The sequence below is a fragment of the Protopterus annectens genome, chromosome 2.part0 (assembly GCF_019279795.1).
Source record: "Protopterus annectens isolate FY-2018-M chromosome 2.part0, PAN1.0, whole genome shotgun sequence".
In the NCBI taxonomy this organism is placed as follows: Eukaryota; Metazoa; Chordata; order Ceratodontiformes; family Protopteridae; genus Protopterus; species Protopterus annectens.
In genome coordinates, this window is record NC_056728.1 from 1450615359 (window position 1) to 1450687447 (window position 72089).

Genomic DNA, 72089 nt, shown 5'->3' on the forward strand with positions numbered 1-72089 from the left:
ATACTCATCATGCATGTGCTAAAAATGTGTCCACAATTATTTTCTAAAGACACAGAGGCTGAAATCAGCATTGGATACCTATCTGACACACAGATACACATCCAGCAATGGTATGTACACCTGTGAGTTGTGGTGCACAGTACATCACAGGGTTATGAATACCTGCACAGCAATGTTGTGTCCATGTATGCATTGTGTTCCAGGGGGAGGGTCATCACCTAAGAACAAAATACATGCATCAAAGCCATGTATATTGTTAGTAACAAGGACTGACTACACTTGCACTGCATGCTGTTGAGCAACACATGTCCTGCATGCTGACATGTGTGATATGACTGTTTTGCTTGTGATACTGTACCCCACCATCACCTGCTATTGTGTATGTTCTGTGATTGCTGGTGTTGTGTGTGTCTGCTTTTGGGAGGAGTGTAGTTTTGTGTGTGTGTATGTGTGTGTGTGTGTGTGTGTGTGTGTGTGTGTGTGTGTATGTGTGCATGTGTACATGTGCACATGTGTGCTGAAGTCATGTTCAGGTCTTAATGTGTGTTTCCTGTTTTCATCTCACAGGTGGTGAGGTGGGGCTGGTTCAGTACAGCAGTGAACCTGATGTCACTGAGACAGACAGTGATGATGAGGATAGGTGTGTTGAGGCACAGGCAGGTTTGTCAGGGTCTGTTGTTGGGCCACCAATTGACAGTGCACATGTCTCCACCCCATCCATGCACACAGTCATACTGCCTGTACATCCATCATCACCATTGCCCTTAGCTGAGGGACAGTGTATGGTTGGCACTGGCCAGGACAGTGTGGTATCTATGGCACATGTATCAGGACACAGCAGCCATAGCCAGATGTCTGGAATGGTACCACATAGGCAGACAGGGGTTCTCGTCAGAGCACTGCTGGTCATCATGCCCCTGGCAGACGTGCCACACCTCTTTCTACTATATGCATGTTCCAGGCTGTCATGGAGGCACAGACACAAATGGAGCAGTAAACCAGACAGGGGCAAAGGGCATAGAGGGCTCTCTACACCTCTGTAAATGACAGTATCTGTGACCTAGCAGGTGTCATAAGTAACTACACTGAGGTCATTGATAGACATTGGACAGTGCGGGACAGTTGAGATGTGGACGTGGACATATGCCAGCAACATCACCAGCTGGAGGTCGCCATGGACATCCAGCAAGTCACAGCCACTCCTGTAGTGCCAATACCAGCCACAGCAATGTTGTGGGGGCTGTCCATAGACCGTCCTAGCAGACCATGTCCACATGGTTCTGGCCAGTCCCAGCAGGGACCTGGATCCAGTGGACATATGCCAACCTCTTCGGATAGTACCCAATCTGGATTAGTACCTGATACTGTCTGTAGCACCCCTGTCAGGCACAGGTTCCATGTCCATGGCCAGAGATGGTGATCTGTAAAGCCTGCCAGGTACAGTTTGTAGGAAACACATACCCGCACACATGACATCAACATTGGCCCATAACAGTACTCATGGCTCTCACACACACACACTCACACATGCATGTCGATTGTATGTTTCAGTGTAGGGCTCTGGCAAACCAACAACACACCCTGTGCATATGATGAAACCTGTGCCACCCCCTGTCATCTGTAACATTGATGCAGGAACAGGCTAACATGGTGTTGATGCACAGGGTGATTTTAATAAAGTATAGCAATGGTTGGATGTGTAGCATGTTGTCAGCAGTAAAGTATAATGATATGCTTGAAGGTGTAGCTGAGCAGGCATGATACATTAAAGCTGTAATTGGCAATGTTGTATTGTTTTCACCAGAGTTTATTCCAATTGTGTTTTGTTTGCCCATGTGCCACTTGGCTGATGTGTGCAGTTGTGTCAGCATGCATTATACAGTGGACAGTAAGTGTGGGGTGTGTGCAACACACATTTGCAGGTGTCCGTTTGTGAACATGGTGGAGGTGCACTGCATGTAAATGCATACTGGAAACATGGGCAGTGTGACATGCCCTGTGTTGGCCAGTGTTAACCCTCCATAGTTTCTATTGGTTGCCAGTATGCATTGTACTACACACATTTTGGAACTTGAGTACGCATGTGTCTGTATAACATGGGTTGACACTGTGCTGTGGGTGATGCTGTTGTTGCTATCTATCATTGGTTTGCATTACTAAGGTTAACACTGTCCCAGCTGCATAATCCTTTAGTAATGCACACTGTTCACCTACAGGGTTGCATGGACCGTGCTATCACAAACACAAGAAATTCTCACTTATACAGTAAAGGTGCATTATTCTCATGGACCCCTGTAATAGGCTAAATATATAATAGAAGGTGTGAAGTTGTACCAAAAAAGAGTTACATACCAAGAAGGGATAACCTCTCTGGTCAGTATCATTGGGAAAATACAAGCTCTCATTAAACATACAAGGCAAGCTTCAAAATACAAAATGGCAAGGATTCCACAGACAACACTAAAGCTTTCCTTAGTGTTGTTTATAATCTACAGGGGAAATTTCAGATCGGGTCACAGTTAATGTAAATGGTCACAAAGTACACTTATCTGACTGACATTACCAATTTCTTGTCAGACAGTTTGAATACAGATTTCACCACCCTGTTGTTACACAAGGGTCACATTTCCAGACCTGAAGAATGTAAAACCTGATGATTTACAGGCACTCTAATTAAAACATCTCTTTACCAAAGTCCAAACCACAGTGGCAATGGTACTGGACAATGTCCCTGGCTGTGTCATACACAAGCTGACATATGAAGTCACCACTCACCTAAACACTCTGTCCAGATGCAGCCTCTATACAGGTTACATACCTGTGGAATGACGCATGGTTATGGTGTTCACAGTCCACAAGGGTTGAGCTACAACATCTTCTTCTTCTCCTTTTGGATGCTCCCATTAGGGGTTGCCACAGTAGATCATCTGTTTCCATTTCTTCCTGCCCACTGCATCTTGCACTGTCACACCATCCACCTGCATGTCCTCTCTCACCACAGCCATAAACCTCATCTTAGGCATTCCTCTTTTCCTGTTACCTGGCGGCTTCATCCTTAGCATCTATTTCACAATATACTCTGCATCCCTCCTCAGCACATGTACAAACCAACGTAATCCTGCCTATCTGGCTTGGTCTACTAACCTTCAAACCTGGGCTGACCCTCTAATATACTTATTCCTAATCCTGTCCAACCTCGTCACACTCAGTGCAAATGTTAACATAAATTGATTAAGGGTAGAACTACAACAGATCCTGGAAATTCTCACCCTATAAGCCAGACAAATGTTATCTGGAAGGCTATGGAGCACAGCATTATGTAACTCATTAACAGAGACATTAAGAACCTGCAAACACTGCACTATTCCCACTTAGGTTCTCTAAAGGCCAGATCATGGCTCCTACACCTAGTAGACTTCAAGCCAGTTAACAAGGCAATAGGTGAGGGAGGGGAGGTCCACACAGCCAAGCTATAGCTCACCAGTAATTCATACCCATCCCACATTCTGTTATTATGCATAACCTCAATAGACTGACCATAAACGATTGTTAGATGATGGATTCACAACTGACGCACAGATGTAGGACAGACAGTAACATTTGCAGCCTCCATGTACAATTCTATGCCAGTGACAAGTTGTATTCACCTGCACTCAGTCCTGGAACTACTCCTGTTTGGCATATATCTTTCTTAGGTACAAGCAAACACAGTAGGGATATGTCTGCACATGTTTGATGAAAATGCATACTGTGGGCTATACTTTATTCTCCAGATGACACACACATCCTCCAAAAGGGTATCATAGAGACAGATACCTGGTGTCGAACTCATGCTGTAAAGCTATAAGCCAAAGAAAGCATAGTTATCCACTTTTAGAAAACAAAGTATCCCCAGAGTACCACATAGATAGTAGCCCCTAAAATGTGGAACAGGTACTAATGTATACATAGAGCCATGTGTTTAGTCATCTATCCTTTGATAATCACATTACCAAAGGGTTTTGGAAATCCCTCTGTGGAGCACATAAGCAATAAAGGGTTTGCATGCAGATCCACAGAGGTTGTTGCCAACCTATAATGATTAGTCATCTGTGCCAGACTTTGCTTGCTTTGGAACAGGATTAAAATATACCTCAAGCATAAACCCTCACTCACACTCTTCAATAGAAACCGTGATGAGTGGATGTGAAACAAAAGACGTAGCCCAGGGATCACTGCAGTGGCTAAGCTTGTCACAAGCATACAGTAGTGACCTAAGGTCTGGAAAGTGCCAGCACGCTCCGGCAAAGATAACAGATGCTTTCATGGAGAAAGCAGAGTACCCACCTAAGAAATAACTTAGGTCACATGTATGTATATGGCTTTGCCCCACAGCTGCCATACATGTGTAATGCACATACAGTTGTCATTGTGATATGTCATACACTAGAAAAATCAAAACCCACTCCACATTGATGAACGGTGTCATACACCTGGAACACACAGAGTCAGCAAGTGCGAGACTCAAACTCCTTCCTAACTACATTATAATACTACAGCAGTACGCATTTACACAATGCGCTTTACACATTATTGAGATTTCACCTTTCCACAGGTATATTTGTAGGATGGTGACATCATCAGACTTGACAAAGATGAGTATACCACTTTTAAGGGGTGTGAGTAGTCTCCAAAAAAGGTTGCTCCTCTCCAGGTAGACTCTCACACAGTTGACAAGTGTAGGAATTAAACCCCTATCTAACTGCATTATGATACTACAGCAGTACGCATTTACATGACTTGCTATACACATTACTGGGATTTCACTTTTCTGCAGGTATATTTGTAGGATGGTGACATCATCAGACTTGACAAAGATGAGTATACCACTTTTAAGGGGTGTGAGTAGTCTCCAAAAAGGTTGCTCCTCTCCACACACAGTCATCAAGTGCAGGAATAACCCCTACCTAAGTACATTATGATACTACAACAGTATGCATTTACACAACGCGCTATACACATTACTAGAATTTCACCTTTACACAGGTATATTTGTAGGATGGTGACATCATCAGACTTGACAAAGATGAGTATACCACTTTTAAGGGGTGTGAGTGGTCTCCAAAAAGGTTGCTCTCTCCCCAGGAAGAGACAGACACACACACACACACACACACACACACACACACACACACACACACACACACAGTTGGCAAGTGTGGGGTTCTTAATCCAAACTAAGTACGTCTTTACACTTCAGCAAGCAATATGGAGTCACAGGGTGCAATACAGACATTACTTGCTGACAGTTTGCCCAAAGGTTTTTTTCACATTTGCTAACCTCAGCAGGCTTATCATACTAGGTGTATTGTGAGTGTATTGTATGCATAGGCCATGACCATATCATATATGGGTTGATGCACCACATGCTGGCACACACAGGGTCAAACCGGTGGCTAAGCTCTATCAACCCAATACTGGACAATACAGTCAAGAGGAGTGAGGTCATACAACCACAACACCAACAGTCTCACATAGACCTACAATATAAGCACCAGCAAAACACACACATAAATACACATTACCATACTCCGAGAATACAAATGTTAATATGAAAAAGAGAGAGCATCCTCCTAAGCAGATAAGCAAGCAACATGCACCTCCAAGCACACGCCAGAAAACACATAATACACCAAAGCAGTGTGCCTTACAACAGGCCCTAAGGCAAAACAACATACCCAACACACTAGTAATAGGTGACTCCATAGTCAGGCGCACAGATGTTCCACTCACTCGGCTGGACAAGGGAAGGTTGCTGTCAGTTGTCTGTCAGGTACTATGATCCACCACATAACACAAGCACTTACATCACTCCAGAACAGGTACATATATGACGTGTTCTTTGTACATGTCAGTGTGAATGATCTGAGACATACCTCCCAGGACAACATGACAAGAGATATATAGTAGCTCTATGATCATGTAGCCCAGGCTGGTATGACCCTGATCTTGAGTAGCATCTTACCTTCACCTACATGATACTGCAATATAAGAGAAAGATGATACACGTCAACAATTGGCTGAGCTTCTGGTGTCACTCAAAGGGGATCCAGTCTCTGTCTGCCTGTGATGACATGATAGACAAGCCTCGCTGCTTCGGTACAGATGGTTTGCACCTGTCGCCCCTATGCTTCTGAATACTGGCCAAGGCTCTTGCTGTCCCCATATTACCTTTTTTAGGCAAGGCTCAAAAGTTCATAGGTTCATAGGTTCATAAGTAAGTACTAGGCTATCAGCCCTGGGACCTATACAAGCCCAGCCAAAAAGGTAACCTGGCTTTTGCCACCCAAGAAATTTATTTTCCTGTGCCACTGTCGAGCAGAGACACAGAAGTGATTCCTGGGTGAATGTCCTATTTCCCATCCAATCATCAAGATTTTTCTTGAAGAGTGCTAATGAGCAGCTTTGTTTGATATAGATAGGTAGTTTATTCCGGAGTATGGGAAGTCTCTGGGACAGAAATCTATCCCTCCCGCATGTTCTGTTTATTGTGGTGACAAGGTTTAGGTCCCTAGAGTGTTTAGCTCAGAGGGATTGGGATTTCTTTAAGTGGAGCATGTCCAACAGCTCTGGGTTTGACATAGCTTTGTATGTTAGGCAGAGATCGCCTCTGAGTAGGCAATATGTGACGGAGTAAAGCTGGAGTTTTTTGAGACGGTCTGTGTAGGGTATGTGTTTGAGACCGGTAATCCTCTTGGTGAGGTATTTCTGCGGCCTTTCCAGTTGTTGTAGATGTATTGTTAGGTATATACCAAAAGGGGCGTTGTATTCTATAATGGATCTAATGAGTGATGAGTAGAGGGGAACAATGACCTCTTTTTTTCTGCATGAGAAACCTTTTGTGATGAGGTGTGCCAAATAGAAGGATTTCCTGACTACTGTAGTGATGTGATTATCAAAGGAGACACTACTGTCCACCTATGTCCCAAGGTCTCTTATCACACGTTCGGTGTTAAGTATACTACCATCTATGTTGTAGTTCATGGGTATAGAGTTTTTACCAAAGGGGATGACAATGCACTTTTTGGCATTGAGCTTGAGGCCATGGCTTTGACACCAGGCATCTATCTCAGTGAGGCCCTTTTGTAGGATGTCCACATCATTAGTAGTTTTAATTATGGCTCCTAGTTTGCAGTCATCTGCAAACTTCATTAGCCAAAGACCTTCTGTGTTAGCCTGTACTTCAGGGAAGTAGATACCAAACAGGACAGGATCCAGGACTGAAGTCTGTGGTACTCCACTTGTCACTGGTCTGAAGTCAGATTTGGAGTCTGCTACTTTCACAGTGTGGGTTCTGTCAGTGAGCCAGTTGGCAACCTATCTTGTGACATAGGGATTTGTACCTAGTTTAGTGAGTTTATCTATAATTCCAGAGTGGGGGATGGTGTTGAACGCCTTGGCAACATCTAGATAGGCTATGTTAACCACCTTACCTTTGTCTACGGCTTTGGTGAGTGCTTCATAGAAGTCTATCAGGTTTAGGAGACATGATCTGGCTTTTACAAACCCAAACTGGTTGGGGTCCAGAGTTTGGAGATTACCAATGTCTTTGTTTATAAGTTCCATGATGATATGTTCCATGGTCTTGCAGACCAGGCTCATCAGGCTAATGGGGTGCTAGTTCCTGGGGTCTGTGGTGGCTCCCCCCTTGTGTAGTGGGATAACTGTTGCTGTGTGCCATTCAGCAGGCACAAAGCCTGAGGTGAGGTTATGATTGAACATGGTACTTAGGTGTGATGCCAGTTCATTCTGTAGTTCTTGTAGAACACAGCCTGGGATGTTGTCTGTTCCCATGGATGCTGTGTTCCTGGCTTTGGAGAGTGTGGTTTTACCTGTGCAGCCGTGATTACAGGAACTTTGCATTCTTCCGGTATAGAGATGGGCTCTTTAATGGGTGAGAGGGGGGTGAAGTTAGCACTGAACCTATCTGCCAGGATGTTGGCAATATCAGTTGGGTCTGTATATTTAGTGCCATTGTGCTGTAACTCAGAGCAGATCTGAGTGTTGCCATTGAGTTTCTTGACATAGCTATAGAATGCTTTGTGGTTGTCTTTAGAATCAGTAGTGATTTTGTTTTCATAACTACCTTTGGAGGATTTTATCAGGGACTGCAGCTTATTACTGAGGCTGACCAGGGAGCTCCTCCACTCATGGGATTTTACTCTCTTTTGCAACAGTTTCTTCCTTCTGTTGTACAATTTGTTTATGGCAGGGGACCACTAGATTGGCTTCCTTTTTTTGGAGGATAGCGTCTTGGTTCTGTTTGGGATAGCATGATCCATGCACTCATGTAAGTGCTTATAACATGCAATTGTGTAGGATTCAGTAGTTGTAACTGTATTGTCCATCTGCATTGGTGTCATGAAATTCACCACTTCTGTCTTAAGAAGCATGAGGTTGGCTTTGGAGAAATCTTTTAACGTGGTTTCCTTAATGGGGGTGGGGGCAGAATGTGGATATGTAGGATAATTAGTTTATCGTCAGATCGGACCAATGAGCCGTTGACTTCAGGTGTGGAACACCGGTCACTCAGGACAAATCAAACCCTGTAACCAATACAAATAACCGCAAAGTGAGCTAAATGCTACACATTTCCAGAAGTCTCAGCCTCCAAATGCACACACTCGAGGCACTTCTCAGTATGGAGAATATTGATATCTGTGCAGTTACAGAAACCTAGTTTAAGGCTCCAGAGAGTACACCAGCACTACCAGGATACTACTCATTCCATACCTTCCAGCATCAGAACCTGGATCATAGCACATAGGGTGAGGATGCATCCATAGTCATCAAGGATACTTACACCTCTCTCTACATCCTCTCTACAGGATATTTACCAATAGAATGTTGCACAGCAACGTTCTTCCCACTCCACAAGGGCGGGGCCACAAAAGACCATTGGCATTCACGCTCTATGAGCCTGACGAGTCTAATCTGCAAGGCAATGGAGCCAATCATAATGGAAGTCAACAATAAAGACATTGGGAACATTCACACAGTTGAGCACACCCAGTTTGGCTTTGTCAAATGCAGATCACGCCTCCTGAACTGGGTGGATTTCTTTGAGACAGTTACCCAGGCTACAGATGATTGAAAGGAGCTCCACACAGCCTACCTATACCTCGCTAAGGCCTTTGACACCATTCTCCAGTCAGGTATCATAGATGAACTCACCAACCTGGGCATAAATCCATACATCACAAGATGGATTGCAAACTGGCTCAGAGATAGATCCCACATATTAAGAGTTGCTGGCTACATGTCAGACTCTAAACCGGTAACAACTGGTGTCCCACAGGGTTCAGTCCTGGAGCCCCTCTTGTTTGGTATAGACTTCTCAAAAGTACATGCCAACACAGGAGGGTTGTGAGTGACTAAGCTTGTTGGGAACTGTAAAGTGTAAAGACCCCTCCTGTTTGGTATAGACTTCTCAAAAGTACATGCCAACACAGGAGGGTTGTGGTTGACTAAGTTTGCTGGGAACTGTAAAGTGTTTGCCATAATAGATTCCCCAGATGACACAAATATTCTCCAGAAGGGACTCTATGAGACAGATGTGTGGTGTCAGAATCATGGCCTCAAGCTCAATGTGAAAGAATGCATAGTAATCTCTTTTGGGGAAAACAAAGTACCCACAAACTACCACATAGGTGTTACCCCTAAAAACTGACAAGGTAATAAGGAATCTGGGGACACAAGTAGATAGTCATCTTTCCTTTGGCAACCATGTTGCCAAAGTGATTAGGAAATCCTATGTGGCCCACCTAATCAACAAAGGGTTTGCATCAGGATCAAAAGAGGTAGTGGTGGCCCTCTACCCTTAAGTCATCAGACCCATCATTGAGTACAATGCACCATTTTGGATGTACTCGACTAAGCATATCTAGCAGCTGGAGAGTCCACATAGATACTTCACCAAGAGGATTATTGGCCTCAAACAGTTGTGTTATGCAACACAACTGGCAAAACTAAATCTGTTCTCCGTTGCATGACGCCTACTCAGTGGCATACTCTGCCTAACATACAGAGCCATGTCCAACACATAACTGTTGAACATGTTCCATCTACGGATAACAAAATTGAGTCACACTACACACTCCAGGGATATGAACCTCATCACAACAATGAATACAACATGCTGGTTGGATAGAGTACCATCCCAGACACTTGCCTTACTGTGGAACAGAGTCCCGATGTACATCAGACAGAGCCCCTCACTGACACTCTTCAACAGGAACCTTGATGAGTGGATGGGAAACAGACAATTCATGCCAGGCATCACATCAGCAGCCCCACTATAAAGAGGCTTAGGGTACTAACTATTAGAACAGGAGACTAACCAATGGGGTGGTGAAAGCTGCACAACTTGCCTGGGCTAATATATGCCTCTGTGAAGGTAGTCTACTACATACCTATGAACCTATATGACAGGTACATGTCTACAGATAGTAGATGTGTACTTCATTGTGCAGTCATATTGTACAGCAGGAACATGCACCACATACACTGTAATGCTTACAGATACTGGTGGCTATTATGTAGAGAGGGTGAGATGTGCATCTCATGTCTTTTGTGTCATTGGGATGTGTGCTGGGTGGGACAGTCCTGGATGGCTCCCTGTCATGGTCACCCTCTTATACACATTTCTGCCCATCCATCTTTGGCTTATTATACTGTGTTCCCCCTACATATATACAGGTACATAGGTAGGTAATAGTCTTAATATGGCCAGAGTGTGCAGCTATCACCACACATGGGGTTAGTTCCCTATGCCTCTGTGTAGTAGAGCTGATGAAGTGATCCATGGTGTGACAGTCCAGTTTCACATATACTCATCAAGGCTCCTCTGGAAGAGTGTCAGTGAGGGACTCAGCCTAATGTAGTTTGGGAGCCTGTTCCAAAACAAGGGAAGTCTGTGAGTTAGTAATGTATCCCTCCAACATGTTCTATTTATTGTTGTGATGATTATATCCCTAGAGCATGTGGCACAGTGAGCTTGAGTTTACTTCAGACAGAGCATGTACATCAGTTCTGCATTGGACATGGACCTGTCTGTTGGGCAGAGATCGCCTGAGTAGACAGTATGCAACAGAGTACAGACTGAGTTACTTCAGTCTTGTTGCATGGGGGAACTGTTTGAGGCCAGTAATCCTCTTATTGAGGTACTTCATTGGTCTTTCTAGCTGCTGATGGTGCCTATTCAGATTCATCACAAGTGTGCCGTGATACTCTCTGATGGGTCTGATGACTGATGAGTAGAGGGAATTTCCTTTTACCTACATGCAAAGACCTTGGCAATTTGTGGGAACACATAGCATGATTTTCTAACCACTTTGTGAATGTGTTTCTGGAAGTAGAGATGACTATCCACATGTGTCCATAGATCCCTTATTATTACCTCCATATTTAGGGTGTTGGCACCTATGTGGTATTTGTATGACTGTAGCTCAAGGCCATAATTTTGACACCACATCTGTCTGACTGAGACCCTTTTTAAGGATGTCTCTGTTGTCCCAAACATTGATTATGACAACCTTTTTGCAGTCATCCACAAACTTTGCTAACCATAGCCCTCGTGTGTTTGACTGTATTTCTGAAAAGTATACACCAGACAGGAGGGGTCCCAGGACTGAGCCATGGGGGACAGCAGTTGTTACCAGCTTACAGCCCAACAGGGAGACCAAAATTCTTACCTTGTGGATGTATCTGTGCTCCAGTTGGCAATCCATTAGATGACATACATGTTTATGCACAGGTTGTTGATTTTGTGGATATGATATGTGTGTGGGATGTTGGAAAAGGGCTTTTCAAGGTCTATGTAGGCCGTGTGGAGCTCATTTCATTGATGTATGTCCTGGGTAACTGCCTTTGAAAACTGTCTAGCAGGTTTATGGACCATGATCTGCCCCTGACCAAACCAAAATAGGTATGGTTAGGTGTTTGTAGGCTCCCAATAGCTCTATTTATGAGTTCCATAATGATGGACTCCATGGCCTTACAGATCAGGCTTATTAGGCTTATAAGACAATAGTTCCCATGGTCTGTTGTGCACCAACACTTGTGGAGTGTGCCAAATGTTGCTGTAACCCATTCAACAGTTTCATATCCTGTACATAGGGTGAGTCTCAACAGACTGTTCAGGTGCAGGGTCTGTTTGTTTTAGAGTTCACATATGACACAGCCAGGGACACCATGTCATCCCATAGACACCATGTTTTTAGGTTTGGATAGAGCTGTTTAACCATTGTATATGTGATTTCTGGCTTTTCACAATCTCCAGGTATGGTAATGGACTCTTTTGTCAGTGAGAGGGGGGTAAATATGTATGAACCTGTCTGACAAGATGTTGGCAATGTCAGTCATGTACATGTATTCATTTACACTTTGCACTGACTCAGAACATATATGAGTTTACATTGATATTTATGACATAGCTAAAGAAAGCTTCATGGTTCTCTATGGACTCTTTGGCAATATTTTTGCCAGAATATTGCTTAGATAATGTTAGGAGAGCTCATTGTTTCTTGATAATACTGATTGGAGATTTATTGATCTTCTTTGGATTTTCACTTTCTTCGAACAGCTTAAGTACTTGTATTACATAGTTTGATTATGACAGGGGTCCAATATATTATATGGACTGTTTTCATATCACTGTGTGCGCAAGGCAGGAATGGTGAATAGTGACATGTGTCTGGAGTAAGAATTGCAACTGCCAGATATGTGTGACCCACTGCTGTACTCAGACATGGCCTAAGTGTGTGAGCATGCCCAATATGATCTTTCAGTATGTTGTTAACTGACATTTGCTTCGTTCGTTTAAGTGTGTGAGCATGCTCAGTATGACCTTTCAATATGTTGTTGACTGATATTTGCTAAAATTTTTAAGTGTGTGAGCATTCCCACTATGGGCATATGTATATATATATATATATATATATATATATATATATATATATATATCTATATATATATATATATATATATATATATATATATATATATATATATATATATATATATATATATATATATAAGTTGGTTTTTACTTCAGGGCTCACCTTTGTGTTGTACATCGGCAGGAAGCACGCTGTGCCTGCAGGGCTTACATGAGTCAATTTGCATAGACTTATCAACATTTCTACATACAGGGGGTACAGCTATTATTTGTACATTTCTACCCGGGGGGCACACCTGATTGTTACTGTGGGTGTACATAGGTTGAGGGGTACACCTGACACTTATACACATTTGCTAGGCCTGCACTGCTATGTCAGGTACTCCATTTCAGTCTGTGCAGTTGCCTATCATACTGGCTTGTGGCATACCACTGTACTGCAGACCTTAGCTTCCAATTACATGCATATTAGTTTGTGACTTCATAGCCTACCCAACCCACATCACACTGCTTGGCCTGCTGTTATCTGTCTGCATAGGCCTGGGGGGAGGTTACCCTCTTCAAAGGGCATGATACAGCATTTGTTTGTGTTTGCGTTTGTCTACAACTGTCCTTCTGGCTATGACTGTTACGTATGTGACCCCCCCAACTGGTATGTGTGAGTGACTTAAGTTGTGTCTGTGCCAGTATTGAGGGTGGTGCTGCAGGGCTGCCTATGTTGAATGCACATAGTACACTCCCTATATGTGTTTGAAAACAGGTAGTGTCAATTTAGGCATAGCTTTTACTGTATGTGCGAGGTATGTGACCCACCCAACTGGTATGTGTGAGTGACTTAAGTTGTGTCTGTGCCAGTGAAATGCTGTCATGGCTTAGTGATTCAGTACTGTGACTATAGTGCAGATTATCCTGAGTTTGAGCCCTGTCACTGCTTTTTATTTTCCTGCTGGGCAGAGCTGACTGGTTAAGGAACAGTAAAGCAGGTGTGAGCATGTTTACCCGACTTTACTCGATTTTGCCCAAATTTGCCTAACATTGCCCAACATTGCCCAACATTGGCCAACATTGCTCGACGTTGTGCTAGTTAGCGCGGTGCGCAGCTATGAGCAATTGGATTTAAATATGCTCAATACTGGTAAAATGTGATTAGCAGTGCTTTATGTTGCTTAAAATAGGGCACTCATGCCTCAGGTGGTGTTGCAGGGCTGCCTATGTTGGATGCACATATTACATTCCCTATACATGTTTGAAAACAGGTAGTGTCAGGTTAGGCATCCCTTTTACTGTATGTGCGAGTCAGGGAGAGGTGTCATTTCCAGAGTTCCTACTGAGTTAGTGTAGGTGCCATGCATTGCCTCTTTGCCAAGGCCAGGGCATACTGGGCACATCTCCTTCTGCCTACTGGGGCAGGCTCAAGTTGTTCCTCCTCCAAGTCACGCTGTACCTGTGCAGGCCTTGGCAATGGTGGGGGGCTGTTTGGCCCTTCCCCATACTGTTCCTGCTGCACCTGTTTTTCACAGGATCATATTGTGTAGCATGGCACATACTATAACAATTTGGATACATGTAGTTAGTGAGTACTGCAAGGCTCCACCAGATCTGTCCAGGCACCAGAACCGTGAGTTGAGCATCCCAAACAGATGCTCAATTATGTTTCTTGTTTGTGCATGTGCCTCATTATGGAGTTCTTATTCAGGTGTGTGTGCATTTCTGATGGGTGTCATCAGCCACAGCTCTAGTGCGTATCCAGCATCTCCCACTAGGTGACCATCAGGGATGTCCCCATTGAAAAATCTCTGGTACAGCTGTGTCAGATGCCAGATGTGGGAATCATGATAGCTTCCAGGGCAGCCAGCACACACATTCATTATTATGCCCTGGGCATCAGACATGACCTGGCAGTTGATGGAGGGGAAGCCCTTGTGGTTGATGTAGACCCTACCCCGCTCACTGGGTGGTGCTTTTATGTGTATGTGCGTGCAGTCTATTGCACCCACTACCTCAGGGTATTCTGCTATTTGGTGGAAAAGACGCATATTGCTGGCCAATACCTCACAGGAATTGGGGAAATATACGTGTTCACCGACATGTGCTGACATGGCATCCAGGAACTGGTGGAGTACCCTGGATGCTGATGCCTGTGAAATCCCCATCATATCACCAGTTGGTCTTTGGAAGGTACCTGTAGTTAGTATTCTTAGGCCAACACATACCTTGGTATCCACTGGGATGGGTTCCTCTCTGTTGGTTCTGTGTGTGAGACGTGGCCGGCACAGCTCAACAATTTGCTGTAGGAGGTCTCTGTCCACCCTATAGCGCTCCATTATCTCCAGCTCATGTAGCCCCTGGTACGTTACCCTGGGTCTGTACACTCTTCTCCGTCTCCTCACTGTGGGTTGCTCAGCAGCATTCACAACATCACTACCCTCAGCACCTTGCACATGTTGCTTTATGATAGCAAGAGCAGCCCCTAACATTTTGTCTGACTTAAGCTTTTTAAGCTTTCCCTCTTTGTATACTGCAGTGTTGCAGAGTTCTTGGGAAAAAAAACAGGGGGAATGCTGTTTGCAGAGTTTAAAGTGTTGGGCTGGGCTGGGCTAGACTGCTACCTGTGTAATTGGCTGATTCTGATATATTTCACCTGGCAGCTCTGCTAGTTCTCCTTGGTTAACTTCATACTACTTTTTTTCCTTCCTTTCGCCTTTCTGTTTCTGCCCGGGGGGAGGCAGTGCCACGCAATCAAGAGCAAACGCGCACATGCTGTGTGCATGTTTGCAAGGAGTTTCCTATCTTTTAACATTGTGCACCTTTGGTTTGAGGTTTTCAAATAGGACAACTGTAAGCATGCCTCTTGCAATCCTGAGCAACTCAAAGCAAACATAAGCCACTGTGCTCCAATTAGATTACAGCCTGTCTGACACACACCCTCATGATGTCACCTATATTCTACTCTACTACTCACCTACTCCTACTCTTACACTCTTGGGACATGGCTCACATGCTGGGGAAAATTGGGATTCACTATCCTTATCCTCATTTGCATAGGATTGCCTACTAATGCATGGTTACATCTCTCACACTGAGCCTCCCCCCCTTAGCAACCACTACTCAGTGGCCATGTTGTCTTTAGCCTGCCATTCACCTGCATGGCAGAATAAGCTTTTTAGTGAAAATGCCTATTTTTGGCTTTTTTTAAATTATTTTCTTGTTTTTATAAGCCCTGCACATTTGCGTGGTGCTGCGCTATGCTTAAACATCATTGATCGGGGAAAAAAAAAGTAACATTTTTATATTTTTAAACATTTATAAATGCCAGTGGCCTTATATTTGGCCATTGGCATGCTTCCTCAACTGTATGCATCCTTTATTTGGAGCTGTCATAGCTCTGTTTAGCTAGTTGCAGAACGGTACTCTGTTACCAACGGAGTACATTTCTGCAGCTAACACTAATCTTCCACGGACAGGTTAGTGTCTCCTGGATCACAAATTTACCTCATTTGCATGGCTTTCACCAGCAAATGATGTAATTTGCATACCATGACACTGTCTGTGCAAGAATAGCTTTAGCAGCTCTTGTGCATGCCCCTGCCAGCTGTACCTGGATCAAATGGCAGACATATTGCCAGCGTGAGCTCCTACACTCTCCTTGCACTCCGTGCAAGCTTTCGTAAATCCGGCCCTATGTGGTTCAAGCAGTAAATTCTCGGGGAAATGATGTTTCAAATAATGCTGCACTATTTATTGATATTGTTACTGTACATAATTTTGAATGAGACAATTTCTTAAAAAATAAGGTAAATGACTTAGATAAGGGGAAACTATTTAAAAAGTTTGAATTGTTTAAAAAAGGAAGATGATTCTCGAGGTAAAAAAAAGGTGTTTCAGAGAAACAGATAATGAAGGTTGGGAAATGGTTAAGAAGATGAGAAGAGGGGCCCTTGGTAGGACTTTACTAATTAACAGTAGGAGCAATTTTAGTACTTCTGGTGCATAGGATTCATCATTACCAAGGAAAAAACACAGAGGTTATGTTAATCATTCAGTATTGGGGGAACAGGAAATTTTCATTACTGAGGATTCAATGCTTAGAGTTCTAAGAAATTTGTTCTTTAAGTTTAAGTCAGAAAACATCACAGTTTCATCCTTAAGTGGGTATATAATAAGAGCTATTATAATGGCTTCAGATAAATTATATGTAGGCAATAGAAAATATGAAGTAGTGATAGTGGTTAGTGGAAATGATGTAGGTAGGACAAATGAACTGGCCATTATTTCAAAGATAAGAAACATTATCTATTTCAATGAAGCCTTTGATTTTGTCCTGTATGTTTGTGATGTGCCTCCTGCACCACATTACAATCATGTTTTACTTAAGGTTGCAAGGAATTTCTCCAACATTACTAGAAAGGAATGTTTAAAAAAAATCATTAATGATTTTAACAAGTTGGAAAGAAATGCAGTTTAAAGTTTAAAGCAAACATTTTTGATCAATACTCTTTACATCTTAGTCACATTGGTAGTTGATTACTAAGTAAATATTTAATAAGATTGCTCAATCTTTTTTAGAAGGAACAAAGGCGGAAGTGGTAAGGAACTAAATATGTATCCTGTTTTGAAGTACCGTCTAAGCAAAGACAGGAGTTTAAACAAACAGTTTAATGATTTGGAGCACAGGTCCAATGCTCATAACTATGATGATTTTTTTTATTACTGAAACATGGTTCAGTGAGGTGAACAAGCTATTGGCTCTGTTTTACTTTTGCAGTTACTCTGTTTTATAAATCTCTGTCCTTAATCTAGTTCTGATTTAGACATTTTTAGTGCAAATCTGGAGGTGTTTTTCCAAGGTTATGATAGGATTGTGGGTGATTTAAATGCACCCTCTGTAGCCTGGGACAATTAATACCTTGGCAATGATGGTATTTCCAGTTTGGTTACATCCAGATTTGAGCTTGGATACCCCCAGTTTGTCAAGGAGCCAACAAGGGAAGTCAATGTTCTTTACATTGTTTGGATCAAGAATGATTTAGCAACCAGTTGTTGTAGGACTGAATTTGGACATGCAGGTTCTCATCGTGTGTGCCTTTACTGGAAATTGAAAATGGAATACTTGAGTGTGGTTTAAAGCATAATTTTCCAACACTGAAATATTATCAAGCGAACCATTCATCTTTTAATAATTAACTAGAAAATTGGAAATGACAGGTAGCTATGGAAGATAAAATGTTGAAACTTGCTAGGACATTTTTATGACAATATTTTCATCTACTGATCATATTGTTCCAAGGACTAATAACATAACTTGTCTAAAGAAAAATAAAAAATATGTTGGACTGGTAAACTCAATAGGCTAGGGAGGAAACTGAAAGAACATTGTCAGACGTTTAAGATATCTCCTTATAATATAAATAGAACATACATCTCAACCTGGAAACATCAAAAATCTGGACAAAGGCCCATGAAAAGTAGGTACAATTGGCCAAAAATGCGGATGCTGGTTAACATAAAATTTGTGTACACAATTATGTAATCCCACCCACCCAATGGAATTGTGGGATACCAACAATCAAATGCAAATTGAAGACCAGGCAAAATATTAAACACAAAATATAACCAGAACAGTACTGTTTTATTTATATTAACATTTGTGCTTGTCAGACTTTGAACTTGTATAAAACGAAAAGGAAATTTTATTTTATAAAAATGCAATTAACTTCCATTGTTAATGCAGTGGGACAAGTGGTCTCTAAACAAAAAAGCCTGCCAAAAATTCATATGGTGAGAAAGAAACAATGTCTGACATTAGCAGTAAAATCTGGACTTCCTCCAGACAGTCTGCTTGCTGGTCTGCAATTCGTGTTTTGTTATTCTGAGATGTGAAACAAAATGTTTATGCAAATGTAATGTGTGTTATAGGACTGTGTACAGTGCAAAGAATGCACAAACCTCCACCCATACACAGATTGTACATCTGCAAAGGATGTTGTCAAATATCTGTCATCTCACTTCCTTAAAATCATCTGTATTCAGACAAACACATCATTCCACGCTCCATAAACCTTTCACCAGCCTTCTTATTAAAATGAAACATTTACTGTTGTTAAAGCTTCACTGTCAGTCCATTGGCCCAGCAGCTGGTTTAATGCATCTGAGGCCAAATGCTTGTGTTATAAGGAAGACCTGGTAGTCAATATGTGGATCAGGATCATACCTGTCAACCTCGTACAGCAAGAAATCTGGACAATGCCATAAATAATAGGGGGAACAAAAGCCCAAAAATAGAAACAGTTTTTAAAAATTGCTCTTACAAACTTAAAAAGTTGATAGATTAGCAAGTTTTGTGTTAGCATGAATTTTCTGGAGTATGAAGTGTGAAACCCAAATTGTCTATCATCATTTTCTGACTTTAATCTGTAATCACTTACCAATATTTTGCCAGAAATCACAATCTTATGAAAAACAGACTAAAAATATGAGGCAAAAGTCTGGACATTCTGCAAAAATCTTCATGGTTGAGAGGTATGTACAGCATGAAGGGAACTGAAAACAGTGATTTCTCACATTATCTAAGGATTTTTGTACCCTCCCAGCTCTTTGGCTCATCTGGCCCATCTTCTTTTTCACTTACCTTGAGGTTGAGCCAGAGAAAGTAAATTTACTCATCCTATGGACATGGGTGGTGGATATGTGGTGTCTGACTTTGTGTGTCCCTCAGTCTCTACTTTGACTGCACACTGCAGAACATAGAAGTTAACGTACACTATGCTATGTAATGCTACCTGCCGACCACCAGCCTCGAGCTCCTATTCCATACAAACTTGCTGCTGCTAGAAAACAAACAGTCCAGGGCAGGAGGCAGATTCAGCCATGACTACTACAATTACAGTAGTCCTCTCGGGGCCTGGGTTTGTCATCAAGTTGACGCAACATCCTCTTTGGTTGGCTGCCCCATTGCTGCAAGTCAGGGATGGGCTGTGACTGTAAGCAATTGTAGTCTTTTTTTATCTTTTGAGATTTCCCAAGTCTCCAAGAGTCCTACAGGCAGTTAGGCACTGCCTCATGAAACTGATATCATCACTTACACCCTTGCACATTGATGACGTTGTAGTATATGCTGGTGCTGGACATACTTTAAATTGTAAATAAAATAAAATAAAAAAGAAATTGTGAATTGAAGGGGCCACTCTGGAATTTGTGGCACCCCATTATTTTGTCCTCAAAACCAGTAAATTCCAAGGAATTTGGTACAGTTGAGAGTTATGAAACAGAACAAAATATAAGAAAATTAGGAATAGATTTAGGAATGTTATAAGATAAGCTCAAAAGAAATACGGATATAAGTTAGCAACCTACATCATTGATAATAAAAAGGCTCACTTTGGGTTCATAAGGCAGTATAGAATGGATTCTCATTAAAATATTAGTGTTATCAAGGGTGGTGTAATATTTAAAAGTGCATCTCACTGTATAGTGAGATTGCATTCAAGTTTGGTTGCTTGACAAATAATAGTTCCACTTTCTCCAATCTTGATTTTAACAATCACAGATATAACTGCTCAATTATAAACCAGGATCTAGAGGTTTCTGCACTAAGTCCAATTAAACCAAACTCAGCTGACCTTGACTGGCTATGTAGTTATTGTTGTTTAAAAATTCTACAGCACAATTATCTTGTCTATGCAGTTGTATCAGTTTGGTTAACAGGAGCAGTTTATCTCATGGATATGGAAAACGGGTGTTGTATTTCCTCTTTTCAAAGGTGGCAAAATATATACATTGAATAATTATCACCCCATTAGTCTTACATGTATTATCAGCTAATGTTTTGAAAGAATTTTATGATCCTTGATAAAATAAGAGCTATGTTCACCCTGTATATTTTTTCAGCACTGGTTTACCCAAAGGAAATCTTGCCTTCCTAATCTTCTAATGATCTTACCATAATATCTGAAAATAAGTAAATGTGGGTTCATCTTTTGATGCAATCCACATGAATCTGGCCAAGGTATATGAACTGCTTTCCATGTAGACCTTAAGATGACCTTATTTAAACTAGAAATTAACCAATACATAATAAAAAGGGTCATTAGTTATCTGAAAGAACACTTAAGGGAAGAATTGAAGATAATATTTCTGAATAAAGGAAGGTTTCAGCAGGGGTTCCTTAGGGTTTTGTTCTTGCACCCTTCTTGTTTAATCCGTTTATGTCTGACTTCCCATCTTGAAATAAGATTTTAGTCAGCAATCTTGCATATGATACCAACACTGGGGTGATTATTAACTCTTTTAATGATTAGGTTAATTTATATGGCTTCCTGATGGCTTCATGATTAGCATTCAGTTATGGTCTTTAAATAAGAGCAGGGGCTTTAATGCCAGTAAAATCAGGGATTTATTTCTGGTGGTGGGCTGTAGGCTGAAATATGATGACATTTTACTATTTGTAATAAAATGCTACTCTGTTATTAGAGATATTGTAAGAACTATTTCTAGTCATGATGAAAGAGTTTTACTACCCATTACAAGGCTGTAGTAAGACCACACTTAGAATATTGTGGTGCTGCCTGTATTTACAACTGTGCCCAATGATCCAGACAGGAAAGAATTCAGAAGTATTTTAAGAGTGAGATTATTGGTGTTAAGAAACAGACTTGAACAGATGTCTCTGTATTCCTTGTGTTGTAGATTGGTTAGATAAATGTTTAAATAATGCTGCATTGTCAGGCACTTTGGGTGTCATATTCATCCATCTCGGTCATAAGTATAGAAATACATGGTTTTTTTGCAAATATGCCTATGTAGCACTCTTCTTTGGGGAAAAGTTCTTTTCATCACATAACTGGTAAATTGTGGAATGATCTTACTATAATGATCGGGAAGGCCTCAAGTCTTAATATATTTAAAACAGTCATTGATAGTTTGTTTGGCTATAGAGATTTTAAACTTTAATAACAGCCAGCGCACTTATTAATTATCTGTACTGATGGTCTGAGTTTATTTCTCATCAAACATTGAATATTGAATCTAGCTTACATTGTGCAGTCTCCCTTGTTGACTAAAATATGTTTTTTGCTGTGCTTAGACCCTGACAATGCATGCAGGCACTCGGAAGAAATAGGATCAGATTTGAGTTTGCCTGTTTCTGAAGTTTATGATGATATCAATGGTCAAATTGAGATAATGAAGTAAGTTATACTAAAGCTCTAGCATCACTCTTTGACATATGGTAGTAAGCTCACTGAATTCTAAACACAGTATCCAGAAGCCTGGGTCTAACATAGCACTTTTGGAAGTAAAGGATCCAAAAGATATACTTGATGAAGCCTTTTCTGGTAATTTGGAGCAGTGATAACACATCCATGTATGCACTTTTTAAATTCAATATTGATGCAGGATAGGCAAGGTTAAATAGGCTCCTGTGGATTCTGAGTTCAGAAGATACAAAATAAGAAAGAAAGAGCAACAGAAGGAAGACTGGCACCATGAAGAATACATACATGGTGATATTTGATGAGACATTTTGTGTAGTGGTTTAAGGCAGAATGAGAAATGCTGATGGTATATAAGACAACATGCATTGTATTTGGTTGATGTAGGGCTGATGTTCTTGCTTAGGGTAGTCCACTCTACTGTGTCAGCCATAGCTGGCACAAGCTTTCAGAGTGGAAAAAGGCATTGAGAAGAATGACATATTGTGCGTGTTATATGAGAGGAAGGAAAAAGAATTTCAGCAGCATGTGTTGTAGATGTCAGAAATAGCAATGCCCTTCTTTATTGAGGGTTTATGGGAAAGGGTATATAATGACAATAACTAGGAAGGATATATAGGTAGTAAGAAAATAAGGCACACAGTAGGAAATGGACATAGTCAGGTGGAACATTTGCTTGGCTAGGAGCAGGCTTTGTTAAAAGGAAGTCTAAACCACAGACAAGATGTTAAGATGATGAAAGATACTCATCTTAGATTAAAGGTCTGACAAAATAATAAAAGAATGGTCGAGAAAGAATCAGGGCTAAGTCAAAACTATTAAAAGTGATAGAATAGACATTGAAAGCTGTAGGCATTTGTGTAATTTGCTAACATACATAGAGCCATCGATATTCCAAGGCCACCGACTTTTATGATTACTCACTCATTTTCAGTGCTGTCCATCAATCTGAACCTCTTTTTTCCAGGAAGGCCATACCAGTCAATACCAAAGTAAAATTGGGACTATCCATCTAGCTATCACGTTTATGTATAAAGGAAGATTGTGAGTCACACTGCTTAACCTGCAGGGGAAGTAAATTGCAGAGGTTTGGAAGGCGATGTGTTATTAACCTGTCCATTCATTGTATTTTACTTATCTGTCAGTGATGATTTAGGTCACTGGTTCCCGTACTAATGGAGTTATTGACCTTTTAGAGAAACAGGAGGCCCAGGACAATCGGGTCTCTAATAGAACAGTAAGAGAGAGACAAAGCTCTCCACTCACAAATCTGTAAGACACTGAATAAAGTGAAAGAGCTTGAGGCTCTTTTAATAGCACAGGGGGTTTAGGTTTATGACCTTACTGGTAAGGAAAAATTGAGATTTTTCAAAATGTTTAATATATTTATTAAAATGCATCCCAAAGGGAGTGATGTGATCAAACATTGGCCCGATCAATGCTGTTTTTTGTGTAAGGGAGGCATTTTCCCTTTAGACCTTGATGGTATTCTTTTGGAAATTATTTGGTTAAATGAAAGGATTTCTAGTCAACCATGGTCACATAAGTTCATAGCTGTTTACTAGGCTAATGACCACAAGGTCTTTTTTAAGCCAAGCCATGCATCCTAAATCTCTGACAAGTTCCGGCACCCTTGATAAGTGTGAGCAGGTGCTTAGGAGATGAAGCATTTACAAATAGGAGCCTAGGAGATTAACAATTTGCAGGCTGCCTGTGTCCAATAGAGAAATAGGTGCCAAACCAGGGATGAATTTCCTGTTCCCATCCAATTATTCAAGTTACACTTGAATTGGGTTAGGAAGGAAATCTGCTTCACATGGATGGGTAGCTTGTTCCAGAGATGGGATAGTCTCTGGCATACGAACATGTCTCTCCAGCAGGTCCTATTTATCTCACAGGCAAGGTGTAAGACCTTAGAATGGGTAATTCTGGTACTATTTGCTTTGTAGATATGCATGAGCTACATAAGAGGGGGCTCTAACAATACCCTGTATGCCAGCATAGATCTCCCCACAACATCCTGCAGGAGACAGAACACAGGGATAGGGCTTTGAGGTGGTCTGCATATGTCATATTACTTATGCCCTGTATTCTTTTTGTGAAGAACCTCTGTGGACATTCCAATTGTTGGATATGCCAGGTTAGGTCCATAACAAAGGGGGCATTATTACTCAATGACAGGTCTGATGAATGCCAAATACAGTGGGACAATGAAATGATGGTCAAAAGAGTGGGCACTAGTACCCAAATACTTATGTTCCTCAGTATATATTAATTTTTGTAGTGTTGTATTGTCTATACAGTGTGATGAGGGGAGAGGCTGTCTACCAAAAGTGATCATGCTGCACTTTTTATCATTTCATTTCATTTGAGACCATTTTTAAGACTCCAAGAGTTTACTAAGGAGGGTTTATTTTGGACGATTTGGGCAAGATAGGGTGACTTAATAACAGCCCCCACTCTCCAATCATCTGCAAACATTGGTAGCCAGAGGGTCTGTCTCTGTACTGGGAGATCTGAGAAGTAAATACTGTAAAGGAGAAGTCTTAGCACTGAGCCCTACGGGACACATCTGGTCAATTTCATACCTTTCGATGAAGCACCTGCAACTCTCACTGCATATGTGCTATCTTTCAGAAAATTTGCTAGCCATCTAATCACATATGGATCAGTTTTTAATGCATTTAGGTTTTATATGATGCCTGCATGGGAAATTGTGTTGAAGGCCTTGGCCAGATCAAGAGGTGCTCTGTGCACTGCATGGCCCACCAACAGTCTCTATAAACATTTTGAAGAAGCTTTATATAAACATGATCCTCCTTTACAAAGCCAAACTGATGGGGGTAAGTCTATCAAGGTTCTTGATATTACAGTAAATGAGTACAGATATAATATATTTTATAGTTTGCTGATGAGGCTTGTAAGGCCGATAGGGCTAGAATAACCTGCATCAGTAGTAATGCCAGCCTTATAGAGGGGCATCACCACTGCAAGGACAAAGCCAGTAGCTAAACTTAGGTTAAACAGTTTGAGAAGTGGTTGTGCCATTAATTAAGCAAGCAGTATATTGTCAGGTCCCATGGAGGAAGTATTTTGACAGTGTTTATCACTTTCAATAAATGATTTTTAGAGATAATTGGGTAAGTAAGTCATTCAGGCATTTTATGGCTTTACATAGAAGTATTGGGGAAGAAGTTAGCACTAAATTTGTTTACAAGGATATTGGCAATGTATTTTGGGCCAGACTAGGCAAGGGCATTATGAATATGTTCTGATAAATGCAGTGAATTTTCTTAGTTATATAACATAACAAAAGGAGGATTTATAACTATCTATAGCTTCATCCTAAGTTCATAGGCTTTTTTAGTGGACACGAGAGTGGTGATCAATTTGTTTTGTTTTTTTGTAATGCTTTTCAACTTATCTTAGCGAAGAGGGGTTGTGGATCTACTAAATCATTTAAGGAGTTTCTTTCATTTCTTGTATAGTTTATTTATGGCAGTGGATCAGCAGGATGGTTTGTTTTTGAATTTTCTGTGACCCTTGGTTCTGGCAGGGAGTAGTAACTCTATGTATTTCCTAAATGCATACTTGCTTATTGAAACTTGCTGCTGTATTAAGATTGCAGGAGCTGTTCTCATAAGTGAATGTTGATATTTTGTCTCATACCAGATTGAAGATGGCATGTTTTTAGTCTTTACATCCTCTGGAGTTTGCTGATGGAGCTTTTCAGACTTTAAAGGAAAGGGTCACAACATAAAGGTCAGATGACAATGAGGAAGGAGACACTAGGGGAGTAGGGCAAGAGGCTGCCATACCTGTAAGAAGTGCGTCAAGAATGCTATGTTGTCTAGAAGGTTTATTTAACCAAATGTTCAAGAGATTTTTGTTTACTAAATTTGGGAATTTTTGGCATATCCTACATTAGAGGTGTAGATGTCACAGCTTATTGAATGATAGTTAAAGTCATCAAAAATTAGTCACCAAAAATAAGGGAATTTTTGCTAAAACAAAGCTCATTTAAAAGACTGAGGCATCTTGCATGGTCATCAGGGGATAAAAAAGGTGTTCTGTAACTTGATAATGAATCCCCTATTGAGTGATCTGTAGCTCTGCAACTCAGTTTTTGAGTCTGTAGGGGTTCACTTGAAGGCAATATGTTCTTTGATAAATATGGAGATTCCACTACAGCTGCCATTAGATCTGAAGTCATGAAAACACAAACCCTGATATAGAGGGAGTGCTCTGTTTGCAATTAAACCAAGATTTAAACCAAGATTCGGTAACCAGACATGGATGTTGTCCAAATACAGAAGTGTCTCAAGATCAGGCAATGCATAATTTAGACCTTTGACTTTGAGGAGAGCCACCTTAATATGATCTGAATTCAGGACTGATATGTTTATTAACAGTGAAGCAAGATAGACTGTCAAGCATCTCCTCCCATGCTGAATCATACTGAGTACGTTTGAAATGTCACAAGGTATCTAACCAATTATTGAAGCCAATAATATTTTCTTTTTTTGTATATAGACATCACTTGAGGTAAAATAAGGATTCCACTCAGGAAATGTATCTTATCTACATTTACAACATACATGGAAAATTCTAATATGTCTCTCTGTCTCTCCATATCAGCTAGGGTTTTATGTCTAAAGTACCTTTACCATGCTATAGTCATATGTATTAAGAGTCAGAGTTCATTGGGCCCTTGTAATGTCAAAGATCTTCAGATAAGATCAAAATATAGAATAAAGCCACAGTTCACTTATAAAATCTCCAAAAGTAAAAAAAAAAAAAAAGAACTTGGCAATGCTACAAAAACAAACTGTTTAATGCAGAGACAAAGCTTTCAGGTAAAAAAAAAACCTTCATCAGTGTTATACAACGTAAAATGAAAGAGTTCACTTATATACAAATCACATACAGTCTGACAATTAACAATTAACATTCAATTAAAATGTTAAAGTGAGACAATACTAATGTAGACATATTTGCTTAAGTTTTAATATAGTTCGATGGTGGTGCTGCGGTAGCGTTGTCGCCTCATAGCAAGACGTTGTACCGTTCGATTCTCAACTAGAGCGTCTTCTGTGTGGAGGCATATGTGAATGGGGCATGCCTTTGTTGAAGGTTGTGCATCAGGGCTGGTAACCCGGTAAGTAAAAATCCACTACCAATCATTAGCGGACCGGAGTTCCGCTGTGGCGACCCCTAACCGGGAAAAGCCGAAAGACACAAAAACAAAATAGTTCCAGTGACACCATCTGATTCAAGCCAGGTAAGGTGTCAGCATTCATTCCTAATATCCATTCATTTCAAGTCTATTATTTTTATCACCTTTTCACAAATTAATATTCATTCTATTACCATAAAAATAAAGTTATGGCCATTGCCATATTCATTTGTATGTTTAGCTAATACATTTGTAAATATGTTTCTTCTAATGTCTTGACCTATGCTCAATAATTCTGTCTTTAAGCCTTCTCATTGTTTGACCTATATAGAAGGCTGTGCATAGTTTACAAGCTGCAATGTACAGTATGTGTGTAGTGTTACATGTCGCAAAGCATCTATATTCTTTACCAGTAACTGGGTGAATAAAGATGGCATTCCTATTATTAACATTACAACAACAGTTGTGACACAGTATGGTACAGTTGGTGCTAATATTATCTTTTAACAGTCATGTGCATACCTTTATAACACAACCTTTGTTTTAAACTGGGGCGATTCCAATGTGAGAAACTGGGAGCTTTACCAACTACAGGATGTAATTCTGGTAGAGAACTTAAAATACACCAGTTGTTACTTATAATTTTTCTTATATCAATAGTATTCCTATTGTAGTGTAACATAATGTAACTTTTGATTTTTTTGTACAGACATCCTCATTGCATTCAGTTCCTCTAAATTGCTTAATACAAAATAGGGTCTAGCAGCAGATGCCCTTAACTGTGTAACTTCAGCAATTTCCCTGTTTAGACTGTCTATATTGTACCCTCTCTGAACAAAATCATTTTTTTAGTTCTTCAAATTGCTGCTGGTATATAACAGTTGTTGTATTGAGCCTACTTATTCTTATGAACTGCCCTTTAGGTATGCCCTTAAATACATGTGGGGCATGCTTGCTGGTATGATGTAAGAATTTATTTTTATGCAAAGACTTTCTAAATACAGTAGTCTCTAAATTAGTACCATTATAAATAATAGAGACATCAAGGAAATTAATACACTGTGTTGAGCAAGTCATAGTAAGTTTCAAGAAACTTGTACTTGTATTCAGATATTCAAGAAAAGCATCAAGCTCAGTTTTCGTTCCATGGCATACAAAAAGATGTCATCAACAAAATGTTTAAAACAACTTACATTCCTTGAATAACATACAGGTCCATTATATACAAATTCCTGCTCCCATTTATCCAACACTAAATTAGCGTACGTGTTGGCAGCAGGGGCACCCATTGCCACACCTGATATTTGGTGATAAATCTTATTATCAAATATAAAGTGATTATTCTCTAATACGATCTCCAATAATTCACATAAAGTTTCCATGTCTGCCCATATTTTAACCATATTTGTTTAATAACTCCCTTATTGCATCTACACCATACTTATTAGGTATCACAGTGAACAGTGATTGGATATCTAATACTACCATCCAAAAATCAGTACATTGATTGTTATAAAACCAGTCAGTTAAGCATAATAAAAAATCAGCAGTATATTTTATGTAACTTCGAACGTGCTTCAAATATTCTGATAGTTTATTCTGTAAATACAGAGACAATGGTTCAGTTTTCCATCACCACCTTCTTGTCCTCCTTTATTCCTGTTGTCCCACCTATGTAGACCTAGTCAGTCCTCATATCCTGTTCTGTCTGTCCTAATATGTGCATTCAGTTCACCCCTTAACAACAATTCATGTTGTCTTGCTTTATCTTGTAGATCCTGCAAGTGCTGTCTGAATGCACTCTTTTCCTCACTATCACACCCCTGTTATGGGGCATAGGTTGAGATTATGAATAGTGCCCTAAACTTATCCTGGAGTCTAATTGCCAGGAGTCTGATGACATACACCACTGTCTTCTGAAGTCTCTCCCTCACCACAATTTCCACATCATTTCTAGTCTGCCCTCCTCCTGAATAGTAGACTCTTGATACCAAGTGGCTTTGCTGCACTGTCCACCTTCACCTTGTCTCTTAGATAAATAGGATGTTCAGCCTCCTCATCATGTCATACAATTTCAAGCTGTGCCCTATCAGTGAACCTACTCTGAGTGCAATTCTTAGTTCATGTTTGGAAGGTTGATTGTTTTTATGGCTTTTGCTCAACAGAGTTAACCCAAATAAACCAGGCTGGGCAACTGGACACTAGCTGGCCTGTAGCTTATTGACCCTGGGCTGATGGGCTTTACGGCAAGCACACACTGTCCAATAGGGTCACATTCACCCTCCCATCATTAGCATGGGTCCATGGTGTAGGCCAGGTCCTCAATCCTCTTATCACCAGTAAATGCTCATGCCCTTTTGGCAACATTAATCAGCATTACCAAATCACTTAGAGCCACATTTTACACCATCAATTGGCTAGCACTGCCGCAATGTGCAGACTGTGATTCACATTCTTCTATTTTGAGGATACTGCACACCACAGTAGATGCCCAAAGCAGTTGGTTTATACAACCCTTACCCATTTAAGGCACCATCTAGAGTATGTGCTGCTGCACACAATCCCTTTCTTGGATATGTTTGAAATGGAAGTACTCTGTATGTTTTTACAAAGTGAGAGGAATCACAAAAAGATGCAGGGAAAATATGCAAATTCCCTGCAGGCACTGGCCTGAGCTTAGGATCAAACCTTGTACCTTGTGCATGAGAGGACAAGAACTTAATGATTATGTAAACTGCTCTGAATAATAGAGTATATTAAAATATTACAAAACATTGCAAAGACCAAAGAACATTTCATACAAAATAGTATAAGATGTTGGATAGTATGTCTTATTAGACGTTCATGGCTCAACTGTGAGTCTCAGATCTCAAAAAAAAAAAAAAATGAAAAGCAGACCAGCAGGTAAATGAGCAAAGTGTGAAATTCAGTATTAAATTTAAAACATTTCTTGCAGGAGTGCAAGCTTCCTGAATGCCCCAATGTGTACCATACACCTGCTACTTATACATACTAAGTTGAGATTGCTGTACATCAGAGTAGGAATTCTCCAAGATACAGCAATTTTCAGATTTAATATATTTACTCATTTATTCATTGGTGGGTGGCTGCGATGGTGCAGTGGTTAGCATTGCCACCTCACAGCAAGAGGTTCTCCGATTTGATTCTCAGCTGGGGTGCCTTCTGTGCAGAGTCTGCATGTCTTCACTGTGGTTGTGTGCATTTCCTCTGAGTGCCCTGGTTTCCTCTCACATCCCAAAGACATGCTGTAGGTGGATTGGACAGTCTAAATTGGCCCTAGGCGTGTGTGTGTGTGTGTGTGTGTGTGTGCCTTCTGTGGAAGGTTGGATGCTGGGCTGGCAACTCGACACCGTAAAACTCCACTGCCAATCATGAGCAGACAGGTGATCCACTGTGGCGACCCCTAACTGGGAAAAGCCAAAAAAAGAAGACTCATTTATTTATTGGTATTTGATTACCAGGAAATTCCGACTGGGTAGAAGACAATTTTCAACAGAAGCTTGGGGACAAAAGCTCCAAATTATTACAAAGCATTTTAAATGCAATCATTTTACAAACTTCAAAAATAAAACAAAAACTCCTGCAGTGTAAATAATTATAACAAATTAGACATAATATACAAACATTGATTAAGAATTATACAAGGTATGTGACAATAATTTAATATTTAGAGGAGTTTTAGACAGTTTGTAAATAAATTAAAGTTATGTTAGTCTTATCAAATACGAATTGCAATATCAAGTAGGAAAACAGGATTATGGTATATTTAGAGGAAGTATAAATCAGACATTTTACACACACACACACACACACACACATATATATATATATATATATATATATATATATATATATATATATATATATATATATATATATATCATAGCTTTAAAACTTGCACTATCAAATCTCAGAAATACAAAGGGGAACCTGTTTGAATATTACAGCATAAGCTATACAATTTTTAATGAGTTTCTTAAAAAAGAAAATTAAGAAAACATATACAAGGATAAAAAGATTTTAAATCATAATTAACTGTAGTGATACTGCACACCACAGTAGATGCTGAAAGAGGATGGTATATACAACTCTTCATCCTATAGGACAACATGTAGAGTCTCTGTTGCTGCCCACAGACTCATTGGTGAATTTGCGATAGAAGTACTCAGCTTGATTTTTGGAGCTGGAAAGAACCCCACAGAGACAGAGGGAGAACATGCACAATCCAAACAGACATGGGCAGGAAGTCAAGATCAAATATTGTACCTTGTGCATGGGAGGCAAAGACTGGTGGTAGCTAAGGTAGATAAAAAAAAATCCCACAGCACATACTGAAAAGAGTAGGGGTCCTTTATTTATATACACAAGTAACTCTTATTTACAAAATATTTACATCTGTCCAATTATTTACATATGTACAAATATATGAATATACAAATCTGTTTGCACATAATCATAATTTCCTATACAAGCACGCTAAATTTTCATCCATATTAAACCCTCACTCCTTTTTCTATAACCACCATCTGATTTTATTTAATACTGTTGCTAAAATCTATTTACCATAATGTAATTTCATTTATTCTTTCATTCCATATAACCCACAAAACATAAAATAACATTTTATGTATTCTTTTAATGGGTCTATATTATATGAATGAATGTTCATAATTTAGAACTGTCTAAAGAATGAAAATGCTGGACCTCGAAGTGCTTCTTGTGGGACCGCAGTACAATGAAGGTCAGAATATTTGCCCTTTCCTCACTGTAGTGTGATCTCAGAGTTGGTATATATATATTTAGCGGGGGGTTAAAGGTCTGGCATATTCGCTCTTTCCAGCATTCGATATTATGAACATTCGTTTATACAATATAGACCCCTTTTAACATATCCTTTATTTCTATTACTATAATATCCAAATTTAATCATTTCCATATTTATTGTATTCATTTCTTTTATATTAAAAAAAATCTTCTTTACATAGTTTTCCACATAACTTTTTTAGTTTTTTGCATTTTAAAAGCACATGTTCTATACTTTCTTCTTCTCGGTAATGTAAACCTTTTCTATCAGTTTTCTTTTTATATGGCATATTTCCCTTTGCAGGCAATTTATATATTACCATTATCCACAAAAAATCCTGACATTCTTCTTTCTGATTACATCATGTGCTTCTTATCTTTATAGTTTCATCTGTTAGATTTTCCCTTGGTTTTGCAATGTAATATTTTATCATTGCATTCTTATACCAAACTTTTCTATCATTTTCTATATCATCATTTTTTATTTTCTGCAACAATATTTATTCTTGGTAACATTTTATTTCTTCATTTATACGCTCTTTCTCCTTTACTCTTTTTTTACCATACTCCAATTTTGATCATACTTATATTTATACAGTTTTACTACTAATCTCTCATCTTTTTCATTTATCCACTTTATCTCTTTGTACAAATGTAATGAAGCAGTGTATACCACTAGGTTAATTAACCTTAACCCTCCTTCTTCTTTTATTACATGCAAAACTCTTCTTTTTACTGGGTTTAATATAAAACCACATATACATGAAAAATATTTGCAATAATTCCTTTTCAAATACTTTTGGCAACATATGTACACTTGCTAAGTATGCTATTTTTTCCATCAGTACTGAATTAATCAAATAAGCCTTTTTACTGAATGATACTATATATGTTCTTCAGAAAAGGCATATTTGCTTTATTTCTTCTATTGTTTTTTCCATTGAATTTTACTTCCATCTTTATTCCCTAATTGTATACCTAACACAGAAATTTCATTCATTGTAAAATATGTACTCCCAGTCTTTACTATATCACCTAAACATTTACTTTTCTCTTTATTTAAAGCCATACATATCATCTCTAAACACTCATTTGTGCAAATTATTACTTCTTTTATCCAAATTTTGTTTTTTGCTTTTATTATAATGTCATCAGCATATGTTAATAGAACCAGAATTGTTAACTCTTCAGGTTTTATATACCTGGCCTCCTTCATTTTGTAATTTATCAGCTGTGGAGCTTTTCTGCTCAGGTCACCATTGAAAAAGGACTATGTTGCCCAGTCAGACTAACCCATTTAAAAAATGCCAACTAAATAAATACATAAATAAATAAATAACTATTTCACATACTATCATATTCATAATTAATGCAAAGTGTAGACAATGCATTGGACATCACTGTCTTGTACCTCTCTTCATATGTTTCTCTTGGATTAACCAACCATTTACAAGTATTTTTACTTTATTATTGCTATGTGCTGACATACATAATTACCTAACTTTCACACTTATATTATATTCTTTCATTATTACCCATAAGATTTTATGTCCAATTCAGTCAAATGCCTTATTAGGGTCTCCTATCATGATCTTTGCTTCTTCTTTTCTGCTCATAATATCATCCACAATGTTTTGATCAATAATATTTCTTGACAACCCTACCCCTTTATACTATATATGCTGTCTTCCTTAATATTTCCATTTTAGTTTCAAGTCTCTTGTGCATTATTTTCATAAAGATCTTATAATCATTATTATTCAATACTATCAATCTCCAGTTTTTTTAATTCTCTTCTATCTTCCTTTATCCAAATGAAAGTATGTTTTCCCCTTCATAATTCTTTATTAATTTAACCATTCATTCAAAAATGTTTAAAATATATATATTTTTGCCAATTCCATACATTTTTACACATTCCACACCGTATTCCATCTGGGCATGTAGCCAAATATATATTTGTTTGCCCTATTACTTTATCTAGCTCATTTAAAGAAATCTTCCTTTACAGCTCTTTATTTTCTTTTTCTATTAACTTTTTTTACTTTCCACAGTTTCCTTACCTTCTTTTTTCTTTAAACATTTTTTGTACATATTGTTCATCACTTTCATAATCTTTTCCTGAGTTATTTCTATTTCTCAGTTTATATTTTTTATTTCTCTTATTACACTACAATTTCCTTTGCTAATTTGCTTAAGTAACTCAATGCTTCTTCTCTTTTCCTTATAAAAATATATTTGCTTGTATAACAATTCTTGTGTTTTTTCTTGATTTCTCTCATATAACTCTTTTTCCTTGTTTAATGCATTGTTACATGTTCTTTTATATTTTTCTTTCTCTGCTTTACTCACATCATATTCTTATTGTAAAGACAACATTTTTTTTTATATTTTTCCTTAAATATAACCCACTATTCAGACCAATTTTTATAAAATGTTCTCACGGGAACATCATCTTTCCTTAACTATATTAATAATCTTTTTCATTCTTCATTCCATACTTTGTCATTTATCCTTTTTATTCCTTTGCCTATTTTTATATATTCCTTTTTTTCTTTTATCTATAGCCTTATTGCATGATGATCAGAACATCCTGTTTCAACTATCATCCCTTCTTCTATAACTAAACCTTCTGATACTATGAAATAATATATTTCAGTTCTATACATATCCCTTTTGTAAGGCCATTAAATTTTGTCCCAAAGTTTTAACTTACCACATCTTATAACTTTTAATATTTTTCTCATATAATTTCCTTTCTTTTTATGCTTGCCTATTAACTCATAATTGAAGTATCCTGTTGTTATACTATTTATAGTTATCAGTACATAATCTAAAATCTAATGAAATACGCTTTACCTTTCTTTATAGGTAGTGTAAGCATGCAATATCATAATTCTATAGACTTGTTTTTTTTTTCATTTTAAATCTGTAATGGTTAATCTTCCCATTTTTGCTAAGGTTGCATCTAATATCTTTACTGTATTTCTATAAAATATGGCTATTCCAGAACATCTCTCATTTCCCAAATTCCAGATTATCTTTCCTTCCCATAGTTTCTCTGTTTGTAACCTTTCTTCATTTGTTAAACATTTCGTGTCTTCGAGTATCTACATCACATGTATTACACCACTCCAAAATTTCCATTCTTCTTACTATATTCTTAACACTATTTACATTTACAGAAAACACTCTGAAATTTGCATTTTATCTTTTCCTTAGATTTATGATTTCATAAATTCATAGCTGGGTTAGCTTTCTTAGAAGGGCATTCTAAGTCTAACCAATTTTCTTCCCAAAGGTGTGAATCAAACTAAACTATGTACCTTGTGTCTATGAGTCAAACACCTTGACCATTACACCAAACTGAAATCTTCACCTGTATATATTCTTTTTCATCCATTTCCTTTCATTTTTTTCTTTTGTACTTATCCATTTAAATGTTATTTTATGGATTTTACCCCTTTATCAATAGAATTGTTTTTCCTTTTAGTACCTCCCAGTTTATGTTTTCTTCATCACTTATTTCAGAAACATCTTCTTTGTCCTCTTTATTATTTTTTCTCATCCATTTTTTTTCTATTTCTATTACTTCTAAAATGTTTTCCCTTTGTTCATTTTCTTCTGTCTTTTTATTTTTCCTTACTGTTATTTTCATTTTTTAAGCCATCCACAAATGTCCAATTTTGTTACATTTGTAGCATTTCAATTCACATGACTTTGCAAGAGAAAAAAAAAAGAAAAAGAAAAAAAATATGTTTCAGGTGGTCCATAGTACTTTACAATACTCCTATTCCCCTCCACATTTATTGTGGTTGGTACATTTATATTTTTTCTCTTTTTACAATCACAGCCACCAGTCCTAAACCCCTTTTGTCATAAACTTTTGCAATGTCCAGTACTTATTTAAATAAAGCTTTAAATGTTCTTCAAAGTCTCTTTCTACCTCTGTTCAAAAACTGTACACAAATTTTCTTTTTTGTTTCCCTGTTAAATGCTTTTATCCCATAATGGTTCTATGGGTAACAGTTTTTCTTTTTCCATATTCCCCAAGAAAAGTTTCCATTGAAAATACAAATATAATGTCACAAAATGTCTCTTTGCTAATAAGAATAAATGTTCTTACCTCAAGCGCTTTTATACCCAAAGGAGCTATACAATTGTCCCACACTTAATACCTGTCCATTTCTTTGTCTTTTTTTTTACTTTGAATCCTTACCATGTGTTTCTGTTTTTCATTTTCTTCTGCCTTCTTTTCTGCTACTCCATGTTTGCCTTCTTTCACTTTCGCTGCATATGATGCCTTTTCATTTTCACCACTATTCTTCAGGATTGTCTCTGCATCCTCCTTTTGTATTTTCTCCATAATGTTTCTGCAGAAAACATCTCCTTCATTTTTCTGGTTCACTCTGCACCACCAATTGTTTAAGTAAATCATCCTGCAATCCACCCATCTGGAGGGTTGCAATTATACATTCATCATTTGCTGGCATCTCCATCAAACAAGTTTCTTTGAAATATTTCCACAGAATCCTGCATACATTCTCCAGTCTCAATATTTGCTTTCTCATTCATGTCTTTCACCCCTCCATCATCCCTGTCTCTCTAAATCTGTCTCCTTGTTTCTCTGGGCCACCTCTGGCCTGGAATGGAAACAGGAAGTGCTCCACCAAAATGGGCACCTCTCACAACAATCATGAGTAGGGTTTTTTGATATATACATTACATATTATTTATATATTTACATTATTTACATTATATTCAACAATTTACAAATCTCCATACATTATAAACTTCAATTTAAGCATTTCTCCGCACTCTTTTATCCACAACCAAAACATTATTTTCTCCTAAATCTTTGTCAAAGTCCATGCTCCATTATATTTGATTTCATTTAGACCCTCATTCCATATAGTCCATGAAACATAAAATATTACTGTGTCTATTTTTTCACTTCTTCCTACTTTCATGTATCATAATAATCAAATTCTGCTATGTCCATATTTATTTGCTCAGTTTTTATCAAGCTTTTCACCCTATCTTTATATATTTCTACAAATTATTAACTCATCACATTTAAACAACATATGCTCAGTAGTCTCAAACTCTCCACATTTATTACATATTCAATCTTGCTTTTTCTTGCATGGCATATTTGCCTTAACTGGAAATTTTCTAATAGACAATCTCCATAAAAATCATTACATTCTTTAATCTTTACATAATTATTATATCTCATTATTATGGCTTTTTCTTATCTATTTCTTAATCTTTCCATGGATCAATGCAATAAAATGTGCATTGAAGTAACATTCCTTTCTATTTTTTTTCTCATATATTCTTTTTTATTTTCCATAAATAATGTTGTTTTTGTACACTTTAATTTCTTCATTCACAGTGCTTTTACTTCTTTTTGCAACTTCCGTTCATTTCCACAATTCTTTGTATTTAGAACATAGTATCATTTCTATCAAGTTTTTATTTTCCTTACTAATTCCTTTTAATGCCTCATATAAAATTAAAAATGCTGCATGTACTATTGGGTTTATTAAACCCGCCTACTTGCTCTTATCTTATATATAGAAACCCTCGCTTGACTGGATTCAGTCTAGAGCCCCATATAAAAGAAAATATAATCATCATTACTTCCTTTTTGTACTTAATAGGAATCATATAGATGTTAGCAAGTCATTTTTCCTATTACCATGGTGTTCAACAACTGTGTTTTTTTTTCTATACAAAAATCGATATGATTTCTAAAAAAAATAATCCTATCCTTTATTTCTTTAAGTACATTATTCCATTGTTGTTGCCTGTAATAATTTCTTCCAAATCATATTCCTAATATATCTATATATTTTCCATTGAAATCAATAACTCCTATCATACCTTCAAAACCAAATCCTTTACTTTTCTCTTTACTTATACAATTGTTTTAATTTATACTTAATTTTTCATTTACTTCTTCCATTCATACTTTATTATTAACAGTTAGTACAATATCATCCTCATAATTATACATTATTGACAGTTGTACTTCCTTCATCATTTTGTATCCACTGCTACTTGACATTTTATTAATTTTCTTCACGATTACATTCATAACTAATGGGAAAATTACACTACTAGGTGGGCAGCCCTGCTTTATTCCACATTTTATTTTTATTTCTTCTCCAATCCAGCCATTTACATTTAGTTTCACATAGTTCCTTTCATAAACTAATTTTATTACTTGTAATGTTTTTTCTTACATTATATGCCTGCAAAATTTCCCATAATGATTTATATTGAATATTATTATAGGCTTTACTTACATCATCTATCATAACCTTTGCGTCTGCATTTTTATTTATAATATCATTAGTTATTTCTCTTATTATCCATAATAGCTCTTGACTTCCTTTTCCTTTTCTTCTGAATGCATTTTGGTCATGTATTCTATCCATTTTTTGTAACCTTTTTGTTATTATTATAGGTTCATAGGTAGGTACTTGGCTATTGGCCCTAGGGCCTATACAAGCCTAGCTGAAAAGGTACCCTGGCTTTCATCACCCAAGAAAATTATTTTCCTGTGTCCCTGTCGAGCAGAACCACAGAAGTGATCCCCGGGGTGAATTTCCTATTACCCATCCAATCATCAAGATTTTTCTTGAAGAGTGCTAATGAGGAGCTTTGTTTGACATAGATAGGTAATCTGTTCCAGAGTATAGGAAGTCTCTGGGACAGGAATCTATCCCTCCAGCATGTTCTGTTTATTGTGGTGACAAGGTTTAGGTCCCAGGAGTGTAGCTTGGAGGGATTGGGATTTCTTTAAGTGGAGCATGTCCAACAGCTCTGGGTTTGACATAGCTTTGTATGTTAGGCAGAGATCACCTCTGAGTAGGCGATATGCGATGGAGTAAAGCTGGAGTTTTTTGAGACGGTCTGCATAAGGCATCTGTTTGAGGCCAGTAATCCTCTTTGTGAGGTATTTTTGTGGCCTTTCCAGTTGTTGTAGATGTCTTGTGAGGTACATACCAAAAGGGGTGTTGTACTCAATAATGGGTCTAATGAGTGATGAGTAGAGGAGAACAATGACCTCTTTTTTTCTGGATGAGAAACCTTTTGTGTTGAGGTGTGCCATGTAGAAGGATTTCCTGACCACTGTGGTGATGTGATTATCAAAGGAGAGACTACTGTCCGCCTGTGTCCCAAGGTCTCTTATCACACTTTCAGTGTTAAGTAGACTACCGCCTATGTGGTAGTTCATGGGTACAGACTTTTTACCAAAGGGGATGACAATGCATATTTTGGCATTGAGCTTGAGACCGTGGCTTTGAAACCAGGCACCTGTCTCAGTGAGGCCCTTTTGTAGCATGTCCATATCGTTAGGAGTTTTGATTATGGCTCTTAGTTTGCAGTCATCTGCAAATTTAGTTAGCCAAAGACCTTCTGTGTTAGCCTGTACTTCAGAGAAGTAGATACCAAACAAGAGAGGACCCAGGACTGAACCCCGTGGTACTCCACTTGTCACTGGTCTAAAGTCTGATTTGGAGTCTGCTACTTTCACAGTGTGGGTTCTGTCAGTAAGTCAGTTGGCAACCCATCTTGTGACATAGGGATTTATACCTAGTTTAGTGAGTTTATCTATAATTCCAGAGTGGGGGATGGTGTTGAACTCCTTGGCGAGATCTAGATAGGCTGTGTGAACCACCTTACCCTCATCTATGGTTTTGGTGACTACTTCAAAGAAGTCTATCAGGTTTAGGAGACATGATCTGCCTTTTATAAACCCAAACTGTGTGGGGTCCAGAGTTTGGAGATCTCCAATGTCTTTGTTTATGAGTTCCATGATGATACGTTCCATGGCCTTGCAGACCAGGCTTGTCAGGCTAATGGGGCAGTAGTTCCCGGGGTCTGTTGTGGCCCCCCCTTTGTGGAGTGGGATAACTGTCATGGTGCACCATTCAATATGCACAAAGCCTGAGGTGAGGCTATGATTGAACATGGTACTAAGGCGGGGTGTCAGTTCATTCTGTAACTTTTAAACTATCAGATATTAAAAAATAATCAATTTCTGTCCTAATTTAATTCCTTTTGTAGGTCCAGTGGTTATTATCCCATGCACTTAACTGTCTACTTCTCATAATTTCTTTAACCATTTTAACATCACAATTGCTCTTATTTTTTTTAAATTACAGTTAAAATCACCCACCACTATAATGTCCATATTTACAGAAACATATTCAAGAATATTTTTAAACATCATTTCTCTTTCTTTTGTTACAAATATATATATAAAGCTATGATTCTATACACATATTTTTCCATCTCATATCTAATATTGTAATTTGTCTTAGTTCCACTATGGTTAAATTTAATATTTTAATGCTTTATTGGCACAATATGCATATGCCTGAGCATGTTTCTTTTCCCATGTTCCAAACTACCACACCATTCCAAAGTTTTTCAGTTTGTATTCTTTCTTCGTCTGTTAATAATCTGGTATCTTCTAAAACAATAATATGTGCATCTACTGCAGCACACCATTCTAATATACCTATTCTCCTCAAGATTTTTCATATTGTTCACATTTAAAGCTAACATTTTCAGCTTTTCAGAACAGTTAGTATAATATAATTTGTATCCCTTTCCTTTCTTATTTTCTCTAAGCATTATATTTTTGAATTTTCTTTTTCTTTAACTCTTTTCCCCATTGAATTATTTTTATTTCTTAGTATATGCCAGTCAACCTCTTCCCCACTTGTCTCCTCTTTTTCCTTGTTACTTTCTTCACCTTCATTTACAGCCTCTTTATTAGTCACACCTTTTTGTACATTTTCTTGTATAACACATTCTACTATCTCTTTCTCCTGTTTAACTTCATTTTCATTTTCTTGCACATTCATTTCACATTCTAGTCATGAATGACCAGTATTGCCACAATTTTTATACTTTAAATCACATTTTTTGCATCAAGCCCCGTTTTATCACATAAATAACATATTTTTTTATCACATTCATTGATCAAATGGTCATTTTTCCACAAAAATAACAAAGTCTTTGGTTGACCCCTGTATTTCACAAAACCCCTTTTACCATGTACATTAATAATACTACGTACATGCATAACATTATCAGTTTCCATTTTCAGTATTACTCCACATTCCCATCCCTTAGTCCATAGTCCTCTTTCATCATATATTTTTGTAGTGTTCATTACTGCTTTACATATAGTTAACAAATGTTTTTCAGTTCTTTTCCTTCAGCTTCCGTTCTAAACTGGATCATTATTCTTCTTTATTTATCTGTAAAAAGCTTTTACCACATATTCTGACCATGAATAAATATTTTTATTTTGTTTATATGCACCCCAAAAAAGAAGTCCATGGCCTGACCAGTCTCAAATATCAGTTCACAAAAAGTCTCTTTATTAAAGTAAATGCTCTTACCATTTTTGCTTTGCTACCCAGAGAAGCTATGACAGAGTCCCAAACCTCATACCTGTCCCAACTTTAATATTTTTTACTGATCATGCATACTGTATACTTCTTTTTGTTTCTTTTATTTCTTCTTTCTTGTTTGTTTCTTCTCTAACAGTTTGTGCATAATGTTTTTGTCTCAGGAACTTTCTCTGGCATAGTCTCTTCTTCTCCTTTTTCTTTTTCTATTTTTTCCATGATGTCATAACATGAAATTGCTGCTCCATTTTCTTGCTCACTTTGGTTTACTATTTCTTCCAAATAATCATCCTGCAAACCCCCCCCCCCTCAAATGGAGAGTTGTAATTATGCATTTTTTAGAGGTAACTGTCTCTCTTTCAAACAATCTCCTCTGAAAGTTTTCCACTGAATCCATTTCTGTTTCAGCTACAATCTCCTTTTCCTCCAATGTCATAGTTTTTCTGTATCCAAATCATCAGAAAATAACTTCAGGTAGCAATTCTACCATTTCAACTACATTTTCAGCAACTTTCACTCCAGTTTCAGCAAAAGCTGAATCAGCCATGTTTTCTCCCTGTTCCTTCTGGCTGCCTCCATGCCTGGACAGGAAACAGGAAGTCAGGATGTGTAAGACACAAACTGTTCCCTGACTACCAAGAGTACTGGAAGCTTCCTGATGCCCTGGCAATATTCCCTGTATTAGTATGAATACCTGCTTTGGTCTCCTCAGAAAAACTGAAAAGAAGCTACTAGCCTAGTGGGACTAAGCTGGTTGACATAGAATAAATACATTTTATATATATATATATATATATATATATATATATATATATATATATATATATATATATATATATATATTTATATATATTAACTAAAGGAATAACTGAGCCAAGCTAGACTGTTCACTGACATCATCATCAACCACATTTTCCCATTTCCTACATGGGGTCAGAGTGTGATGTCAGTTGTTGCCATCTCTCTTGATTTTATGCCATTCTCCTACCTTCTTCAACAGTCATGCCAGACTGTTGCAGAACGTCTCTCTCATAATCCATCTCTATGCTGCATGCCCTCATTTCGTTTGCCTTCTTTCCTTCTCTCCCAAACCTACTTCACCAGGTGGTCTTTTTATTTTTTCTTCACTTGTGCCTGAACCAACATAATCTGCTCTCTTTGATATTGTCTGTAATTGGAGCTACTTTGGCTTCTGTACTGATGCTCTAATTTCTTCACCTGCCCCACAGTGTGTATCCTACCTCCCACCTCAGGCACTTCATCTTCATCACCAATTGATTCTTCACTTTCTCTGCCTTTACTGCCAATGTTTCTGTACCATACAATATTACTAGTCACACCACTTAATTTCTTTGGCTGTATAATACCTTAAATCTCCTGTTGTGGAATTCCATAGGATATATTTATATGATCCCTTAAAGACATGCCAGTGTTTCAGCTAAGGGGTCCTTTGCAAACATGAATGGTTTATCTGTGGAACCTTTTTACCCCTTGCTTATAGATATCAACATATCTATATATATATATATATATATATATATATATATATATATATATGTATATAATCACAGCTGATTTAGTTGACATTTACATTAGATGATTTCCCAAACAGTGTTATGAATATAGATATGGGGACCTTTCAGTGACCTGCAAGGGATTCAGTGGGGCTTTCATAGGCTTCTTCCAGAATACTCAACCAGCTCCTCTATGCATTGCTTCAGCATGTGTGGGAAAATATGCGGTTTCCTCATACTGCAGAGAAGACAAATAGTATTATACAATACTTTTATGCAAATGTTGACCTGCTACTATGCTTGCAGTGAGAAACAACTTTAGCACATGCACAACTCAAACAAAAATAAATAAATAAAAAAATACAAAAAACATCCTACAGCACCCAAGTGGGAGGCTGTGCCTCCACATCCCCAAAAATTATATAAAATAACTTTCAGCTCACACAAAACCAGGGAAAGGGAATATTCCAAAACCTTGGAAATTGTACACTCTAACACACCTGTCAACCTTCTGTTTAGCTGAACAAAACCAGTAAGCAAAACAAATGTTGACAAAAAACACTGTCAAGCAAGGCAACTGTAAGCCTCTGCATGTGTGTGTGTGTGTGTGTGTGTGTGTGTGTGTGTGTGTGTGTGTGTGTGTATGTGTGTGTGTGTGTGTGTGTGTATGTGTGTGTGTGTGTGTGTGTGTGTGTGTGTGTGTGTGTATATATATATATATATATATATATATATATATATATTTAAAAACAACCACAAAAAACAGGTGCACAGGCCCAGAATAGAGTGCTATGTTCTATATGCAGAAAAATGCTTCTTTACTTAAGTTCTTTGCTTCAATTCAGTGCAATGAAGTAAACAGCACACAAGGCTATAGCAGCATACTGGTTATGCCCTCCAATGTCATCATTGCAGTATTGCATCTTATTTTCCAAAATTACTTAAATAATGGCTTAAAGTGACAGTAACCACACCCTACTACATAAACATCAATGCATAACATAGAAGCTAAACATTAACAATATGTAAAAAAGCTCAATATAACAAAAACAATTCATAATAAATATATGACCATCAGTCAATAGCTATAACATGTAGAAAAACTGACTACATACATATGCACATAAAAATAATTGCATATGTATATGAATATACACATACACATAAACATGCATATAACTGTCATAAATGATCATAAATTGTCATATTCTACCAATATTCATTGAGGCCTGGTTTATAAATCGCCCCCAAATTTATTATCCAAAGCCTTTCTTTGTAATTCAATAATTTATGTTTAGTCAGTTTGGATAAATTATTCTTTGTCACAACATCCGAACCAACAAAAATAAAGTAGGCAGCTGCATGTTCAATAATATATTTATATAAAGCACTCCTCTTTCATTTGCAGTTAATATTGCTAAGATGTTTAGTTATCCGATGCTTAAAGGGTCGAGATGATTGCCCCACATACACAGCACCACACTGAATAACTGCTATATAAACAATCCAATCAGTATCCCATGTAATAAGGTGTCTAATGTCATACATCTTAGAAGTGTTGACAGAAGTAAATGAATTTGATTTAGAGACTACTTTATAATGCACACACTTAATACAAAAAAAAGTGGAACCACATAATTTCCTAATACCCATTATGTTCCTGATATCAAGTCTGACCTTTTTAAAGGCCAAAAGGTGCCAGCAATACTTTTATCCCTTCTATAGCCAAAATGACAATAATCATCCACCATAGTACCAAAAAATTAATAATTTTTAAGAATGTTCCAATTTTCATTAATAACGTGGTGTATCCTAAAAGTATCAATCCCATAGGTAGTAATCAATCTTGGAAAATCCTGAAAATTCAACCCTTCATCCTGTTTTGGCATATATTCAAGTAATTCCTCCCTAGGCATTTGTACTGAACTCTGTTAAGCATGTTTAATGGTATGAGATTCATAACCCATAGCTAAAAACCTATATTTAATTTTTTCAGCTTCTTCATCAAATGTTTCAGTAGAACTACAAGTTTGTCTAAGCCACAGGAATTGTCCCTTAGGTATGTTAGAGATGGTATGTTTAGGGTGACAACTATCAGCTCTCAACAAAGAATTTTTAGTAAACGGTTTTCTATAGAATGTTGTTACAATACTACCATCAATTGACCTGGTGACATTAACATCAAGAAAATCTGTGGTAAATACATCTAATTTATCAATAAATTTAATAATAAAAGAATTCAGATTCAAATAGCTCACAAAATCATTCCATGCTTCTTTAGGGACATCTCATGCAAATCAGCAATCATCTAAAAACGTCTCCACATAATTAAATAGTCCTTAAATGGGTTACTTTCATGATAAATCAACTTTAGCTGAACATACTCCATAAATAAGTCAGCATATAAGGGTCAAACATGGTCCTGATTGCTATTCCCTTGATTTGTAAATACCAGTTATCCTGATAACAAAAGATATTATGTTCCAGTACTAGGCCCAAAAGTTTAAGCAAAAAAATCTATATGTTTATCAGAATATAAACCTGTCTTATGGAGCCAATATTTCACTGCTAAGATACCCCCTTCATGAGGGGTATGAAATGTTTGGATCAATGAATATTCTGTCCTAAATGGAACTGCTGCTTTGGAGTAATGAGTACTGTGTCCTAAATAGAACTGCTGTTATCTAATATAGCCATGTTCTAATTATCTACTTCTCAATAGATCACAAGATACTATGGTAATGTGCAACTGCTGAATTCAGGCATCGTATTTGATACAGAACTATTATTTGAACTGTTACAGCTGTTGCTGGCTAATTTCTGCCTTGTGTAGGACCAGTAGCGACTAGGTAGCTTGTATGTGTACTGTTTTTTAATAATTTAGCAACTAAGAATCTTGTGAGGACGGCCACAGTGATGCAGCAGTTAGCGTTGCCACCTCACAGCAAGAGGGCATCTGGCTCGATTCATGGCTGACGTGTCTTATGTGCGGAGTCTGCATGTCCTCCCTGTGGTCACTTGGGTTTCCTCCAGGTGCTCCGGTTTCATCCCAAAGACATGCAGTAGGTGGATTGGGCACTCTAAATTGGCCTTAGGTGTGAGTGTGTGTGCATGTGTGTGCCTTCTGTGGAAGGTTGGGTGCCGGGCTGGTAACTCAACACCGTAAAACTCCACTGCCAATCATGAGTGGACAGATGATCCACTGTGGCAACCCCTAACCGGGAAAAGCCGAAAGAAGAAGAAGAAGAAGCAACTAAGAAGCTTGTATGTCTACTATTAATAGCTGAGAGCTAGGAAGCATGTATGTCCACTGTTTTACTAATGCATTAGCTCAGTGCCATCTTATAACTAAATTGCCCTGTGACTAAACCTTTAGAAGTTGAAGCTAGTGAAAGGAATTGTATAACTAAATGAACGTATATTATACAGTGAAAAGGTTATTTCCTAAAATACTGCTTAATTCTCACTTTGGGCATTGTTAATGTGTTGTGGTTGCCTTTAAAAGCACACTGCTTTACTGTTAACTGTTTCTATATATACTTGATGTGCTGATAACGTATTATTTCATTATGTGTGCATAGATTAATCTAGAAACCTATGTTAACTTTATTTAATCTCACCCTTATCAGGTATTACCCCCTTTTGCCAACTATCCTGGAAGGCTTGTAACATAAAAAGGATGCTACCCTGATGAAACCTAACTGAAAAACCTGCTCAGAACTGTACCTCGACTTAACAAATCTGCTAAGGTTAATATCTCTAATTCTTACTGTTTGTACTGCAATGTATGCTGACCTGGGTCTACAGCACTATTATGCAGTCTTAATTTTTAAACCCAACCCTCCTCTAAAGCTCTAAAATATTGGCTAGTCAAAGTAGCTAATAAGTATCTTCCCTACATTAATTAAAAAATCAGTGGCATTATACTACAAGTAAAAATACTAAGTATATACAGAAAAAGTGTTAGCAACCAGTAAAATTGAACCTAAAATGCTTTATCTGTACAATTGAACCTAAAAGCTTTACTATATGTCCCTAGTGTACTTACCTTACATTTGCATGCTGTAAGATCTGTGTGTCTGGTTAAGCCCTACTCCACTCGCCCTCGCTGCACTCGGGCTCGCTCCGCACCCCTCCCTGCTCTCAATTCCTACCCGCCGCCACTACTGCTAAATTTATAGCCACTAAACCACAGCCCTCCCACTCCAACCACACCTCTCCCACCACAACCAATCAGTATTGCACTACTAATCTTACACTTACCCCTTACCTCCCTTCCCCATTTCTTATCCTTCCTTCATATCCTGGCAAAAATATAATAAAATTATAACCCTGCTACATTATGGGTCCATCTAATACATCTTTAGTCTTTCTGCTATCCCTTATGCTAATTACATATCTCTTCTCCACTTATGAAAATCAGCCCTATCTAGGATTTCACTACCCAAAATATCAAACTACCACCCCAATTTCATGCAATATGAAAGTCACCCAATAAATTGCCCTATCTCCAACTCCTTAACCACAAAAACCATCATAATATTAATTCTAGATACATTAACTCAAAATACAAACACTATCAAAAACTACTGCATACATTTTTGAAGCTTATTGTCACCTTACATTACAGCCTCACAATGGATGGAGACATTCATCCAAACCCTGGCCAACCACTCTTGATCACTCTACCTCTAACTCTAATAACCCATCCAAATTATTATCTATAAATAGGCCCCCCCAACTCCCTCCTGGTCTGCCATCTAAATATTAGAAGCATTAACAATAAGGTACATAACTTACATAACCTATTAGAATACCACTCCACTGATATACTGTGTCTAACTGAAACCTGGTTAAAGCCATCAATCTCCAATAATGAAGTTTTACCACCTGGCTACAACATAATTAGACTTGACAGTGCTACTAGGAAGGGAGATGGGTAGCTGTTCTCTTTAAATCTACAGTAACTGTCACTATAGACCCAATTCAACCCCCCTCCAAGGTCAATAATGCAGAAATTCTCTCTACCAGATTTCAGATTAATAAAAATAAATGCATAAATATTGTCTGCATACACATTCCCACAGGGAATAATACCAATACCCTAGAAGACATCCTCCACTGGTTAACTAATACCTATCCCCAAGAAACTATAATTCTAGGAGATTTTAACATAGACTGGAACTCCTGCTCCTCGGAATCTCCTACTACTCATTTGAACCTATATGGGTTTACTCAGGTCATATGTACTATCACCAGGATAAGTAAACCTAATCACAAAGAAAGTATACTAGATTGGATACTAATCAATAGCAATCCCCAAATGTATACATCAGGGACCCTCCCTGATTACCTTAGCGATCACTGCCTTACGTTTATAATTAAACACAAAACTAATCATCCCCACCAGCCCACCTATAGAATAGTTAGAAATAATAAGAGCTTTAATCCTACCAACTTTCAAGATGAGCTGAAATCATGTAACTGGTCTGCCTTAAAATACCTAGCCTTGGATGAAGTTGTTGCTTACTTCAACATTAAATTCCTTATCATCCTTAATTCTCATGCTCCTGTTTGCACCATTAGGACCAAAAGAAAAATTGCACCTTGGCTCTCTAAAGATACCAAATCAAAAATCATACTCAGAAACAAGGCATGGGCCGTATGGCATACCACTAAAGCCCTCCTAGATCAATTAAAATACCGGCAATTAAGGAATGAGACAAAAAGATCCATTTTATTAGATAAAAAAAAATCTACTTCCACCTCCAGCAGAGAAATCAAAATAACCCATAAAAGTTTTGGCCAGGCATAAACAAACTACTGCACCCAGGGCAAACCACCAGACCAACTCCTTCAGCCTCTTCTGATAAACTATCAGAGGATGTTACTAACACCTTCAACAGTTTCTTTACTGAGACTGTCCAGGCCCTAGCTGGCTAGCTACTCCTGCATTACTCTAACATACAGGATGCCATATCCACTACCCAGCACTCCTTCAGCTTCCAACCAGTCACTACCTCTTTTATTTGCACCCTAATCAAAAAACTAAAACCCACAACTCTAGCTGTTGATCTTCTCCCTGCTGAATATCTGCAAAAAGCTGCAGATGCTATAGCATATCCCATCTCCATTCTAATCAATGATACCATATCAGACGCCACAGTCCCATCCATTTGAAACATTTCTCATGTCATTTCCCTTCATAAAGGTGGTAGCTCTACTGAATTATCTAACTTTAGACCAATAGATATCTTGTCACCAGTAGCAAAAATCATGGAAAAGTGCATCCATAAACAGCTACTTCACTATCTAATCCAAAAACAACCTAGTGGCCAACTCTCAGCATGGCTTTAGGCCACATCATAGTACCACGTCAGCCCTTCTCACCTTCTCTAATGCTATAAACTATAACAGGAACAGCAACAAATTATCCTCAGCTCTTTATTTGGACCTCTCAAAGGCTTTTGACATGGTTAATCACCAGTTAATCATCCACACTCTGAAAACAAATTCCTTAGACATGCACACTCTCCACTGGTTCCAATCTTACCTGAGTGACAGACAACAAGCTGTCCTATGGCAGAATAAACTATCCAACCTCTTACCCAACATGCTGGGTCTCCCCCAAGAGTCTATTTTGGGACCTCTTTTGTTTTCCATTTTCATTAATGACCTACATACTGTCATCCCAAAAGCAAATTGCATTCAATATGCAGATGACTCCACCTTGATTTGTTTTGCCACCTCCCAGCCAGAACTGCAGACACTAACTCAGGATATTTTTAATAGAGTTGAAAGTTGGCTTTCTGATCGTCATCTGATTTTGAACCCTAACAAAACAAAGCTACTACTTTTCTCCCCCACCCAAAAGTCCACAATATTATCCTTCTCCATTAAATCCAATAATGGGACCATAATCTCCCCAGATGTCTATACAAAGTTCCTAGGTTTAATCATAGATAACAATCTTAAATTTGATATGCATGTCAGTAAAACTATCAAAAGCATTAACAAAAAACTTGGCTCACTATACAGGATCGAACCATTCCTAACCCCACTTGCCAGAACTGCCATTGCCCGCACTCAGCTACTATCTACCCTTCTCTATGCCTCCCCACTACTTACTAATTTAAATAAAACTGATATTAACAAACTCTCTAGCTGTTACAATCACATAGCTAGATTTGCAACTGGGTTGCCGTATAGAACACATCATTGTAAAAACCTAAATAATCTTAGCTGGCTAGAACTGCCCAGGTTAATTGTGTACAGCCAACTCATAGTAGCTCATAAAGTACTTACCAGCCTGAAAAAACACCTTCACTTAAAAACATCATCTACCCCTACTGCAACCCCAGACCACTTCGCTCATCTAATAGACTTGTAGTTCAGACGGTCAAAGCCAATAACTCAGCCGGTGACTCTGTTTGCCAACTCTGTTGGCAAAACTTGGAACTCACTGCATGCTGACATTACTCTAGAGTCATCCCTAACTCAATTCAAGAAAAGTCTCAAGCAGTATTTCAATTCTCATTGGTTATATCCTTGCTCCAAGCCTGACTAAATCTTTAGTTATATTAGTGTAACAATACTATTTCACCTGCAATTAACTTGTATTGTAATTTCTTAGACTATTTCACAAGTTTGTGTGATTGTTTAACTCACTTGTCTCAACAGTGTCAGAAAACTGTTCTTAAGCTGTACTATGTATGTTTTCTTTTGTAACTACCTTTGGAGATTTTCTCCCTGGGCCTCCACTGAAAATGGACATGTATGCAGTCGGACTATCCTGGTCAACAAATGTAAAATAAATAAATGAAATAAATAAATATATAGAGAATGTACATCAAGAGTCCCTAAATAGTCACTGTTGGGTACCTGTAAATCATTCATTGAGCCCAAATGTTCTGTAGTATCTCTTAATCTAGCCTTAATCAGGGATAGAAAAGGTTTAAACATGCTTACAAGATAATAGGGCTGAGGATCTGTCAAAGACACAAAACCAGATACTATCAGTCTTCCTGGGTGTTTCAAGGGGGATTTATGTATTTTAGGTAAAATATAAAAATATTGGGGTACTGGATTATCCACTAAAAGCTTGTTAAAAAGGTGGTCTGAAATAATACCCAGATCCTTGCTGTCACCCTAAAAGCCATCAATAAAACTTTTAAACTGATTGATGGGGTTTACAGGTAATTTACAATAAAAAAAAACTTGATCATTAGGCTGCCTAATCACTCCCACATCGTAGTCCTCAGACCCCCATATAACTATGGCTCCACCTTTGTCAGCTTGAACAGCAATAATTTTGTTGTTTTGTTTTAGCCCTTGCAATGCCTCCTTTTGAGTCTTACTACAATTATTACTAAAATTCTTAAAAATACTATCTCTATTATTATGTAAATCATATAATACCCATTGCTCAAAAACTTTGACAATAGGGTGTTGAGGAGGCTGAACATTGATTTCATAAAAAAGTGTTTACTGTCCATACAGCCCCCTCCCTTTCTGACTATAATAATATTTCAGATTTAGACCACAACAATTTTTTATGTCCAAGGCTATAATATATTCAGAAGTATAGCAAGAAGGGATAAAATTCAAACCTTTATTTAATAATTCCACTTCATGATCTGTAACAAAAGTAGAGGACAATGTAACTATCAAATTATTTTCATCACAGTTATTTTCAGTCAATGTGGGGTAATTATACCATCCGAGACTTGGATTGCTGAGCTAGTTCTCCTTCTATACTTATGGCCTCCATGCCTAAAGGGCCCCTTGATTCTTTTACTGAAAGGAGAGCTAGCATCAAAAACCTCACCCCCATCAGTCTCAGTATCTGTATTAGACATGTTAGATGAAACTTCAGGAGCACTGGAGTCTGAATTAGAAACACCACCTGTTCTCTTTGAAATACATTTACCATGTTTTCTCTTTGGTCTATTATGCTTCATACTTTCACGTGAAAACCTTACATAATATTTAGTATCTTTTCCAGGTATAAGTATTATTCTTATGATAATCACGCAAGTCCCGTTGGTATTTTTTTCCTTTTCCTGCTTTAACTCATTTTCATATTCAGTTATTTCTTTCAAAAACTTAGAATGCAATTCATCATAATTTTCATGTTGCTCAAAAGTCTGTAGTCCCTCGAAGTTCAAATTAAGTTTTTCGTTAAGGGGAACAAGTGGTTCTTCATAAAAAACAATCAATGCTCCAAGTAAAAGCTTAGAGACAGTGCACTGAATGCATCTCCATTTTTCCATAAAACTAGCATTCTAGCATTGTCTTTCCCCACTTCAGGCTCAACATACACCCTTAAGCCATGTGGTGCAATCCCTGCATTAACATAGGCACTTAAGAGCTTTATGTGACAAACATTAGCGCTTACCTTTTTACTGATTTCTGTCAGGCTTTTAAATTCACTTGTCATAGCTGTAGTAGTAGAATTAAGAGTCCCAGTCAAGTGTGTTACTTCACAATCATCTAAATACGTCCAAAAAATCATCCTTATCTCCAGCCAAATTAGAGATAAATGAACCCAAGTTGTTAGCTTCTGTCATCTACAAGGACAACGAATATGGGCCAGCTCTCTAAATCCTCAACAATCACATAAAAAACAGGTGCACAGGCCCAGAAAAGGGTGCTACATTCCAAACAAAAATGTAAAGAACCACAAAATCCAGAACGGTACTCCAAGCAACCATTTGTATGTTGCTATAGCCTTGAGCTGTGAGAGCAAAGAACTCATGTAAAGAAGCATTTTTCTGCATTTTTTCATGGTGGATTTATTATACATTATATATGTGATACCCTTTCAGAAGCTCTGCTCTTCAGAAATTCAAACCTCATACGGTCGAACCATATGATTCACTTTTCAGAAAGATGAAGCTTTTGAACAGAGATCTCAGTACAGTGGGGATTGGAGATTTATGATTTTCTTCACTGTGCAGCAATCTTGGAGTTGGGATAGGGGGATGCAGGGGTCTTACCCCCTGAAAATATATACATTTTTGTTTGTTTTCTGAAGTTCGACTTTCTAAAAAGTTGATCATATGGTCCTGACCATATGCCATATGAAATTTGACTCTTTGAAAAGTCGAGCTTCTGAATTGTATATATATATATATATATATATATATATATATATATATATATATTTTTTCTTTTTTTTTTTTAGGATGGATACGTTGATTTTCAAAATCATCAGGGGGCACTTGTCTATCTGATAGAATTGAATCTGGAGAAAGTTTACACTGAGATACATTGTTAGATGAAGATGCAATGATCCAGAAGATGTTATCCATGCATTTTAAATGGAAGAGGTTTATAATTACTAGATCTTAACATTGCAGATATAAAGCCAGCTGGTAAAATGAATTAATTTATCATACTGTGGGCTTTGCTTGCTGCTACCATTAGGTTACTTATGTGTGTACCCCAACACACTAAAAACTAAAGGTCAGTGATGATTTCAGAACCATGCCTTATTTTACACTACTTGACACATTTGACTAAGACTCATTTATGCAAAGGAGATGGTATATAGGAACACTAAGTATATAAAATATAATGCCATTCAAGTTCTGAATATTCACTCTGCTTATTAACAAACCCCTCAGTAGCAATCACACACACACACACACACACACACACACACACACACACACACACACACACACACACACACACCAGAGTAAAAGATCAGAATAAAGAAGTATGCCCCTTATTGGATGTTATATGGAAATACTTGTTAGTGTCTGTATAAAAAAAAACTGTGGTTTGCATTGTACAGCACTGCTAATGGCTTTGTTGTAATAAGAGGAATTCCTAGCCATGCCTTTAGATCAGTAGCTGTATGTAACTGAAACACAAAATTTGTACTGGTTTATGTTCACTGCATTTCAGTTAAGTGCATACATTTTAGTCACTAGTTCATTATTCTTACCTCACGAAATCTAAGAAAAATTAAGCATTATGTAATAATAATGTGCTTAATTACCAAATCATTTTAGTTAACTATATATGTACAGTACACACCTATATGGATTAATGCAATCTCTGTTTCTCACTGTTAATTTACAGACAAATTAATAACAATTAAATGTTAAAGTTATGTCATTCGTAATCAAAACAGAATAAAGAATGAGTACTAAATAAAATCTGAAAAAGCAATTTTCAATATAGATGAGGAAAAACGATTATTGCTCTGAAACAGAAGTATTTCTTTGAAAAAATGATTTTCGATGCAGCTGCTGTGGCCCCTGTCCTACATATCGCAGAGGTGTTCAGTGTTTTAGCTATGAATGAATGTTTGCAGTTTGAGAAATTGGCTAGGTCTCATAATGGGTTTGAGATTTATTTTCAGAGATTGGGTGTGATAGATCCATCTGCCTGCAGGCCTATAAGGGCATGTAAATTATCAGTATAATTAATTGTTCATTTGTAAGATGAAAGCCAAAACTTTCATGCATTCTTGACATATGCCTCTGATACATAGACAGCCTATATCAATAAATCAGTAGTATAAACATGAAGTATGTCACTGAAGGGCACATTACTGCTCTTATAACTGACTACACAGCTTATTTAATCATTTGCTATTCAGATCTGCAGTTCCTGTAGCTCAACTTGATTAAGGAAATGCAAATGGAAATATGAAAAATTATATAGCTGATACATGCATTAAACAAATATGATAGAACCGAAAATGTTCGTGATCAAGGGTTATAACAAAGTTGTTGGCCGAATCATTCAGTTCCTGCCTTTCCGTTAATCTGAGTAATTTACTGGCTATGGTCACCTAGGAAAAGCATAAGTTAATACATCAGACCTTTGGAGTTACTAAACCTATGCTGATGAGAAAAGCAAGTCTGCTTTTAAGTTTATAGATTATTTTGCATTTTAATACAGGTTTTGTTTTGCATAGCCTAAGGTTATGCCTTGGAGCATGCACTTTAGTGTTTCATTGTTTTTTATGACCTTTTGTAGTCAGTGTTTTCCTTGTCGAGCCAATGAAGTTTAGACTAGGTTCAGTAAATCCAACTATATATATATATATATATATATATATATATATATACATATACATATTATATACGTATAGTTTTAAATGTTATAATTAACATATAGCATGACCAGGTATTACATACCTTTAATTCATTTACTGTGTGAGTCACTGTTTATCGAAACTCTATTTAGGGAATAATATGTGTGACATCGAGGCCCACTGCATACCAACAGTCTGGTGTAACTCTTGATAATGAAAGGACACATCTCAAAGTAAAATGAGCATAGTTGTTGCCTAAATTGTTGGTTTCATGAAATAACATCAGCAGAGTGAGATGAAATATATAGGTCCATACTGTGAGATGTTCTTGATATAGATATCAAAACAGATCAATAGTAGCACTATCATCCTTATATTCTTACATTGCTTTGATTCAGTAAAGTCCGTGTAAACTAGTGTAACATGTTAAAGAACATTTCTGCATGCACTGCATTATTTTGAATTCTAGGCAAGTGAAAACCAAATCATTCTGAGTACTATGCATTCTGGATCTACTCGCTGCTAACTGTACAGCTTTGCTATCCCTCTTTGCACTCATCCCTTATCTTAAAGCTCCCATATATAAGCATAGCAAACTATCCCAAAAGAGTCTGCTCTTACTAAAGGGAATTAGCATTTGGTGGATGTGCTGAAGATGAGACACAGCTGTGCACATGGGGGAGGGGGCACAGATATCATCCTTCAAGGTTAGCATTTTTACAGTTAATACCACAGTTCTCTACATGCTGAGCACAGGCCAGTACTTGTGATTGTGCTTTCACACTTCCATGAATCTGACTAAAAGGCAATATAACTGAAATGTTCACTATTGAAAATCCTATCCTGTCGAACTACTAGAAGTAACTCATGATTCTAGATTTCCAATAGAACAGTTCTCCTGATGTGTCTAATCAGCACTAACTACTCACTCCCATCCTTCATCAGTTAGGTCATCCAGCGCACAGCTCCAGTATTTAAATGCTCCTCGCTGGGAGTACAGTCATTGTGTCATCCTTCTCACCATGGAGCATGGTGAGCAGATCCATTGTCACAGATTAAAGGTACTGTTGTGCATAAATGCAGTATGTGTGCAAACATGCATGTGTGTGTGTGTGTGTGTGTGTGTGTGTGTGTGTGTGTGTGTGTGTGTGTGTGTAAGTGTGTGTGTGTTTTGTGCGTGTGTGCGTGTGTGTGTGTGTGTGTGTGTGTGTGTGTGTGTGTGTGTGTGTGTGTGCATCCATGTCTATGTTCTCATGAGTGTATGCTAAAATTCTGTGTGTGTGTGTGTGTGTGTGTGTGTGTGTGTGTGTGTGTGTGTGTGTGTGTGTGTGTGTGTGTGTGTGTGTGTGTGTGCGTGTGTGTGTGCATCCATGTCTATGTTCTCATGAGGGTATGCTAAAATTCTGTGTGTGTGTGTGTCTGTGTGTGTGTGTGTGTGTGTGTGTGTGTGTGTGTGTGTGTGTGTGTGTGTGTGTCTCTGTATGTGTATGTGTCTATTTTTGCATATTTCCGTGTGTCCTCATCTACAGAAATATGAAAAATAAAACTGATATAGCAGAAGGGCTTGCAACAATAAGATAAACTATAAATGTGTGCCAGTGAACTAATGCAGCAGTACTGCAAAGTCACAATAGGACAGGATGGAGACAGTATGCAAAGAGCTGTAAACAAAGATGTGTTGTTTGAGATCACCTCATAATCAAAATCCGTACCATCTCACATGACAAGCTAACATTCAAAAATAGAATACAAGATGTAGTAAACTAGAAAATGGTGATAGCATTTTTTTCCAGAATAGCATGACCTTAATTTAGAAAATACAGATACTGAGTCCCATCTTTATAACTGTGGCAAAGCAGAATGCTTTTTTACATGGGCTGTATACTTTAACACTGAATGAATGTTTCCAGATTTGCCAGTTCATTTCATCAATATTCATGTAAAAATACAAACCTGTATATTGCAAATTTTGTGCCATCTGACACCTTTGTATTTTATTCCAGTAACATTTTCCCTGAGCCATATACTGGGGCTATAGTGCATCCATGCACATTACCACTGGGAATGATGCATGAAGGACAATTAACTTAGCCTTATCTCAGTGTAATGAATACTGCTTTGTTCGTGAATATAAACAAAAGAAAAGATTAGCTAGTGTTTAAACAATGGGCAGGATTCAAGAAGGTTTGCACGGCGTGTTCGTGTAGAGTAAGACTAGAGCAAGGTAAGATGTCTGCCGAGCTATTCAGCAATATCCGGTAGGGGCGTGTAAGACAGCCCCTAAAAAGACCATTGCACGGACAGTGTTAGGATATGCAAATTTGCAATCCAGGAAACAGTAATCTGTCCGTGCAAGAGTAGAGTTATTTGCAGAAATGTACTCGGTTGGTAACCGAGTACCATTCTGCAAATAGCTAAAAGGAGCAATGACAGCTCGAAATAAAGAATGCATTCAGTTGAGGAAGCATGACAATGGCCAAATATAAGGACATTGGCATTTAATCATATTGCAAATTAATAAAATCAATATTTTTTTTCCACAATCTCCGAAGTTTAAGCATAGCGCACTGCCGCGCAAACGTGCGGCACTTTAAAAACCAGAAAATATTACAAAAACATGCAAAAATAGGCATTGCAATAAAAAGTTTAATCTGCCATGCAGGTGAATGGCAGGCTGAAGACAACATGGCTACTGAGTAGGGGTTGCTATGAGGGGAAGGCAAATTCCAGAGATGTAACCAGGCATTAGTAGGCAACCCTATGCAAATGAGGGTAAGGATAGTGAATCCCAATTTTACATGGCATATGAGCCAAGTCTGTGGAGTGTAAGAGTAGGATAAGGGGAGTATCAGAGTAGAAAATAGGTGACATCATGAGGGGGTATGTATGAAAGAATGTTAGCTCATTGGAGCAGAGTGGCATGTGTTTGCTGTCAGTTACTCATCACTGGAAGAGGCGTGTCAACAGGTATCCTAGCTAAGCTAAGAAATTGAAGGTGTATGCCATGGGGTGATCGCCTGTAAATCCGAGTAAGACTGTGTGTGCACGTGTGCGCCTGTGTGCATGCGTTTAAGCAGGAGTAAGCAAGTGTTAGGTTGTGGAAACCCGTGTAAGCCTGTGTAAGCATGTGTGAGCACATGTGAGCTGGTGTGCATGTGTTTGCGCGATGCTGCCCCCTGTGGAAACAGAAAGGGAAAAGGAAGCACAACAAATAGTAGGAAGTTAACCAAGGAGAACTAGCAGAGCTAGAAGGTGAAAACAATCAGAATCAGGAAATTACACAGGCAGTACACTAGCCCAGCCCAGCACTTAAAACTCTGCAAACAACATTCCACCATGTTTTTCTCAGAGACACTGCAACACTGCAGTATACTGAGAAGTGAAAACTTAAAAAGCTTTACTGAGACAAAAAAATATGGTAGGGGCTGCCATTGCTGTTATAAGGTGACATATGCAACATGCTGAGGGTGGTGACAATGCGAATGCTGCTGAGCAACCCACAGTGATTAGACAGAGAAGAGTGTACAGGCCCAGGGTAACCTACCAGGGGCTACATGAGCTGGAGATAGTGGAGCGTTGTAGAGTGTACAGAGACCTCATGCAGCAAATTGTTGAGCTGTGCAGGCCACACCTCACACACAGGACCAACAGAGGGGAACCCATCCCAGTGGAAACCAAGGTATGTGTTGGCCTAAGAATACTAGCAACAGGTACCTTCCAGAGACCAACTGGTGATATGATGGGGATTTCACAGGCATCAGCATCCAGGGTACTGCACCAGTTCCTGAATGCCATGTCAGCACATGTCGGTGATCATGTATATTTCCCCAATTCCCGTGAGGTATTGGCCAGCAATATGCATCTTTTCCAGCAAATAGCGGAATACCGTGAGGTAGTGGGTACAATAGACTGCACGCACATATGCATCAAAGCACCAGCTGGTGAGTGGGTTAGGGCCTACTTTAACTGCAAGGGCTTCCCCTCCATCAACTGCCAGTTTGTGTGTGATGCCCAGGGCATAATACTGAATGTGTGTGCTGGCTACCCTGGAAGCTACCACAATTCCCATATCTGGCATCTGATGCAGCTGTACCAGACATTTGCCAATGGGGACATCCCTCATGGTCACCTAGTGGGGAATGTTGGATACGCACTGGAGCTGTGGCTGATGACACCCATCAGAAATGCACACACAGCCGAACAGGAACGCCATAATGAGGCACACGCACAAACACAAAATGTAATCGTGTGTGTGTTTGGGCTGCTCAAGTCACGGTTCCGGTGCCTGGACACATCTGGTGGAGCCTTGCAGTACTCACCAACTACATGTACCGAAATTGTCATGGTATGTGCTATGCTACATAATATGATCCTGTGAAAACAGCTGCAGCAGGAGCAGCATAGGGCCGGGCCAAACAGCCCCCCACCATTGCCAAGGTCATCACAGGCAGTGCGTGACTCGAAGGAGGAACAACCTGAGCCTGCCCCAGTAGGCAGAAGGAGGCGTGCCCTGTATGCCTTGGCCTTGGCAAAGAGGCAACGCATAGCACATACACTTGCTCAGTAGGAACCCTGGAAATGATACCTCTCTCTGACTCGCACATATAGTAAAAGGGATGCCTAACTTGACACCACCTGTTTTCAGACATGTATAGAGAGTGTACTATGTGCATCCGAAATAGGCAGCCCTGCAGCACCACCTGAGACATGATTGCCATGTTTTAAGCAATATAAAGCAGTGCTAAACAGCTTTTACCACTATTTAGTATATGTAAACAAAATTGCATGCACTAACCAGCACAACTTTGGGCAATGTTGAGCAATATTGGGCAACATTCAGCAATGTTGGTTAACGTTGAGCAATGTTGGGCAAGTTCGGGCAAAGTTGGGCATAGTTGAGCAAAAGTAGGTAAACATGCTCATATTTGCTTTACTGGTCTGCCCAGTATGAAAAAAATGCAGTGACACTCCTCAAACCCAGGATACTGTGCACTATAGTCACAGTACTGAACCACTAAACCAAGACAGCATTTCACTGGTCAGCCTGTATGAAGAAATGTTGATAAGCCTATGCAAAGTGTCTCATGGAAACCCTGCAGGCACAGCATAATCCCTGTAGATTTATGACACAAAGGTGAGTCCTGCAGTAAAAATACAACTTGATTGTCAACACACATATAGTATAAATGTTAATATTGGGCGTGTTCACACACGTCAACAAATGTGCTGAACCTCAGACAGCAACATGCTGAAAGGTCACACTGGGCATTCTCACACACTTGAATAAATGAGGCAAATGTCAAGCAACAACATACTGAAAGGTCAAACTGGGCATGCTCACACACTTAGGCCATGTCTGAGTACAGCAGTGGGCCACACATATCTGGCAGTTGCATGTGTTAACCCAGGAACCTCTCACTATTCACCAATCCTGCCTTGTGCACACAGTTATATGAAAGCAGACACATATATAATATATTGGAACCCTGTCATAATCAAATATGTACTACAGATACTTAGGTTGTTCATAGAAGGTGGGAAAGCAAAGAAGATAAAAAAACTGCAATCAGTATCATCAATAAACAATGTACACTCAAAACATTATCCAATCCAGGTTATGGAAAAATTATCTGCGAAGGAGTCCATACAGAACCATGACACTTCCTTCAGCTATGTCATAAATAGCAATGCACACTCATATATGTAAATCCAACAAGAACTAGAACTGGTAACTCAAAAAATCCAATAGGTATCCAGAAGCAAGAAGGCAACTCCGAGAGTTTTGGTACACTCAATTTAATATACCACGAAATAAAAACAGCCACAAGTACAACGTTGACAGCACATTAACGCTCTTTCCAGTAATTGCGTTTTCGTCCCTCACTAGTCAGGACTTCATCAGACAATCATTAAAATATTTAATTGATGCTTAAATACAAGCTCAGTTCAAATTCAGCCAATAAATTTAAAGTGCATTAGTAATTTCCAATCATGTTACTGCCCCCTCATGAATAATTACAAGCTTTAATTTAAAATAACTTTGTTCCATCTCCATTCATTGTTTTACTTAATTTATACTTTGTTTGGTGATGAGTATATTTATTATATTTTAAAATCTTTTAAAAAAAGTGTTTTTATTTTAAAAAAATGTTAAATAAATATTAAATATGTGAATAGTAAGAATAATAATTCAGTGTGGTTGGAACTTTTATATACTTAAAAGTAAAAAGCATAAAGATTCCTTTTTAAATACTGCTACCTGCTGGTCATTTAAAATATGTCAATTCATTCATATCTCTGCAGCTCTTAATTTTAACAATGGAGTTAAGGAGATGTGGTCATTTAGTCCTGGTATTCTTGTGGCATCAAGTTTGATTTGCCACCATAGTTCCTTATAACCTAACCATTCTTCCCACAAACCTCCCCTTAACTCTTTTTTGACTTGTTCAATTACAAAAAATTCAAATTGTGCCCCTTCACATTCTTTAGTATGCCTACTTAATGCATTTGTTTCTTTATTTTTAAGAATGTCATAGGTGTGTTCGTAAATTCTCTTCCTCAGGGCCCGTTCCGTCTTTCCTACGTAAAATGAACCACATAGCTTGCACACAGCTAGATAGACTACCCCCTTTGTCCCACAATTATGGTAGTCATTGCTCCTGATAATATCACTTCTTCCAGCTATATTGACTTCACTGACATTCATCATAAATCCACATTGGTTACACCTATTACATTTATAACTTCCTTTCCTTTTTTGTCCATCCATGGTCATTTTTGTCTGTTCTTTATTATCCACACTAAGTCTCGATTGCGACTCTAATATTTGATTAATATTCCACGGGTTCTTATATACTATTTTTGGTAATAAATTACTTATATTTGCTATATCAGTTATAGCAGAAAATTTCTCCCATTCTCTTCGAAAAATTTCACTTATTCTTATATTGGAAGTATTATATTCTATAATTAAAGCTTTTTCATAATTATCTTTTGTATTAGTGTTATCATGTAGACTATTTAAAGAATTTGTGTTTATTCCATCTCCTTTAATAGGTTTAAATCTGGTGGCTCTACCCATTTCCACCTCTGTTCTTATCTTCCTAACAAACTCTTTGGGATAACCTCTCTCTTCAAACATAGTTTCCAAAAAATCACATTCTTGTCTAAAGTCCGCATTTGAGCTGGTCATCCTACTACCCCTCACGAATTGTCCTTTTACAATATTCTTTTTACAATGCGAGGGGTGTGCACTGGTAAAATGGAGAAATGAGTTACAGTATGTATCTTTCCTGTAGATTTTTGTTTCAAATTCTTTATCACTTTTATATATTTCTACATCCAAATACTGTAATCTCTCTGTTGAAACATTATAAGTAAATTTCAAAAAGTTTGTGGTACTATTTAGATACTCAAAAAATTCTTGAAATTTCTCCATACTGTCGTTCCAAAAAATGACAATGTCATCTAAAAAAACGACGATATAAAGTCCAACTTGCTTTATACTTGGAATTTAATATGAAATCTTTCTCCCATTTGGCTAATATTATATTAGCATATGTGGGGGCACATGCTGCCCCCATCGATATGCCTTTAATTTGTTGATAGTACTCTCCATTAAACATTAAAAAATTGTATTTCAAAACTGCTTCAACCAGCCCTAACACCATCACTTTCTCTGGATGTGTTAGTTTTTTGTCCCTATAAACCATGTCCTCAAACATATTCAGACCTTCTTCATGTGGGATACATGAAAACAGGTCGATTACATCTATGGTAATAAATTTCAGATTATCTTGAACTAATTCTGATGTTGTACATCTTAACAGATCCCATGAATCTTTTAATATGTTTGAGTTACTACCGCTTATGTGTTTTATCTTTTTGTCCACTAATCTCGCTAGTGGTAGTGTCTTGGCCCCATCCGCTGAAACAATTGGTCTCAGGGGGGGTCTTCCACGTTCTTGTGGATCTTAGGTATCCCAAAGATGATGGGTATTTTGGGTTTAGCCACCTTTAAAAAATCAAATATTTTTCCATCTATTATTGCTTCAACCAACATATCCTGGAGTAAGCTGTCTATTCTATGATAAGCTACATTTATTTCATTTAATGAGACTGCTGTATATCTAGCTGTGTCATTAAGCATATCCTTCATTTTACCCTCATATATGATATTATCCATCATCACCACCCCTCCCCCCTTATCAGGTTTCATAATTCTAACATCCGTTTTCCTTTTAAGTTCTTTTAACACTTTGTTTTCTTGTTTAGAAAGATTAAATTCAAATATATTTTCATCATAAATTGATCTAATTTCTTTTTCCAAAATCTTTTCGAAATTCCTGATTTGAGGGTGTAGGGGGGGTTGAATATACTCCTACGCACAAGATTTGAGCCCTGAGGAAGTGAATCCATCTTACTATCTTCGGAGAACATAGTCTCAAAATTAATTTTTCTAAGGAACATTTTCAAGTCTAAAATAGTATTAACCATTTCCCCTCTCCCAGAGGGTATGAACTTAAAACCCTTACTTAGTAGGTCAAAATGTTGTTTTTGGAGCACAATATTACTAAAATTGTAAATAGAGAAGTTATTGTAAGTATATTTAATACCACTGTTGGATATAGTGTCCAGTATTTTTTCATTACCAGGGGTTGGGTGAATAGGTTCTAATACCTCCCTCTCCCCCTTCTCCTCCCCATTTTCGAAAATTCTGAAACCTATTCTGTTTTTTATATTCAGTACTTGCTTCCCTATCTAAAGGTGGAAATTCATTTTCATAGTCTAAATCCATCCACCCTTGATTATAACCTGCTTTATTACCTGTTTTTACATCCTCATAATAATGGTAATTCGAATAATTATTAATTCTTGTAGGTGGTGGTTTTGGGTAGCATGTATTGTTTTGATACTCCCCTATATCTCTCCTGAGTTTATTGACTTTCCTTTCAACTATATCAAAACATTTTCCATCTATATCCGTCTTTATTTTGTTGTATTTTTCCCTTTCTTCTCTAATTTCAAAAACCAAGTCTTCCTTAATAATTCCATCAAGTATTTCTATTTCTGACTTTAAATCTTCCTGCATCCTATTATTTTCTTTTATTATTAACTTTAAAATATCTAAACCACACTGATTAAACACTTCCTTTAATTCATTATGAAATTCTGACCCAGCTTCAACATTATTCGGGTACTTGCATACCCTTAGTCCCTTAGGGACTATTTTCCTGTTCACACACTCATATAAATATTCATTTTCAATATTGAGTGTTTTAAACTTTAACATGAGTCTGGATAGTTTATCAATTTTAGCAGAATACGTTAGTCCATCACTACAGTCAATTCTATTGATGTTGCCAAACTTAATAACAATGACAAACACTTATATATGTCCTGAGTCAGGGCCAACTGTAAATGACTGACAATGCCAAAATCCTGTCAGACAGGCCCATGCATACATACCCACCTCCCACTGACAAAAGGCCCTATCATCATACCAGGAGATATCATATGTAGAATGAGTAAACAGCTCCTTCCAAAGCTGAAAACATGACATCAATGGGATTACATTGTTTCCCTATATGTGTAATAACTGAACTGCAGAACAAACAGACCCTGCACCTGAACAGTCTGTTGAGCCTCACCCTCTCTACAGGATATGAAACTGTTGAATGGGTTACAGCAACATTTGGCACACTCCACAAGTGTTGGTGCACAACTGACCATGGGAACTATAGTCATGTAAGCCTATTAAGTCTGATCTGCAAGGCCATGGAGTCCATCATGATTGAAGTCATAAATAGAGCTATTGGAAGCCTACAAACACACAACCCTACCAACTTTGGTTTGGTCATGGGCAGATCATGGTTCCCAAACCTGCTAGACTGTTTGCAAGGCAGTCACCCAGTACATACATCAATGAAATGAGCTACACACGTCCCACACAGACTTTGAATAGCCCTTTTCCAACATCCCAGACACATGTTGTATCCACAAAATCAACAACATGTGCATAAATATGTATTGTCATCTGATGGATTGGCAACTGGGGCACAGATAGATCACACAAGGTAAGAATTGTGAAGTCCTGTTCAAGCTGGTAACACCTGCTGTCCCCCATGGCTCAGTCCTGGGATTGCATAAAACAAAGTGCACACACATTACCATGTCTAGTCTGATGATGTCAGCATCCTACAAATATAGCAGGAGAAATAATAGCTCCCAGTAAAGCATGTCGCACGTCATGTTAATGTGTATTTCTCTAGTAGCATAACATAATTAGGTAGGGGTTTGAATCTTGCAATTGCTGAGGGGGGGTGTTAGTTCCTTTGAGAGGAGTGGCCTTTTTAGAGACTAGGAAAACACCTTAAAAGTGGTATATTCATCTTTGGCAAGTCTGATGATGTCAGCATCCTACAAATATAGCAGTGGTAATAAAAGCTCCCAATTGAGCATATAGCTTGTTGTGTAAATGCATACTTATCTAGTATCATAACCTAATTAAGTAGGGGTTTGAATCCTGCAATTACTGAGTGTGTATGTGTGTGGTTCTGTGTGATTTCCTTTGAGAGGAGTGCACTTTTTGGTGACTAAGAAAACACCTTAAAAGTGGTATATTCATCTTTGGTAAGTCTGATGATGTCAGCATCCTACAAATATAGCAGTGGAAATGAAAGCTCCCAGTAAAGCATGTAGTGCATTGTGTTAATGCATACTTCTCTAGTATCGTAACCTAGTTAGGTTCAGGTTTGAATCTTGCAATTGCTGAGTGTGGGGGGTATGTTTGTGTGGGATTTCCTTTGAGAGGAGTGGCCTTTTTGGAGACTAGGAAAACACCTTAAAAGTGGTATATTCATCTTTGGCAAGTCTGATGATGTCAGCATCCTACAAATATAGCAGTGGTAATAAAAATTCCCAATAAAGCATATAGCATGTCATGTTAATGCATACTTCTCTAGTATAAGCTAGGTAGGGGTTTGAATCCTGTAATTGCTGAGTGCGTGTGTGGGAGGGGGTGTATGTTTCTGTGTGATTTCTTTTGAGAGACGGTGGCCTTTTTGGAGACTAGGAAAACATCTTAAAAGTGGTATATTCATCTTTGGCAAGTCTGATGATGTCAGCATCCTACAAAAATAGCAGTGGAAATGAAAACTCCCCATATAGCGCGTTGTGTTAATGCATGCTTTTCTAGTATCATAACATAATGAAGTAGGGGTTTGAATCCTGCAGTTGCTGATTGTGTGTGTGTGATACTGTTGGTCGATGAGTGGTGGGTTTTGCATTTACTACTGTATGACTTATCAGTATAACAACAGTATGTGCATTGCACACTTCAGGTATCTGTGTGGCAAATAAATATATGTACATGTGACCTCAATTATTTCATAGGTGTGAAGCCTGCTTTCTACATGAATACATCTGTTACCTTTGACAGATTGTGCTGCTGTTTCTCAGACCTTAGGTCACATATGTATGTTTGTGACAAGGCCAGCCACTGTAGTGATCTGTGACCTAGGTTATCTGTGTCACACACACACCCACGACAGTTTCTATAGAACAGTGGGAGTGAGGGCTCATGCCTGGGGTATATTTCAGACATGTTCAAACACAACACAGTCTGTCAGTAATGGACATTCATTTTAGGTGTACAACAACCTTTGTGGATATGCATACAGACCCCTTATTGCTTATGTGATACACCGAGGGACGTCAGAATAAATTTGGAAATGTGAATACCAAAGGACAGATGACATAACACCTGGCTGTATGTACACATCGGTACCCATTCTACATGATTTAAACTGTGTATGAAGGAGTGTTGAAGGAATTTTTAACTGGTTATTCTGCTCTTCAGTAACTTGAACTAAAAGCTAGTGTTGGCTGAATTTTGTTATTTGCTAGTAATTACAGGTGTGGGGGTAGCCACATTCATTGATTTCCTGTCCTTGCATATTTAAACTGGTGCATGTGAAATAATTCCTGCTTTAAAACTTCAGCTTGGCAAGCTAAGAACTTGGTTATATTAAACTGGACGTATAAGAGAATTTAAGTACCTTTTTATGCACTTTTTTTTTTAAAAAATACAGTATTTAAATTGATTTAAACTGTGTATGAAGGAGTGTTGAAGGAATTTTTAACTGGTTATTCTGCTCTTCAGTTATTCCCACCCACCCGCCCTGTTTTTGTTTTGGTGTTAATCTTAGTGGCATTGAAACTGCCCGCCCCTCAGCCTGCCTCTGGGCCCATCTCATTTGCTCACTCAACTGAGTGCAGTGAGATCATATTCTGATTTCAGGCACTCCTACTGTGTACAAAGAGAGCATCTGGGAAATAGAAAAAAAATTAAGCTTATTTCCTGCCTTTCTTGTTAAGTGGTACAGACTATTTGTAGGCTTCTGAGCCCCCAAGCCCTTCTGTGTTTGAGGGAAGCCTTCTAGCTTGTTTTTTTTCTTGTAACTAGCCAGTTTTCTAGTTTCAGCACTCAAATCTGTTTCTTTGATCTCAGCACTTGTTCAGAAAAAAAAAAAAAAAAAAAAAAATTTCATCTGCTTTTACTGTCCTTGTGTTTTTACCTACTTCTTTTTACTTTTGCATCATCTTAAAATACTCAATTGTATTTATTACTGCTTGGTGTAACTCATTCTAAGCCTTTTGGTTTAAACACTTGGGCTTCGGACCAGTTAGTTGTTTTGCACTGAGAGGGTTTGTGGTCTGCACTGTTGTGGCAGAACAGGTAGCTTACATCCTTCTAGGTTGAGAACTGCTGATTGAGGGCTCAGTGTCTGTTATTCTAAAAGTGTATTAATTCTGGTTTAAGCACTTGGGCTTTCAAACCAGTTATTTTACATTAAGAGGGTTCGTGGTCTGCACTCTTGTGGGAGGAGAGGCTGGACTCTGCCCTTCTGAGCTGGGAATTTCTGGTTAAAGGCTTATAGTGCATGCATATCTGAACTGTTTCTTACTGAAGTTGGTGCGCCTTGTTTGCTGTGGCATAGACTGGATTCGGGCCTGCTGGATCTAGCTTTGTTTGTGTAACTTGAGCACTAATCCAGACATTCTCTAAAGTATTCAATGGTATTTATTACTGCTTGGTTGTAACTTGATTAAAGTGTAGCTATCATTCAAGTCTTTTGGATTAAGCACTTGGGCTTCAGACCAGTTGTTTTACATTAGGAAGGTTTGTGGCAAGCACTGTGGTGGCAGGACAGGTAGCTTTCATCCTTCTAAGTTGGGAACTGCTGATTGAGAGCCCAGTGTCCAAGTGTATTAGTTCTGGTTTAGGCACTTGGGCTTCAGGCCAGTTATTTTACATTAAGAAGGTTCGTGGTCTGCACTCTTGTGGGAGAAGAGGCTGGACTCTGCCCTTCTGAGCTGGGAATTTCTGGTTAAAGGTTTATAGTGCCTGAATATTTGAACTGTATCTTACTGAAATTGGTTCACCTTGTTTGCTCTAGCATAGACTAGATCCAGGCCTACTGAATCTAGCTTTGTTTATATGCTTGTTGTTTGTTTGCTTGTTATTTCCTGGAAGCTAATTCACCTAATACGCAACTTCTCAGCGCTTCTGTGGATCACTAGTGATATCTGCATTGCTTACTGTACTTATTTCCTTGTTTCACTTGAAAGAAAGTTACTGTTTGTCGTTTTGCATTTAGTTACTTGTAACACATTGCACTCAAATTACCTGGCACTTGCTCACTAAAGCAATTATATAAGTCAGCACTAAAAATTAAAAGCACTACACCCTCACTCCCCACTGGCCCTTGTTTTCAATTAAGGATTTCCCAATATTATTCTAGCATGTCCAAAGGTCAGTTGTCAATCTCCTCTCCGGTCCAGCTGGTGAATCTGGGAATCTTGAGGCAATGTTATAACTGCCTCATGTACACAGACAACCCTCTCCTCCTCCCACATAACACAAATACTTGCGAGAGATGCAGCTATTTAGCCAAACTGGAGGCTGAGCTCTCTCAACTCAGGACTGGCAAGACCAGACAGGAGGAGAAGGCAACTACACACACCACAAAACCAGCCTCACATAATGCTACCACTCCACTGAATCAAACACATAAACACACAAAGACATACTCGGAGGCTCTGAGTAAAATTTACCTAAACAGCAGAGGCCTCCAAAGCAGACACCCAAACAACTGCTACCTCAAGACACCCCACAAGCAACACATAAACCACAAAAGCAGTGTGCAAAGCAGTCACAGCCCTTAAGGCCAAATACAACACCAAACATACTTGTCATAGGTGACTCCATAGTCAGACACACTGACGTCCCACTCACCAGGCTGAACAAGGAGAGGGTCACAGTAAGCTGCCTATCGGGCGCTAGAATCCGCCACATAACACAAGCACTGGTCACTCCACAGCAAGTACAAATATGACACAGTCATTGTCCATGCTGGTGTGAACGACCTGAGACGTACCTCCCTGGACTGCATGAAAACAGACATAGAGGAGCTCTCTGATTATGTAGCCCAGGCAGGTATGACCCTAACCCTGAGCAGTATCCTTCCTTCACCAAGAATGATGCCACAATATAGAGACAAGATGATCAGCTTTAACAATTGGCTTAATGTCTGGTGTCATTCAAAGGGGATCAGTGTCTGTCTGCCTGGGATGACATGCTTGACAAGCCACGCTGTGCTGCAAGGGACGGCTTGCACCTGTCACCCCTGGGATTCCGGATATTGGCTAAGGCTCTTGCCACCCCATAGTGCCTTTTTAGGCAAGGCTCAAATTCTAAACCTACCACCCTAGAAAACAAAATGGGAAGAAATTGAGGGTAATGCTGCTCAATGCCAGAAGTCTAAATCTCAAAATGCACGCACTCGAGGCCCTTCTCAGTATGGAGAACATCGATGTCTGTGCTGTAACTGAAACCTGGTTCAAGGCTCCTGAGAGCACCCGGCACTATTAGGTTTTACCTCATATCATGCGTTCGCCCCAAAACCGGACCACTCCACAAAAGGAGGTGTATCCATATTCATAAAGGATACTCACACCTCCAGGTTGGTGGCAACGCATGAAGCTTGAAACCATCCAGGTGCAACTAACCATAGGCAAAACTGCTCTACAAATTGTAGCATGCTACAGGCCACCCTCTCAAACTCAGGAACCCCACACAGCCTTCCTGAAGACACTGGAGGGTATAAATGTATCTCCAAACACCATCATATTGGGTGACTTCAACTACCGAATATAGACTGGGAACATTACTCAAGCCCTAACTTTCTAGCCCAACGGTTCCTGGAGTTCATAAATTCAAATGCCATGGAACAGCTAGTCACTATTCCCACGAGAGGAGAAAATATACTAGATCTCATTGTCACAAACATGGGGACAAAATGCTCCACACCGGAAGTATATCCCTCATTGGTGAGATCTGATCATAAACTAATCTCACTGGAAATCCACATCCCACCCCACCCCAAACAAAAGACCATAGTGAAGAACTTCTCTAAAGCAAACTTCACACTACTCAAGACTGGTGTGGTATCCTTCAAGGCCCCTGAGTCAGAGGAAACCACAACCCAAGCTGCGGAAGCCCTTACAAATGCCTTCTATGAACACCTCCAGGACTGCATGGATCAGGCAATCCCAAATAAAACCAAGACTCTTTCCACAAAGGGCAAACGTCCAGTCTGGTGGACCCCAGCCATTAACAAACTTTACAATAAGAGGAGAAAGCTATTACATGATAGAACAAAATCCATAAAAGGGAAGTCACCCCTGATCATTATTAGTAAAAAATACGAGCACTCATAAAATCAACTAAGGCCAATTTTGAGAGAAAAATTGCCATGGATTCAAAGGACAATCATAAGGCCTTTTTCAGCTATGTTAGGAACCTGGGTGGAAACTCACAGATATGCTCAGAATTAGTCCAAAATGATACAAAAATCACTGAACCCACAGACATTGCCAACATACTGGCAGACAGGTTCAGTGCAAACTTCACCCCTCTCCCCTAAAGGAGAGATAACTATCCCAGCCGAGTGTAGCCTCCCAGACATCTCAAATGCGCAGGTGAAAGCTGCTCTCTCTAAAGCTAAAACACAGCATCAATGGGACGGATGGTGTCCCGGCTGTGTGCTACACAAGCTAAATGAGGAATTAAACCCACATAAGGCAGCTGTTTAATCTCAGCCTTACCACAGGATACGTGCCCAAGGAGTGGCGTCGGCAACTGGTCCCACTCCACAAAGGTGGCCTCTACGGACCCTGGTAATTACCGCCCCATAAGCTTAACAAGTCTAGTCTGCAAAGCTATGGAGAGGATCATAATGGAGCTCATAAACAAAGATATAGGGCACTTGCAGACATTGGACCCGACCCAGTTTGGCTTTGTCAAGGGAAGATCATGCCTTTTGAACTTGGTCGACTTCTTCGAAATAGTCACCAAGGCCATTGATGAGGGAAAGGCAGTCCATACAGCCTACCTTGACCTTGCAAAGGCTTTCGACACAATACCCCACTCGGGTATTGTAGAAAAACTTACCAGCTTAAATGTAAACCCATATGTCACAAGATGAGTTGCAAACTGGCTTAAGGACAGAACCCACAGGGTTAGAGTTGCTGGCGCTGTGTCAGACTCCAAGCCGGTCACAAGTGGTGTCCCACAGGGCTCGGTCCTTGTTTGGCATCTACTTCTCAGAAGTACAGGCCAACATGGGAAGACTTTGGCTGACAAAGTTTGCAGATGACTGCAAACTGGGCGCCATAGTGGAAAGTGCATCGGACACGGATATCCTTCAGAAGGGACTCACTGAAACAGATAGCTGGTGCCAGAGCCATGGCCTGAAGTTAAACGCCAAAAAATGTATAGTCATACCCTTCGGGAAAAACAAGGTAACCCCAAGCTACCATATAGGTGGCAATCCACTAAGCACAGAAGAGGTTATCAGGGACCTGGGGAC